The following is a 72,089-nucleotide window of genomic DNA, read 5'->3' on the forward strand; positions in this document are numbered from 1 at the left end:
GGGAGTTTTGACTGAAAGCCTTAGAATTTTCCCCATAATGCCAGGGGCTTCTGTTTTTTGGGGGATGTGGGATAAACATTTAAGGATTCTCCTCAATTTGAGTCCGCACTTGGCTGTTTCAGGTTTGCAGATTTTCTTCTCTAGTCTGTTGTCCCTTTCACTGACTGATTTTACAGAAAAAAAATATTCAGCCCAAACCACTTTTAAGCAAATGTCTTGTGGACTCAGATTCTTGCCAATCCTGGCTATTAGCACAGACACTTCAAGTTTCTTTTTATCTAAATCTCTCCTTTCCAAGGTCAACTGCCTTTCCTTTGTGATTTGTTCTCCATTGCTGCATTAAAGACCTTCAGTGTTTCAACTGCAAGTGTAAAACAGAACCAGTGGCTCATGCTGTGCCAATCTCCCCAGCAGAAAAGAAAATCTTTTCTGTATTGAGCATCAAACTGAATGAACTTTGTGAAGCACGGTGCTGTGCCTTTGCCTTGGGTAGCAGCTAGAGGGCTGGCTCCTAGTGAAAACATTGCTTAGTTTAAGCTAGTTCCTCCTGTGATTTCTGGCTGGTAAAGACTGGCTAAAATGTTTTGATATAGAAATGTATTTCTGAGACATTTCAAGCATAGTTTGGCATTATAAATGGCTTTAGTTTTAGGTACAGCTACTGCGAGATGTGGTGTGGCTTTGACTTTCTGCAGTTCCTTATCTTTTGGGTGCAAGACTGTGTATGTTAGTTTTCTTTTGAACAGCTCCTTAGGTATTAAAGCCATATGATTTCCTTCATTTGTTGTCAGCAAAGGTTAAGAATGTGGCTGGAATAGTCAGCCAGTTAAGATAAAAACTTGTGAATTTGGAACAGAGCACTTAAATGGGACTAATGGTCAGCTCAGTTCTCTGCTGTGGATATTCGATAGTGGCTGAAGATTTACAATAATAAATATATTTTTAAACCTTGGGAAAAGATCTAATAGGGAATAACAGTGAGGTTACATAGCCAACAAAACACAGATTAATCAGAGCAAAATACTTCTGTTAAGTACAGGAACTACAGGAATACCTCTGTTGTCCTTGATTTGCCTGCTTCTGGAATGAAGTCTCAACTCGATGAGTTATTGCTACTGAGTGCTTATGTTTTCCCTGAAGATCTTTTGGAAACACTCCTTGATTGCCAGAATCAAAAAATAAGGTGAAATTTCAAACTTCAGAAAAGTTTGATCAGCTCTAACGGGATAAAAATAGAAATGCCATGACATCTCCATACTAAAATGAAGAGTGCTATTGACATTGTTTTCTTTAGTGGTTTTTTTCTTGGTTGGTCGGGGCTTTTATTTTAACACTGTATTTTTAGTTATTTTGGGAGTTTGGCCTTTTTTTCTCCCCAAGCTGATGATCTGGCTGATTTTAAAAGTTGATCCATGTGGATGGTGCTGTGGATGAACAGAGAGACTGGTGTATCACTGTAAACAAAAAACAAACAACAAACCCACCAAAAAAACCCAACCAAACAAAAAACCCCAAACAAAGAAAAAACAAAACAAAACCCCCACAGCAAACAACCAACCAAACTCTGAAACAACCCCCCAAAAACCACCAACCCAAAGCAGTTCTTATATCCAGCACTGTACCATGATGCTCCTCCAAGGAACAGGTGGGAATATTGCACCTACAGCATTGCTTATGCATTTGTCATAGGCATCTTCTGTGGGAATGCTTGCTTGAACGCCTGAAAGCCCAGTGTAAGATAAAAAGTAAGGAGATCACATTTTCTGGGGGATAGGAGTTTAAATTTTGCCCCCTCAGTGAAGTCAGTGACAGCTGAACTGTTAGAAACCCGGGGCAGAGCTGACAGCCCCTGTGCTTTAGTTTGAGGTGTTTCCAAACACACCATTCCTTGCCTGTTGCCTCCCAGGGAACAGATGGAAAGTGTTACCAGTAAAGCACATTTTCATAGGATTTCTGGTTCTCTTTAGCAAAAGCCTTACAAAAGTCTTCAGACAAATTAGTGCCTGAAGGTAGAGGAAGTCTTTAGGAGCGCAGGAGAAGTGCTGACTCAGGCTGTTCTCCGAGCCGTGTCCAAGGGGAGCTGCTTTCTGCCTTCAGCCTTTCCACCATGGATGGTGATTCCTTCAGAATCAATTACATCACTCTCAAATGTCTCCTTAAGTTTAATGAGTTCACTTAAACGCTGAGAGTCACTGAGGAGCAAGAGTTCAAGGAATGGCAGAGGCAGCCATCAAAAGTCAAGGTATCACCCAAGGAAAGATCCTGTCAGATAAGCAGGATCTCAGCTGGGATATGCTCTCCTGCAGTTTTCCTGCCTTTAGTCCCAGGCCGTCTCTCAAGTTTGGTGATCCCTCTTTGGAGCAAGTCCAGTGGTGCTCTGTACTGTGAATTTGTCCTGACAAACACAAATATGTGGATATATAATGAGTTGGGACCAACAGCATCTCAGTCACAACCTGCTTTGGTTTCAGAGATGCTGTAAGGGTGATCTGTTTGTTTGCTTATTCTTAGAACTATATTTCAAACTGGGAAAACCCTTAATCTTCAATTAATCACTGAGCAAAGTCAGGTTTGGGGAAACAAAGCTGATTTGAAATCACAGGAGAACCAAAAGTAGAAAAAGCCTGAAATCTCTTAATTAAATCTTGTTATAGTCTAGAAAAGTCAAATAAGTTTTTCAAAATATGCTCAAAAATTGGTTTCCAGGTTTATGTTGTTGTCTTGGTGTGAAAGACATGTCTGCCAAGGAAGGCGGGAGAAAATCTGACTCCCTTCCCTCAGAATTATTATAACTCTGAAATGACAGGGCTGTCAGGCAGAGCTGTGGGAAAAGGAGCAGCAGTTCTCTCCTGTGTGTAACAGGGCAAACGGACGGACGGACAGACGGACAAACCAGCAGCCCCAGGGCAGAGCCCGGCCGCGGGCGCTTTCCCTGCGCTGCAGTTCCGGGCGCGGCCACCGGGGGCGCTGCTGGCTGCCGGCCGGGCGGGGGCAGGACTCCCGCTCCAGCAGGGGGCGCCGCGGCTCGGCCGCGTCTCCCTCAGGCGGCGATGGCGGCCGGGCCGGGCAGCGACGGGGCTGAGGGGAACCTCGGAGCGGAGCTGGGAGGGCAGGGGCCAGCAGACCCCACGGGGACACAGGAGATGTAGCAGAAACTCTGCAGCTCCAGCAGGAGCCATGGGGTGTGGGGTTACAGTGCAGTGAAAACCCCCCAGAGCAGGGGCAGAGGAATGGCGCGGCCGGGCAGCGGCGGCCTGGCTCCCGAGCACGGCCCGGAGAGGCTCCCTCAGAGAGACAAGGGACTCGGGGTCTGGGAATTCCCCTGAGATGGTGAGGATCCCTTCCAGTGAGGGTGGGTGTTAATAAGGTCCCAGTGCAAGAGCTGCTCTTATGGTGAGGAAGAAGCAGGACAGGGCTGGGCTCCGGCCATGGCAGTGAACTCCCCACAGGAAGCAGCAGCTCAACCATTCTCCTCTGATGCCGACAGCAAGAGAGCGAGAGGAGCCGAGCCCAGCCCCTCACCACCCGGCCAACATCTCAGGTATCTCTACCGTTCCAAAGAGAAAACTCCACAGGTAAGAGAGGACCAGCTGCACCCTTCCCACACCTTGGCCATTTCTTATGTCTCTCTGAAGTACCGGTCATTATTGTCTCTTAGCGACAGATGGGACAAATCCCATGAGAGAAAGGAAAATCCTAACCCTCAACAATTGTCTCTGCCAAATTTCCACTCAGTATGAATTTATATCCTGATATTAATGTATAAATGCATTTAAGCAAATGTATTGGTTTAAGCAGTTGTGTCATGAGGACTTTGCATATGCTGAAAATCAAGTGTATTCTTAAACCTTTTGCTATGTTAAGGAGGGAAATACTTCATGCCAAAAGTATTGTTTTTTGATAAGTAAATATCCTGAATTTCCTTAATTTCATGTTGGAGGGATCTGTTTCTCTGAGAATATAGATTGTGATGGAATTAAATGTCTGTGTGCAGTGGAATAGTGCTACTAATAGTGAAATAGCTGAGGAGGATGATCTGGTGCTCTCTGATTTGTAGCCACATGACTGCAACTAAAGTGAGCTGTGGCTGGATGTGTGTCCTACCTCTCAGGCTATGATTTCATATGGTACTTGGAATGTGCTTAAATTTCTTCATGTAAATGTTGACTGTTGGATGGATGACTTCCAAAAGATGATCTTTGCCTTGAAAGTTCAGCACCTGCTTGAGCACTAGGCTGGTTTGAGGGCATAGACCCCAGAGATGGGATAGAGCCCAGCTGAAAAGATTGGAGGTGGCTCTTATGTGGAAAATAGTGGCCCATAGGAACAGGAAGAATGAAGTCTTGCAAGACTGTTTTTTCAGTAGGATGTGCCTGAGGGCAGATTTTAAAGGTGAACGTTTGAGTTAGTAGTGAGCACATCTGTGAGCTGGGCAGTTTGGGTGCTCAGACTGCAGATCTGCAGCTTCTCATCTCAGGATTCATGGCACAGAGCCACAGAAGCTGGTGCTTCTGGGGCCATCTTGGGTCACCCACTGGCGTACCAGAGTTTTCCCTGCCTACAGCCATTGCCATGAAAACTGGATTGGAATTCCTCTATTTAGCCAGGCTGGTGGAGCACAGCATCTAGGGAAGCAAGCTGTCTGGTTTTCCTGGTCATCTCTGTAACTTCTGAAACCATTCATGGATAAACAGCACAATAATCCATGGTTTGCATAAGTTTGAGCTAAGTAGGGGGCTTACAACAGGGAAAGGAAATAATCTCTCTTTCTCCTTTCCCAATGGATTTTGGTTATGCTGAAGGAAAGATTCCTTGGTATTGTAAATGCCTGTGCCTCTTTGGGTGACTCTGATATTCACATTTCCATATGGAAGGTGGTATCACAACCCATTTTTGCTTTTATCATTCTGTAGTTTTCAAAGCTTACCAAATTTTGCAAACACAAAGCACAAAAGAAATTTTGTGTCTTTCAGCACTGTCAGACTGTCCAAAACCTCAGTGCTGTTTGAAACAAAGTAAAAAGTCCCTGAAGAATAGAGCTGAATATGTGGGAAATGATAAGAACAGAATTTGCTTTAGCTAAGAAAAGAAAAAAAAAAACATAGAGAAATAAAATTGAAGCATACATACTTTAAGAAACTGGGATTTATTTTTGGTTTATTAAAAACAGTTTCAACATTTTATTCTGATATTTTTCTTTGGTCTCCATTATGTGCACTTGAGTTTTAGGAAGTCAAGAAGGACGGGACTGACCCTGACCTGCACAGCAGAGCTGTTTTGTAATATTGCTAGCAGACAGTGCCAGTGTAGTTTCCTGGGTCTGGTGATGTGCATCTGTCCAGTCCTGCTGCCCTGATGGTCTTTCAGACTAGCTGGGATGTGTTTTTCAAAGCTCTTCTGTGGCTCGGCTGTCTGGCATGGCTTTGGTGCAGGAATGGAGGGGTGAGCTCCTCTTGTTCAGGGTATCAGATTGACCCCTGCTAACCTCAAAACCTTTTTAGCTCTACCAGCCACTGCACAGTCTCCAGATAATGCTGACTCTGAGTGGTACCATCTGGACTTGATTTGAATCAAAAGCCGGGATGGAAAATCCTCAGTAACTCAGACCCAAAGGCCGAGGCTGGAAAAACAGACCCTACCACGCTTGCAAGAGGGCAACTATTCCTGCTCTGTGAGCACTGGTGTCTCTCCCTCACTGGTGAGAAACCACCCACAGATTCTGAAGTGTTTCGTGTTGGGTTGTTTCCCAGGGTAACCAGAAAGGCATGTGTGATTTATCCTTATGAGACCAGTTGGCAGAAACAGAATTGTATGTGTTTAGCAAACAGTGTATTTTGAAATTAAGCTTAATGCATTTTTAAAAACTCTGCTAGGTTCTTTCTTGTCAAAATCAGCAATAAGAGCATGTTCTAGTTTTCTTTACCTGTTGCCTTCCTGAACACTTCTCTTTGAGGGTACAGGTGGCTGGAGCTTGTAGTTTAGCTCTGTTAGTTAAGATAAAAGGAAAGGGTTTGATTAGATCCTGAACAACAATATTGCAGGACTGCATGAATGAATTCTTCCAAAGAGGAGATTTTTCCAGAAGAGTTGGTTTCCTCAGTGGCTAAGAAAGGAGGTGTTAACCAATGTTTGCAGCAAGTCATGTCCTGTGTGCTTGCTGCTATTGTTGGCAGGTTTCTGGGCACTGTGTCTAGATGGTCATGTGGAGAGATGGGTGAACCTCAGCAGGTTTTGGAGGTTCAGTTCTAATTATTATAAGCACCTGAATGGTTACTGCTTGTCTGAAGCACAGCAAAACCTCAAAGGCAGCTGGGAGGCTCCAGGCAGAGCCTTCTGCGTGCCCTCAGGCTTGTACCCATGTGGGTGCTCTGCAGACCTCTGGGAGCATTGGAATACCTTTGATGAGGCTCTGTGGAGCATGGGAGGAGCAGGATGTCTTCGGTGGGGATGTTCATGGTGTGGCTGGTTGACAGAGACCAAGAAGGTCTCACAGCTGCAGTGTGAGCTGGAGCAGGTGATGGGTCCAAAGGTACTGAAAGGGATCTCTGTTGCTATTTGTAATAGGAACTGTCCCAGGTAAGGAAAGTAATTAAGGAAAGGAAAATCCTGGACTTTCATCTCCCTAGCAATGGCCTGGATTTGGGCTTTGCTGGGCTATTTTGTCATAATGTTGTGCTGCCATAACACCAGTTACAGTTCAGTCTGCCCGAGCCTCTGGCTTCAGCCACATGGAGAAATGACCCAATAAATACCCAGTGTGGGTAGTAAAGGTGCTGGGGAATCAGGGATGGCTGGTCCCTGCAAAGCTGTCTCTGCTGAGCTGCTCATTGTGTTCCACCCCTTAGCATCAGCAGATCATTAGAAAGATTCCTAATTCTGTGGGCACTCTGTGATACCAACCTGACCACACTGCCCCTCGTTGCAGCTTCCAAAGGAGAACACACATTACTGCTTTTTAGAAACAAAGCTGGACTTGTGTAGCCAAATTTGGGATGCCTCTAATGTTTTCCTTTGATGCTTGTTGTTTGTGCTCTTTGACTCATTTTCCAGCAGGAGTCAGAAGCTTTGTCTGACAATGAGGTTCGCAGTACTCAGTGACATCCAGCCCCACTTCCCAAATGTGCAGTTAAAATGGATCATAGAGAGAGAGCAGGACCATTAATCAGAGCCTTGGGATGGAAGCAGAACGGGGAGGACAATCTGTGTCTGACACAGGGATGCTGCTGCCAAGCTGGGAAATAAAGTTACATTTCACAAGACTATCCTTGTTGACATTCCAAGTATTATGGAAAAATATCAATGTAGTAAGCATCAGTGCTGGCATCCCTTTGTCCAGCACACAGAGAATCTTGGCTGATCTCTAAGGAAAAGGCAGAAAAAGCCAAAGCCAAATATTTTAATCTTGTTTGCTTTTATCTCGTATTAGACAAAATCTTCAGCATCTTTTGTGTGATGTAGGTTAAAATAACACCATCAGAGCCAGGAGGTTTTCTGTAAATGTGAGAGTTATTTCAGGAGTATTATGTTATCTAAATATAATCAAAACATGCCTGATTTTTTTTTATGAGCCCATTGTTTCTGTGCACTGCTCTGCAGAATAAATGTTACCCAAGAATTTAAATAATAGTTCTTTTCCAAGAGGAAGACTTCAGAAAACTTTCCTGGTAATTTCATTCACTTTTATATCTAATTCTTCCCTGCTATAATTTTAGCTGTATCTGACATTCTAATGTAGTTCTATGGTATCCAGCTGACATTAGACCTCTGGTACAGCCAAGACTATTTCTGCTTCACTTCTAGTTGTGTTAGGGAGGTCAAGTGAGAGTCTATACCCATCCATACCCACAAAACCTGAAGTAACCCCCTAGACTGGGTTGTTTTAGGTCAGGTACACATTGAACTGAGCAGATTCTGGGATTCCTCAGCTGTGGAATTTTAGTTGTGGGGTTCCTGGAGATTCCCCTGTAATGTTGGTGGATGTGTTGGCAGGATTGGATGAATTCTGTCTCTTGAAGCAGCTTTGGTGTGGAGCAGGTTTTCCTGTGCTTTAGGATGCTGGGAAGATAAAACAGCTGGGACTGTTGCACATTCTTGGTTGCTTGGTGTAGGGAGCCCTGTCAGGCGCGTGCCAGAGGGGACTGCTCAGAAGGGAGGCACTCAGGCACTTGCATGATCCAGGGCAGTGCCATGCAGGGTGACAGTGGCACAGGGGCGAGTTGGCACCCTGGGGGTCTGTGACCCAGGCCCCGGTTTGGGAACAGCACGCTTTGGGATGCCATGGGCAGAGGCACCTCGTTAAGCAGATCACCAGAGAATGGTGACAGCAGAGCAATGCTTGCAATTCCCAGGAGGAGACACAGCCTCCACAAAACCTCCTGGCACTCATTTATGGAAAAGGAATATCTTGACCAAGATTTTTCCATACTACAAGTTTTCTGGGCAGTTCTTTTGTCTTCCAAGCCTAAAATGCCCCCTGGAGTGGCATCTCAGTGACTCTTTGCCCCTGGAATAAGAGCCATCTAGGAAGACTGTGCTTCCTGCTCTGGATTTGTGGTAGCAGCGCTGTGAATGAGGATCACAAATCCAAGAGCAGCTGCTGCTTAACGCCGCAGAACAAGACAAGGCGTTGGGTTTGGTCCAGGCCTGATGTAAGTGAGGCTTGCAGGGCTTGCAGCATTGTTGAATTTGGCCTATTCTTCTTACTCAGGAACGGATTGTGCTGCTTACTTGGCCGTCCCGGTCCTTCATCCTGAGCCAAAGTAAGACTATTTGTGGAATCTGAAAATGAAATCCTGGCCCTTTTTGACTCAATGGGCATTTTGGTGTTGACTTCCACAGGGCGGGAATTTCATCCTGAGTATCCAGATGTCAAGAATATTTTCTGGTTTTATGATTCTCTGTGGAAGATGTTAGATGCTGTTTTCCTTAGCTCTGCTTGGGCATAAGGGACCTTCCTGGATTATTTTAGTTGGCAAATACATTTTTCCAATGTCTGTGGCAGAAATAGCTCTGTGCCTGAAGTGCCAGGCTAAGTAGCTCCTGTTAAGTAGCCCCTCTGCAATTCTGCAGTTAACACCAGCTGCTACTGCCAGACCCCTTCTGTGGGCTGTGAAATGTCCAACTTTGTGGTGGCTGCTGCTGTTCTACTGCCTGTTTAAAAAAATTATAAATCTTGGAGATATAGCCTTTGTTTTTGGGGTAAAGCAGGAATTGTGAAATCCTGGCACCAGCACAGGTCAAGGCGAAGCTTCAGTGGGTTGAAGCAGGATAGTAAGAATTTTATCTGGGAAGTTTACTGGGACTAAGAAGTGCATGTCCCAGTCCTGATGTGAGCTAACACTTGACATTCCCTTTGCTGGTGTTCAGCCAGGAAGCATCAGGAGTGTGGGGGTCTCCAGCAGGAAGCTGCAAGGTGCTTCAGAGCTTTGAAATGGTTCCATGCTGAATTCGAGGAAGGAGGGATGCAGCCTTAGGAATAAGTAAACTGGTTTTAAGTATTATGCTTTGCTTTGAGAGAGCTGGATTTATTTCTGGTGTGACTTAAGGCAGTCACTGCAGACCAGAGCTTTTGTAAAGCACACATGACTCTGAACATCTCAGAAGTGATTTCAAGTCCCATCTCTCATGCAAATCTGAAGGATTTAGAAAACAAAACACTCCTGAAAACCCATGAAGAAGTCTTGCCTCCTTCTTACAGCACTTAAATAACTTTATGTGCTTAATTTATCTACAGAGCTGCCTTCTTATCCCTTCATTCCACACTTCTGAACAGAATTCCATCTTTGTGTCTCTCACCTCACGCTTGCCGGGTCCACACTAGAAAATAAAGCTGGCCAAGAACTCTCATCTGAAGCAGGTGGTCCTTGAACAGCTCATGTTTGTGTAGCTTCCCTACCCAGAACCCCAAGCCAGGTCCAGAAGGCTTATTGAAATGGAGTCAGTGGCCCAGGGGGGTGTCCTGATTTATCAGCCTTTTGGAACTTCTGCTTGGGCACCAGGGTGGTCTCTTGAATCAAGAGTTCTGAGAGTCTCTGTGCTGCAGTTCTTGCATCCTATTCTATCAATGTTCACCTGGAATAAAAAAATAATTATTATTGTTATTGTTTGGGTTCCTTAATTCTTAGGTCATGGTGCCCATTCCACAGGGTTTTGTGTGCCCAGTTCCCAGATGAATTAAAAGTTTCCATTTGGTAGTGTTTTATAGCAATTAATCTTTTTTTTAAACATCAGCACCTGTCCCATGACAGCTTCCTTGCTTCCTCCCCCATTTCTGACACAAGTAATTAATTTATTGAAGTATTATTGTATTTCATAGCTGAACTTACTCTTGAAAATCTGTTGCAGAGGACCTAAATAAATCAGTAGCTCACTCAGCAACACCATTAATGTGGGTAATAAAACAAATTTTATAAATTTGTCGCAGACCTTGAAAGCGATGCCAAAACCCTTTTAAATCCACATACCACATCCACTTTTCTTCCACACACCTCTCTTGCCATGCTAGTCACATTTTTGGTGTCTGTGGCAGGGTGGCTACAATACTGAGGCAGATTTTAATTCTTCATAATCTGGTAAATATCCAAAGCCCTAGATCTGTTGCCCAGATGACAGCATCCTGTAAAACCTACCAAGTTCAGTTCTTTAAAACAAATTGTAGTCTTTTCAAAAGACTGAAATGAATTAAGTATACATAAAAAATCCTCTCAGAAAACAGCACAACAAATGAGCCATTTTCTTGTTTTTAACAAAAAGAGTGTAAAATTGTAGGTCTCCTTCACACACAAGTGCTGTACTCTTCTGTTGCTAGAGATAATAGGCACCCTCTCAATCCAGGCTCATTTATTCCACCTGAAAGTATTTTTTTTCATAAATAGCTGTTTCCTGTGAGGAGGGAAGATCCCTTTGCCAAGAGAGTTGTCCACACTGCAGAATACCAATATAATAGTGCTGCTTAAAATTAGGAGGCCATAACCCTGAAGAAACCAGTTGTAGTATTATGGAAAGTGTACGTTCTGTGGAGGGCCCTTGTGGAAAAGAATTGATCAGGAAATACCTTTGCAATCAAAGTAAGAGTGCAAATTGGGGATCTGCATAGGGCACATTCTATAAAGACAAGGAGCTTCTGCAGAGGGTCCAGTGGAGGCCACAGAGATGATGAGGGGTCTGTTTTGAGGAGAGACTGGGTCTGTTTAGTCTGGAGAAAAGAGGACTGAAAGGGGATCACGTGAATCCACATAAATATCTCAAAGAGCTGCCAAGGAAGGTGCCAGACTCTTTTCATTTGTGCTCAGTGACAGGATAAGGAGCAATGGCCATGAACTGAAACACAGGAGGTTCCACCTTAACATGAGGAAGAACTTCTTTACATTGATGGTGGCAGAGCACTGGAACAGCTGCCCAGAGAGGCTGTGGGGTCTCCCTGTCTGGAGACATCCCTAACCCACCTGGACACGTTCCTGTGTCACCTGCCCTGGATGCCCTTGCCTTGGAAGGGATGCTGGGCTGGATGATCTCCACAGGTCCCTTCAAACTCCAGCTATTCTGTGATTGTGAGGATGACATGGAGTATTTCAGGGCAGTAATACCAACTCTGTGTGGCTGCTCTTCCTTGCCAAGCTGAACCCTTTTCCTTTGCCCATCCAAACTCTCTCTGTGCCTCATTTTCAGCCTCTGCTGCAGTCAGTGATTGAGGCTGTTCTGCTGCTGTCAGGATCCTTCACAAAGCCCTGAGGGCCATGAGGAGGCTGAAGCTGTACCTTCTTCCTCCAGCCTTGGTGCCCACTTTGGAAGTGCTTCCATGCATATCTTTGCAGAGCTTGGTGTGCTGTTGCAGAGCACTTTAAAAGCAGAGTTTCCCTCAGTTTCATGGATGGCAGGAGCAGGCCAATAAAATCTATGGCCAAATCTCAGGGACAGCCAGTCAAAGCCTTTAATAAGAGGCAACTTGAGCTGTAGCTATGGGGAGGATTGGGACAGCCTGCAGAGCTCCCCTGATGCCTGTCAGCATCTGAATGGCTCTAGTGTTATCTCTTTCCAGTGCTCCATGCCTGTTCAGGCTTTTATGTCTTTCCACTGAACAGCCAGCTGATCATAACCAACAGGATTTTGTTTTAATTTCCCAATAGGATTTTTGTTTTTCTTGAAAAAATGACCAAGACTCAAAGGATTTTCCAACTGGAATATAAGACATGTCAGTTGGAAATTCTGAGTAGATCTAAGTAGACACCTGTATAATACTTTGGATGTATTATGTGGCTGGAAAGGAGTGTGAGGGTGCAAGGAAAATGGAGGGGGTAGGAGAACTTAAGGAGTCTGTTATGTCCATAGCTAGTTTTCATTTTTCCTTTTCCTCCCTAAAATTAAGTTCTGTTTAGCAAAAATGGTCAAAGGTAAGTAATATTGACAATAAATTGGAATGTTCAGTGACAATGGAATTTATGCTGGACCATAGGATGTGCTGATGCTGTGTTGAAACTGGTGCTGTCACTATGGCAGAGGGAGATTTTGGGAAAAGCCTCTGGGACTTGATTGTTCCTTTGCCTCAGTGGACATCCCCATTATAAAGCATTGCCATGGCTGACAGCCTGCATCAGCTCAGCTCTTTTGGGTGGCTGGGAAGTGAAAAAGTTGAGTTCAAGTCTGAGGGAAAAAAATAACCCAGGAGTTTTATAATAATTATCACATTGGAATCCAAACTATGTAAAACTTGTCCAAATACTCATGTTGGTCCTGACCACTAAACTGCTTTGTTAAGTTGCTCAGACATATTTAGGCTAACCTGGAGTTTTCCTTTAGGGGTCGTGCAGGTAAACAATGCAGAAATTCGGCTTTACCAGTTTTAATTCTGTGTGATCAAGGGCTTGTGATTAGTTTCAGTTGGTTGAACCTGAAATGTGAAGAGAAATTGGGGATTCAAAAGCACAGAGGACTGAACCTGAAGGAAATATTTGTACAGTTTGCTGTGACCTGGAATCCCTAAGCATAGGACCATAATCCCTTTGCACAGCTGTAGAAAGTAATCCATTTTGTAGTCTATTATATTCAGACATGACTATAAAACACAACCTCTCAAGTGCATGTCCCAGGAATAAAGAATTAGACATTTAGGGAATGTGTTCAAATATTATTTGTATCTTAATTCATCAAGCAAAAGAACTAAACTAAAAGTCTGGGCTGAGATTTTTTTTCAGTTTATACTCAGGTAATAAGTTTATGATGTTTTATAAGTGGAGGGCACAGAGGCAATTTCTCTGCATGGTGCTGGAGGAAAGGGCTCTATCTTGCCCTGTGCCTGGTACCCTGGGTCTTTTGTTGCAGCTGGGGCCTCTTACTGAAACTGGTCCTCTTCCATACCCAGGACAAAGCTAAAAATAATTGTACTTGGATAATGGGTTATGAAATAATTATAAAACATTTTAAATTATAGCAAAATCAGCATGGGTCTAGAGATTAGCTGCAATGCCAAGACCTAAACCAGCTGGAATAATCTAGAACAAAGCCCTACTTTAACTTGTTATTTCCATGGTTTAAAAATACACCTTTTCGCTGCTGAGTCTTTGGTGTTGGTGGTCGCGTTGCATCCTGTTGTTAGCACCTGGAGCCATGCTGGGAAAATCCAGTTCCTGGCATGTAGAAGCTAATGCTTCACATCAAGCTGTCGTTGCCAAATTACATGGAAAGCATTCTCTTGCCAGGTCACTAGAAATTAGATTAATTGAAGCACAGAAACCACAGGGAGGGAGAAAAAAAGCAGTGTTGTGCCTCTGAATATCACTGTACACCTTGGTTGTACAACAGCAGAGTCAGGCTGAAGCAGACTCACTGGGCAAGCTGCACAGAAGTGTTTCCACCACATCCACAGCTCCTTGGTGGTGGGATTCAGTATGGAAGTGATGAATGGTCTGGTTCCAGTAACCACAGGGCCATGGGGCAGGACAGTGAAAAGGGATATGATTGACATGTAAATTTAGTCAAGTGCCCGACAGCACCACTTTGAATTCTGTTTCCTTCTTCTAAAACAGTTTTTGCTTAGAGCTGAGGTCAGAAAGGCTTCAGCTTCTTAGAGGAGTCAAAAACATAACCAGGCCAAAGTTTTTGTGGAAGTGCAGAGCTGTGCTGTGCCAGGCCCTTGCTGGGGGCACAGCTGTGGAAATGTCCTTGTACCTTTGTTTTCTGTGGTGCCAAGTTGCCCAGCTCTGCTGGACACTGGCATTTTCCAGTAGATCTGACCTCCTCCATGTGGCCTTTCCAAAAACCCCAAGTCTCAGCTGCCCTACAGAGCCAGGGCATTCAGCCTGCCTGCCTCAGCAAACCTTCACCACTGAGGCACAGAAACAAGGGCTTAGAACAGTCACCTTCTTTTCTCCTGCTTTATGGAAAATCTCAACTCTCCTTCTGGGCCAGAGCCTCCAGGCAGTTCTCACCAGAGGTAGTTCATGAGACTGACCAGACAAATTTCTCTGTTGTAAAATATTTTCTCGAGGAGAGGAGAGGCCACACTTTTATATTTCACCAGCATTGACCATTTCTTGTGTGTTGAATGGGAAGGTTTTCAGGTGTGCTCAGCTTCACTGCCCTGAGCTTTCCCATTGATTTCCCAGGAGTAAGTTAGGTCTGTGGGCTCTTTATCAAGACAGGCTGGAGAGGTGGCAGGCATGTCTGAGTTTGCAGAGCTGTGAGGCAAAGACTGTTCTCCACCCTGGCATTCACCTGTCTGGAGACATGGAAAAGTCTTGAAGACACAGGGCTTGGTTTGCTGACTCTGGAATGTTGCAAAGCAGTACTTTACTGCTGGATAGTGTTTTGGGATAGAAAATGCACATGGCATGTGTTCCCATTTTATAGCATGCAGAAATTCCCAGCTGTGCAAGGTCAAATTTAAGCATCCGACATAAAGGGAATAATAAGCAAGGAACGGCAAATAACCCGTGGCTTTTTCAGTCACATTGGGCATGGAAACTGGTGTTTCATGTGTATTCCCACAAATAAAACATCCCAAGGAGCAATGCCAGCTCACAGCAAACAAAACAAGGGGATTAAGACTACTGAGGGAAAGAAGTGCTTGGAACCTAAATGAATATTCATAAATACTTGCATCTCTCCTGTGTAATGTCTGGCCATATTCTCATATGTTGTCCTTCCCCCACATTAGGATGCTAGTTTGTGTAAGAACTTGAACATTTAGCTAATCCAAGTCTTACCTCAAATAGGGAAAGAAAAACTGTCTTTAGTCAAATTTAGCAAAGAACAATTTTGTAGTCTTCTGCTGTTGTAGCCAATGAGTGGGACTGCTCTCAGGGCACAGGAGGAGCAAAGCTTTGGATTGAAACTCTGGTCCCAGGCCCACAAGAGCAGGCCAGCCACTACCTGTGTTATACAGGAGGAGGCTAATGGCACAAAGGAGTTCAGATAACATTTATTTATTTATTTATTTATTTGCTAGACATGCTTACAGTGTTGACTGCTTGAGAATGCAGGCTTTATTTTACCTGTGTCTGTCTTGAAAGAAATCAAACTCCTTTCTGTTGACTTTGCCAAAGCAGTGTCTGTGGAGCACTCTCTCTAAGGCATTCATCGTGCAGCTCTGGAAAGTCCTTCAAGGTTAGCAATTTTCAGATGCAGAGTTACTCAAATGCTGAAGGATATCTTTAAAAAAATGAGTGGTTGTCCAAAAGCAGCCAGAATATGGCTATAGCTGAGATAGGAAGAGAGAAGGATCTTTCAAAAAGGATGATTATAGCCTTCCCTATTTTCTGAAGAAAATATTTCCTCTTCTGTAAAAAGACGACTATTGTGTAACATAAACTTATTACAGAAAAAATACCTCAATGACAGCTTGGGTCTGCTGGTAAATTCATGCTATCTCTGTCTGTGATGTAGTGGAGAATGTTGTTCAGCAGTTTGTATCAGCACATGCTTGTCCTTCTGTGCCATCAGCCTCTGCTTCAGGAAGCTATTGAAGCATGTGCCTGATTTCCAGTACATGGAAAGTCCCCTTGATTTCAGCTTGCAGTATAAAACCTGAACCTATCATAATTATTGGGGTGCGTTCCTGAGTCCTAAACATCCACTCATCCAATGTGCCCAACTCTACTGCATCACATCAGCTTCCTTCTTGCAAAAGAGCACAAGAGCTGATTTTTTGCCAATAATTATAACTCTAGTTTGTTATTCAAACCTTTCCTTGGGTCTAGTCATTTAAAGGTCTACCTGATCACTTCTTGCATGCTGTTAAAAGCAGTCTACAAAATGCCAGCTGGGTGGATAAAATCACAGGCCTTTTCCACTTCCTGTAGCTTTTCCTTTAAGTCTTCAGTCTGAGCAAGGCACTAAGGCTTAATTTGGTCTTGGGGGTTTTTTTAGGGTTTTTTTACGAGGATAGAAGCTGAAGCCTCCTGCATAACAGATGATGCTTCTGTATTGTTGGAAGATGTGAATAATTAAAGAATGCATCATGTCATAGCTGCTGCAGCTGGAGAAAAGGGGGATATTTGTGGCTGAGTCCTTTTAGCTGCGACGCAGCAAATGCGCGTGCGGTAGACTTTGGCAAATAAGTTGAAAACTTCATAATTAACTGGCTGTCAAAAATTTGGAAGCAAAACACAGGAGGTGGTTAGGAAATCAAAGTATGATGTGTTTTTAATCACAAAACACAAGGAAATTTTAAAAATTTATGAGTAATAAATCTATATTGTTGGTACCAAATGGCTCCCTTCGCAGTCCTTTAATGTAACACCTGCACTTCCTCTCTGTGAGTAACGACCCATTTTTAGAGTGCCCTAGGAGCAGGGCAGGAGGAGGTTTGCAGGCTCAGGAGAACAAAGCCAGGTTCCCAGACTGAGCTCTGACTGCACTTTAGGATTCCATTTACAGTCTGTTTGGTTTGTAATTCAAATCGCTCCAGACCAGAGTTAATGTTTAGACCACAGCCACCTGAAATTTGCTTCAGGGCTGAAGCCCAGCCAGATTGCAAATGGAGGAAACACTTGAGGTTTGCTAAATACAGTTAATAGGGGATTAGAGGCTGTGTTTTTTATGGGAGCACAGGGAGGTCTGTAATAGGAAAAATATTAAAATGCAAATATACAACTTCAGTCACGCTGAACAGGATGCAGCTAATTGCTCTCCAGCCATCAAGTAGCTGTGCTTCCTTTCATTAAGCGAAGGGAAAATGAGAGGAAGATATCAGAACTAATACAGGTTTTGATGTGGGATGGTCTTCTATATCCAGCTGATGGGAAATGACCCAGTGACTGGGTGGCTGCACTGGGAGTTCTAAGATTGCTGAGATGATACCTGTCTGTCTGCTGCTGATTTGTTATATGCACCAAGACTTGAGCAATTTTGTTTTCCATTTCCTTTTTTGACGTTTAGCTCCTTGGAGCTCCTCCACAAAGTGTGTGTGTGTTCAATGTCTCGTGCAGTTGAGGTGTGGGTGGACCCATCATAGGAGAATTTACCACTGCCCTGTAAATCATGGAGTGACTGGAAGGAACCTTGGAGGTTGTTGAGCTGGGTGAAACAGATCAAGTGTAGCTAAGCCATGCCTACCAGACATGTGTCTTAACGTTTTCTTTAAAACTCCAGCAAAGGAAATTCCACATTTCTGGGTTGCCTGTAAAGTGGTATTTATCTAAATTTTGTCTGCATGATTTCAGTGAAGGAGATTCCACACTCCTAAGTTGCTTGTTCCAGTATTTCACCACCACCATAGCTGAAATGTTTTTCTAATATCTGACCTAAGTTGTCTTTGCTAGAGCTTATGCTGATTCCTCCTCTTTCTGCTGGCTATGAAGAACAATTAATCATTCCTCTCTTCTTAGAAGTCCCTACACATTGGAAGACATTTTGTCACATGCATTCCTTAGTTTCCTCTCCTCCAGACTAAACAACACCCAAGTCTTTATCCTTCCCTCAGATGGCAGGTTCAGAACTGCAGCTGGCTATTAGAGCGACTTCTGTGTTGCCAAAAATGTGTGTAGCCCTGAGATGTTTTTCCAGAGCCAAGAGGATTTACCCTTGTGAAACTCTTAGTCCTGAGATTAAGAGGTTTAAAAGCTGTTGCGAACATAGGAGACGTGTCTCAGTTTATTCAGTTAGAAAAGGAATACCAGAGGACTCTGGGCAATTCCAAGGGTTTTAGGGCTTGTATGTGAGGGAGAAACCATTTGTGTACTTATGCAAACAGTTCTTAATGTGAAAAATTAGATTTTAAAGTATGAGGTTTTACTCAATAAATAAATTCAAGTCCTTTCTTAAAAGGAGGAACATGGACAGGGAAGAACTGGCCAGCTGGGTTGGGGAGGGAAGCCAAGGGCTGGCAAGGACTGGAGGAGACACAGTTGGGATGGAACTGTGGGATCCACCTTGGAAACGTGCACTTGCTCTGAACAGCCCTTGTCTGTCACAATTCCCAGCAACCAGGACTGGAGAAGTTTGAAAGGCTTTCTCAGCTGTTTTTACTTCCCTCTTCTCTCCTCTTTGCCTTGCCACTCAATTTATTCTTTTCTGGTCCTGTGTACATTTTGAGAAAAGCAGACACTCTGGAAAAAAATCAAAACTTCCAAAATTCCAGACTCCACATTTTTATTCTCAGGGTAAAGAAGGACTGTCAATCTTAGATATTCTCATATCTGATGTTTATTAGAAGAAAGAAGAGTTTTAATTGAAAAAAAAAAAAGTACTGAACAAAAACTCATCAAATTTCAAAAGACTTCTGCAAAACCTAGAGCAGCCTGCCAGAGATGCAGAGCAGGTTGTCCTGCAGGGACAGACTGTCACCATGATGTGTCCATCCCTGTTTATGCAAAACCTGGAAGCAGGGGAGGCTTTTCTGCACCCGTAGCTGACTCAGAGCATCTCCTGCTATGTACAGCAGCTCCTGTAGCCAACAAATTTTATGGGGCAATGGCTTGGCTGGGGTTTTATTCTTTCTGTAAACCCAAGGCAGGAAACATGCAAAGCAAAATGCACATGTGCATTGTCTTTGATATCCACAGGGAGCACTCTTGCCTTCTGCCTGGTGCAGGAGGTGTTGGCATGAGAGAGATGATATTGCAAAGCCCTCAGCTGTCTCCTCCGTCAGCTTTTGAAGAAATCTGGATCATGAACATGATTTTTTTCTGCCATTTTAGCATGATCCCAGTTATTTACACTGCCTTCCATGGCAGAGGTGGGCAGTGTAATAACTTATTTTTAAACACTGGCTCTGAAGCATTTTTTGACTGTCCCACCTTTTCCACGCGATAAAACCAAAATCGAGCTATGGAAAAAGAGAGGATTCAGCCCCTATCCAGTACTTCACACATTATTTAAAAATCTTCATCCTCTCTAGAGGATAGAAATAAATCAGAACCAAAGCCTTACTCATCTTAGTACGAAACAAGGAGCTCCTGCAGTGATGAAAGCCAAGCTGTCAGTGCAGTTATTCTGAGCTAACATCACTCAGGGTGATTCACCCACCTTGGGCAGCACTGGGAATTGCATTCATGCTGACTTTGGAACTCTCTCTTCCAGCAGGGGTAACAAGCCAGCTTTCAGGAGTGTTGAATGATTAAGTATCAGAGCTGATCGCTGCTTGTTCCCCTTGTGCACCAACCTCTGTCCTTTAGTTTGCAGTGCAGAATTGGCCAGAATTGTAGGTTGTTGGAAACATCCACCTGTGGAAGCATCAGCTTTGTCTCCAGTATCCCGATCCATGTGACCTGTTACAACAATCTGTGTTCTTCTAAAGCCTTCTGAATAGCTGAACCTAACCTGCTAGATTTAGCTGAAAAAAGGTGTCTTCCCTGCCGTGTGTGAAATAGATGGTAGATCCCTGATGTCTGTTTAAGGAGAAACTCTGATCTGCAGTGCTAACACTGGAGTTGATTGCGTTGCACCACAGTAAAGGATCGGAGCCAGGAGAATTCCTAAAATCTCACTTGTGAAGTGAGTTAGGATTCAAACAGCTTGTGCTCTGATGATAATTCATGCCCTTCTCCACGGCTTCCCATCAGGATTTAAATCAAATATTCCAGGCACACAGTAATTACTACTGTTGTTGATGATGGCAGTGAATTCAGAGTTCCTCTGGGACTCGCGGTTGTCCACTTTGACCTGTGGTGTAAAACAAGCCAAAGAATTTGACCTTGCTATTTTTATATGATTTCCTACCAAGCACAGGAACTATCAAAGATGTTAATCTGGGACTGAGCCATGAGCGCATCTTTTAGAAAGGCATCCAATCTTGATTTCAGATTCCAAGTGATGATAGAATTACAACACCCAGGAGAAGTTACTCTCATTTGTTTAAAAAAGTGTTTCCTACTTGAGCAAGATGAGCTTCAGCTTCCAGTCAGGAGTTCTGCATGTCCTGCATGCTACACTGCACATCCCACTAGGAGCACTAGGATCCCGCTCTGATCTGGATTTTATAGAATGTGAAAGAAAATTACTGCATTTGTCTTAGGAAATATCTAAGTGAGCTCTAAATGTTTCATAAAAAAATGACTGTTGATAATAGATTTGGGTTTTTTTCAAATTGCTTTTCAAAATACCTTTTTTTAAAACCATATTATGAAAAACCATCATGAAATATCAAAGAAAATAAGTTTTTATATGAGAAAGCTGAACTGAGAAATTACAAATTCTGAAGCAAAAAGCATCCAATATTTTTAGCTGTGCTGAAATCATTCCAATATTAAGCACATTCACATTGCCTGCTTATCTCTCATAACTTCAAAATTCCAAAGTCCTGGTACAAAAGGATTCCCTTATAAAGCTAATGCCTATATATGTACTTTGTATAAAAAGATAGGAGAGCATTTCTTTGTGCACTGTTAGCACTGGTGATTTGCACAGCTTTAAATGATGTAGAAAAGGCTCAAAAATTTTAAAAACACGAGAACTGATGAACGAGTTTTTGTTTCCCTCAGCAGTGAATTTATTTAGCATTTCTGTACTTAGAGAGCATCCTTGTCATACTTCTCCACCTATAAACAGCCTCCAGATATTTATTTCTGAAAGTAGCCTCTAACACCTGAGCAATTTAATTAATGTGATGAAGTAAGGCCCAATATTCATATGGTAAGAAAACAGTGGACTAGAAAGTGGGTGTTGGTAAAATACAGATGCAAAACCCAGACATTTTCCTGTTTTGTTCTGCTGTTGGATTTTCAGAAATTATTTTTCTAGCCATTTCCTTGCCCATTATTCTTAAAAAAGATTTTACTGGATTATGGACTATTTATTTTGGGCCACATAAAAGGTGCTAAGATGTTCCCTCTGGAATTTAAAGATTTTTTTTTTCCTGAGGGGAGGTATGTTATTCTACACCAAGAGGGAAGTCTGATGGGGAAAAGCTTACAAATAATTAATTTGAGGAAAGCTAAAATATTGTGTACTCTTCAATTGTCTCCTGGGAGAGAGTAGGCAAAATAAATCAAAACATTCCATTCTGTGGATTCTGGCTTTTATGGATTTCCCATTGGTAATGTTTCACTCACTATGGTTAAAGACTTTATGTAATGAAGTACATTAATATATGTATAGGAAAGGTTTAGGCCAGCAGGGCTTGCTTGATCCTGGCCCAGTAAACACAAGGTTTTCTGTTTAAGTCTTTGGTGCCAGCCCCCCCATTAGATTGTCTATTGAACTTCCACTGCAGCAGCCTCACTGAGGCTGTACCTGCCAGCTTGTGACCAAAGAAGGCAGAGATCACACACTGCAGCACTAAACCACAAAAAGGAGAAACTTCATGGCTGCTCCTGCTGCTCTTTACTTCTCCCACCTTACCAGAAGGGAGGAAGTAGAAGGGGCAGAGGAAAGAAGCCCCATGGAGCATGCACCACCTTATGTGATGGGCTGCTTTTCTTTTATTGGTGGGGGAAAGAAGAGAAAAACCCCAGAGACAGCCTTCCAAATAGCTGCTTCTTCCTGGCAGGTGTATAGCCCACCGTCCAGAATCCCTCCAGTGTCAGCTGAATTCCTCGTGTTCATATTCCAAAGAAAACTACTGCAGTTGTCTTCAGCTGTTGCCTCTGTTGGTGGTCCTTGAAGAGAAGCCAAGGGCTGGGGTGAGTAAAGTCTTGTAGTTGAGAAATAGGTTGGAATTTTTGGACTCTTGTCCTGTCTGTGCCATTAAATCCTGATGTGCATTGTGCACATCAAATAGAAATGTAAATACAGTTGTGTCAATAGAAGCACATGGAAATAGCATACGTGTGCTACGAAAAGAAGAGAGCAAAGAGCTCAGAGCATCTTCCTCCTGAGCTAACACTGAGGTGCACACATTTCATTTGGGGTTCAGCAGGGGAAATGGAGGAAGGCACAAATCAGTCCCTGTTATGAAACCTTGAGGATGTCATGGCCACACTTTCTGAAGGGGGAAGGTGATGAATAAGGAATAAGTGCTAAGGATCCAAATCCAGGCACTCTTCCTTACAGGGGTTGGTAATGGCTTTGCCAGCTGCTGGGGCTGGTGTTGCCAGTGTGTTAACTCAGCACAGTTATGTATAGAGGGATTTCTTACCCTGTCAGGTCAAGGTTCCTTGAGTCTTTCCTTTTCCTTTATCTCTCCCTCAACTGTATTTGTGTGATGAAAGCATTTTTCTGGGAATCATCAGCGGCCACACTTCCTTGTAATCTTCCAAGGCTTGCTCATCTGTATTGTTTTGTAAGCATTATGCAAAGTTTCAAATATTTTGAGGTGTCCCTGGGTTGTCAATGTAAATCCTTTTGGAAAAGGATTTCACAACAAACGGGGAAGTGTTTTCCCTTCACCTCTTTCTGATGGGTTCCTTAAGGCAAAATTCCTTATGGGAAAATAGCCCTAGGTATTTCCTTCTAAGTTTGTTCATTTTGCCAATTGCTGGTATTTGAGGAGTGTTGGTCCCTAATGAAATGCAGGGAAGATCCCCGAGGAGAGCACTGCAGTTCCATTTTGGATTTATCTGGTGGCTAACATGGTGAGTATCTGCTCTATGGAAAGGGCTCCTGGGCATTACTGAAGCTTACAGTGTTAGAACCTTTACTTAACATCAAGATTTTCAAAGAAAGTGCTTTTTTCCAAAACAAAAATACTAATTTTCCCAGAACAGTTTACAGAATTTTTTCCTTGCTGCAATGTAAATTCTACACTGTGGTGATGTTAGATCGCTTTGTATTTATTTTTGGAGACGCCTAATCTTTTCCCAGTTCCAAGAGCCATATATTACTACTTCACACGCTCCTCTTTGAACCTACAGCACAGAAAATTAAAGTGTAAATATGCATGCGAACCACCCAAAAGTCATAATAAGATTATGTGAATGCCTGCAACCACACAGCAGGAACAATGGGGTTGCACAATTCATCTGCTCCAGCGCTGCTGAATTTTAATGAGGGATAGTCAGTACATGCTGATACTCCTGGAGCTACCCTGGAGCCAGAATGGTGATTTAAGATGCCAGTGACACAGTGTGTAGGTGAGCCTTAGGTGTAGCGTGCCTCAGAGAGTAAAGCATGATGTACCAGGCTAAAACCACCTGATTAAATTAGGGTGAGGAATGGGACTGTGAGGGGAGAGGATCGTGGAAAATTGCCAGTCACCTGTGCTGCTTTCATCGGCCGTTGAGCTCCTGTTGCAGAAAAGACAATAGCAAACAGCGATAGGAATAACAGGAATAACCCAAATAAAGAACAAATGCTGTCACTAATCACAAATCTTGTGCTGCAGGGTTTAAAGCGATCCCTTAAATATCAGGGATTAAGAGGAGAATTTAGCGTCTTCCCTCTCTCCCATGCCAGAGTTTGTTTTCACCTTCTCTCTAATACCCCTGCTGGCCTTGGTGCACCTGGGAGTCACTTGGGGAAGCCTTGGCAGGAGGTGTACCTCTCCAAATATGCACTTTTCAGATAGGAAGATCTCCCTGTTGTGTGCAGCTAATCTAAGAATAAGCATTGCTCAGGGCGATTCTCTTTTCAGGCGGGCTGGCTGTGTTCCTGCTGCACGCCACGGGGGCTGCGGCTCCCCCGGGCCCCTGGAGCTCTTACACATGTTTGGAAGAATGCACGTGTGCTCTGCAGTGAAAAACATTTTAAATAATGGGAAAGGTGTGCTGGGGCCTGGGAGGGTGTGTTTGTGCAGTGTGGTAGGATACAACCTGGGAGGATGGTGTCCTGAGATGTGGGGGACAGCCGGGGTCAAACCTGCCCTGCTCGTGCTTAGGGAGAGATCCTGAACTATTGCAGGAGCCACGGCAGAGCTTCACCTCCCGGGGAACCTGAGCATTCATTACAAAGGAGATTTTCAGCCGTTGTGTAACACACATAATTGTGTGTTGTACTTTTGCCTATTATTGGAAACTCTTACTGTGAGTTCATGTTTGGGCTTACAGACTGTTTCATAGTGCAGGGAGAAATTCTTTTTGCCAGTAGCCAAATCTTTTCTTCTTCGGTCTCACCAAGCTCCTTGTGAGCAGATCCAGTGCAATGATGTGGCCACAGTACATGTTCCCCAAATTTTGTCAATTACAGTTTCAATTTAATTTCTCACTAAATTATAATTACTGTACAATATTTCCCTTATAATAATAGCTAAGATTTATTTGGGAATTTTATTTTGCTGATACCAGGTTATGACATCTCACTAAAGCTGTCTGTTCTTTCTTAATTGCATTTTTTTCTAGAAGACAAAAATTTAATTTTTTGAGGGAAGCTGATTGTTTTTTTAATATCAGATCCTGTGTACTACAGCTTGTTGGATCTCATCACATTGTTCTTGTAATATCAGGCCAGGATATATTTTTTACCCACTTAGATGTGTGTAGCCATATTCACCTGTCCTTTCCCAATTGTTTTAGCTGGACCAACAAAAGTGTGTAGGAATTGCCCTTGTCAGTTGTTCAAGCCAAGTAAAGCACAGAAAACTGGAGTTAAAAGCTCCTGCCCTAAAGCTCTACCCAGGAGTTAGAGAAGATTGAATATCTCTGGTCTGTCTTGTCCTGTTGTGTTTTGTAGTCCTGACCAGGGCTTGCTTTTCTCTGTTAACCAAAAACAGCTCAAAAAGGATATTTCTCATCCCCGTGGGGCTGCCCACTGTGTGATTTATAGAATGTGTTACATTTTGATGAGATGTCCTCTGTCAATGATGCCAGCTCGGTCTGTACACTGTGTGAACATTTTTGAGATGTGAAACACTTGAGTAAACGTCTCTTGGGTTTTTGGTGAATTAGACAGGACAAACAATTCCTTAGTTCATCTAGCCCAAATTTGCCGTTCTTTTTTTCTCTGGTAAGAAAATGTCAGCCCTTTTCTAAATAGTAAAGATAGATCTAAATCTAAAGCACAGCTGACTTAAAGTTTTAAAACTACTTGATCCCTTCATGAAGGCTGTTTGGTTATTTTATGAGGTTGTGTGAAGGAGATTTCTTTAAATTGATCCTGAAAGGGAAAACTTTTGAGTTGGTATTTTGTGCATAAATTCAACAAAAGGAAAGCTCTGCTAATCACGGTCAGTGTGTGCATCCAGCTTTCTTGGGGTTAGAAGCTGCATTTCTAAAACACATCTTACTATTGAGAAAGGAAGGAAGGAAGAATCCTGCTCTGACTACAGCCACGCCCCTGAATTGATTATTCTTGTAGGATTTGCTCATCGCATTTTGGCTGTGTTATAAAACTCAGTGGGAACCATTCCAGCTCGAGCACATCACTCCCGCGTCAAGCAGCCCATGATGTCACGAGGAATTCCTTGTCGTAAGAGACGTCCCCCGAGGAGAGTGTTTGCTGTGCTGGAGAAGGGCCATCCACCCACACACTCCATCTCCACCCAGCTACTCCATCCAAACAACCAAACCGAGGGAGTGCTTTGACTAATGGAGTGAGTAGGAGTGATGCCATGACAATACAATGGTGTGTCTGCTGTAGACTGTTCTTGATTTGCATTTGATTGTTTGCAGTCCTACCCATCTGTAGCCAAAGGCAAGAAGTGATAACCTGTCATATTATATAAAAACATGTTTGGAAAAAGTGGAGTAATGCAAGATAAATAACGTGTGCTCCCTGGGTCTCTTCTTCCCAAGCAGTCCTGAACTCGTCCCACAAGTTGCTGGTTTCTCTATTACTGAAGGGTTTCTTTCCAGATATTTTCCATCTGGAAAAAAAAAGAGGAAAAAGAAAAGAAAATCAAGGCAATTTGAGTGAATAAAAGCACAGCCTATTACAATCTGAAAAGTTAGTAAATAAGCAGAGCTTGAGCACATTTCAGTCCCTTCAGGAAAGTAAGAGGCAGTAGTATCAGTCACTCAGCAGCTGGACACGAAGACTGCTCAGCTGAGACAGTAATGGACCACCTCTGTCCTCTCCCATGTTTCTGTGGTGCTGTGACACTGAAAATATGAGCTGGAAACAGTAAGTAATAGTGTCATGTGACTTAAGAAGATCCCCTCTCTTGTTCAACACATCTTTTGTTCTTCTATGGCTGATTGTCAATCGTTTAAGTTGTGCAATAGAGTTAACCTACAGAAATAGCTTATAGTGAAATCTTGCTGGCTCTGTTCAAGCATGTTTTGTTCAGATGTTACAGGAGGTTTTCTCATTGTGTGTACAACGTGGCCTCAGAGGAGAGGGCTTTCCATACTGTAAATGCAGAGATGCAGAAATACAGGGCTGGAGAAGCCCTTGACAAATGCAGGATGAAATACTCCCACACCTTAAAACGACCTGTAAAGAGTCATGTATTTTTAGGTGGGGTAAGTGGTAAGAGGGTCATTCAACATGGAAAGGGTAGAAAGTCTTGACTTCAGTCTGGGAACTGGGAGCCAAACCTCACTTAAAAGTAAATAATTGCAGATCCAACTTACTGCTGAGCTGTCCCTCTGTTTTGGACTGAGCCCACTTCACTGACAAGCCTAAAAGTAAGAGTTCTTCTGCCCTCTGAATAGAGATCATAGTTTGTTGTGCCAGCCAGAGGACCTCATTCTCCTCAGGGATACTCTGAGAGGGCCTTTTGGGTTGAGAGATTTTCTCTAGTAAATCTCTTCCAGCATGGTTTCCTTTACTCATCCTTCCCACTCTGCATGAGCTGCCTCCCTGCTGTCCCAGCAGAGCACTGATGAAGGTGGAGACACACAAAGCTGCACTGCTCAAAGTCCCATTCCTTCAGATGCACTTGTGTCCTCCCCAGGGTATTCCATGGCAGCTGCCTGCACTGTAAAAGCTGCCTTTGGTGTCAGACCTGCAAAACACTGATTAATAGGAGGGCATGGCCACATGAATCGATGCTGGCAGAGGTAAATGAGCTCAGCCAATGTTCCTGTCTTATTGTTACGTGGTATCACTGTGTAAATGCTGCCTGCAATCCAAGCAGATCAATGTGCTTGTGTTCATGTTCATACCATCAAATCATAGAAAGGTTTGGGTTGGAAGGGACCTTAAAGATCATCTTGTTCCAGCCTTCTGCTGTGGACAAGGGCACCTTCCTCTAAGTGTCTCAGCCCCATCCATGCTGGCCATAAACACTCCAGGGGTGGGGCATCCACAGCTCCTCTGGGCAGCCTGTGACAGGCTCTCACCATCCTTGGAGTAAAGAATTTTTTCCATGTTAAAGTTTAGGATACCTTGAACTGCAGCTTTGGTGCCAGCTCATGGAAGCCTGTGAGGCATCAGCTCATTCGGCTTTGTTTTGAAGGATCAGGTTTCTAATCCCTGAGTCTGAGAAGAAGAATGTGAAAATGCAATTTACCTGGAACTGCTACAGAGATACACAGGCCATTCTCACCTGACTTGCTAAAGTGTGCAGCCTGATGGCAGAACTCCCTGCGTGGCCATTCTGGCTCTAAAGTCCTCACAGGGACTTCTGCCTTTAGCTTGACCTCCTCCCAACAGACTGAGCTAAATCAAACCCTGCTCCTGACACAGTAAGAATTTAATCAGATTTCCATCAGGATTGCTGTAAGAGCCTAAATTTACACTTCTGCAACTGAGTTCTGCAGATGCCTGTGTGCATTTAGATAGTTTGAAAGCATAGCCATAGGTGTGGGATTGTCCTCTGCATGAGAATTGGGTGTTGGCTTCAGAATCCACTGCTGTTGGGGCCGTGCCAAGGCAGTCCTAACGGAGAACCAGGTGTGCGGGCGTGGATGAGCAAACCTAGGTGCGTGTGGAGAGACTTAAAGCTGAAAATAGGGATGGGCAAAGAATGCAAATAACCGTGGAAAAAGAATTTTGCTTTTGCTTTGTTCAGAGTGAAACTTCACAAATTGGAGAATTTCCACCAAATAATTCCTTGAGACTAAAAGCATGACTGTTCGGGAGGTGCTTTGATTTTTCCTGTTGAGAATTGTGGCAGTTTTTATGCTGTAACATGGAATACAAAACTATTTCCAAATTCTTAGGTATCCCCACCGTCCATCCTTTCTTACACACCTCAATGACAGGTATGTGACACCAAACCTGAATTTTGTGCTAAGCCTCCTCCTCTTTGGTTGCAGCTCCTTTCTCGTGGGAGGAAAGGCTCCCTGGCTCTTCTGCCCTCAAGGGGAAAAGGGAGCAAGGGATCAGCTTCAGCCCTGGAGAGGGAGCTGCACGTGTCCTTTGTGCCCCAGCTAAGGCAGAACAGGGAATTACCCACCAGAGCTGGCACTTGGCCTTTCCTACCTGTGGAGGAGGCCTCTTCCCAATAGAGGGAGGCAGAAGATAGACAGCGGGAGCTGTTGCTTCAGTGGGAAAGATGATGTGTGTGGGTGTATAATGAGGGGACTTTACAAATAATTCCTTGGTGATTATTCATTTTACAAAGGGACGATCAGTTGCCCTAGAGATATCCCATGGAGTACTTAATTTTTAGAGAAGTTTGGAGAATACAGGATTTTGATTCCAGTGTTTTTTTGTTTCCTGTCCAATGGCAAAAATAATTTTCATAATCTGTCCTGGGGATTGTGCTGTGTCCAATTGCTAGTTGTGTGCACAGCCCATTTTGAAATGCAACTTTTTGTTTGGAAACTGAAATTGTTCCAAGTAGTAATACCTTCCTTTCAGATTTTCATTTTTCAGAAGTGACCCGCCCTCTATTGAATAATAAAGCTTGATAACCATAGTTTCTCAGATAACATGCAATGAGCTGCCAGTATTGCTTTGGGACTAAATCAGGAAACCACTGGCTGGTGTTTGGAAGGAATCAGTTATCCAAAGGGGATCATCCATGCTTGGAATCTTTTAAAATAAGAATGTGTGTTAGAAACAACCTATTTTGAAGATGTCCCAGGTTAATACTGAAATGAGCATACAGATTTAAAGAACAGATCAAAACACCTCCATTTCCAGGTCAAGAAGAACTGTGATTCAGTCCAGAGTAAATTAAACTCACACACTTGTGTGAAATCTGCAGTAAAGGAGGTTTATAGTGGAAACATTGACTGACCTTTAATAGGAGCAGCGAGGCCAGCGCTGCTGTAACACCAATTGGAAATAAGAGGCTATAGAGGCAAGGGCAAGGCCTTTTCCTTAATCTAGCCTGAACATTCAGAGAGAAAATCCCAGAGCAATTAACTGACTCTCATCTTTTTTTCCATTAATTGGCCACAGCACGGTACTCTGAAGCTGACAGAAATAACTGCTGTGATATTAGCACAAGTCTAAGCATTGCCAAAAGCCATTTTATTTTGAAGCTCTCTGAATTACAATATAATTTCCTCTGTTGCTTACCTAAGAGAGCAGGAAGCTGGCCATCCATCTGCTGAGCAAAAGGCTCCGAGCTTTATGTGACATAAACCTTTATTTTCCCATCTGTGGGAAAATGAAGTCAGGGCACTTCCAACTCGGGTGAGGATATGGGATGCTCGAATAATCTTAGAAATATTGCACATATCCGCTTTTTACATTCAGGGCCTGGCTGCTACTGCAAGCTTCTCCTGGAGACTGAATAGCTGCATCATAAGTATCCAGCTCCTGGACCTTCTGCTCTACCCCACCTCTCCCCTTCCTGGCAGGCACTTTCTTTCCTTCCCCTCCAGTGTGTGGACGATGTGAGGAGGCAGTGACGAACTCTGGGGGATACAGTGTGATGCCATGTAGGTCTCACATGGCAGGATAATTTGAATCTTGTCTAGGAACCCACAGGTCAGATCTTTGTTGTATTCCTGGCTCTGGAGTCTGTGATGCTGCAGGAAATAAATCAACAGTCCCACTCCTGGACAAGCCCGAGCTCCTGAAGATTCTTGTCTCCCGCTTGGTGGCTGATGCTCCCTTGCAAATAACATTCCTGTTCCCTGATGATGGGGAGCTTCAGCTCTTTGGGATTGGTGTTCCTTGTGGCAATTAAAAACCAATGCATGGTTCCACATTGGTTTTCTCCTTTTCTGGAATCTGTTAGGCTATTCCACTCATCCACATGTTCAATATTGTTAGTGACCTGCACCTAAGTCTCTCAGGTGATTCTAATACCACTCATTCATTTTGTTTCCCCAAGAAAAACTGTGTAGCAGGTTCCATTCCCAGGATCAAACCTAGAAGTGAATATAAGGGAGTTTAAGCAAGTTGAGATTCAGAGGCTGTTTGGATTAGTGCAATCTTCTGCTTTATTTGAAGATTTTGCTATTTTTTATCCAACATGTGTGCTCCCTGAACTCCTAAACTTTAAGTTACACCCCTTTGGATTCAGTGGGACAAATTAAAAGGTGTTGTGTACATTATATTCGTCTCTTGCATTCATTTCCACTTCCTGTGGCTATTTCTGTACCAAAAGCTTCAAAGATATGGGACGGACTATCCTCTCCTCTGAAATGATTTATCCTTCTTCTTGGTTTTGTGCAACTGTTTAGATTCCCAAAGATGTTGGTCTAGTCCTTGGCTAGAAAGAATTTTAAGTCTACCATTGTCTAAAAGTCATAATTCTGGTGCAAGGGAAGCTTAATGTTGTGTCCATGGAGTTAATTTGATTCATTGTTATTTTAGCAAAGAATCCTTGATGTGAGAGAGATGTTTTTTCCAAATAGATTAAGCACTGCATCTCAGCCATTTGTCCTCCCACATCATCTCTTTCCATCAAGAAAATTTAAGCCCTTGACAGGAGTAAAATATTATGAGTGTTTTGTAAAAGGCAAAAATTAGAGAAGTCTGGACTGCTTGTGTTGCAAAATACTTGAATGTTACATCAAATATTTGGATCTCAATTGTTCTCTTGATAGAAAATGAATTGAGAATCCAATGGCATGAAATTTATGCCTAACAAGAAAAACAGCTGCTTGCATTTTTAAACTTGCTTCCTGATTTTGCATGTTTTCATTGTTGCTTGGCCATTCTGCTGGATGTTAGGATGTGATGCTCAGTAGCAGCTGCTCCCTGAGACCCAGAACCTTTCACTTTGGATAGACAGGGTGCCACAACAAGATATTCCATCTTCAGTATTTTTTGCAATATAGTTGAGGTATCTTCTCTAATAATTTAGACCTGGTATAAATCTTTTCCTTTTCCTTTTCCTTTTCCTTTTCCTTTTCCTTTTCCTTTTCCTTTTCCTTTTCCTTTTCCTTTTCCTTTTCCTTTTCCTTTTCCTTTTCCTTTTCCTTTTCCTTTTCCTTTTCCTTTTCCTTTTCCTTTCCTTTTCATGGGTGCTTGAGTATCTTTAAGACCTCTTTCTAAATTACCAATTAATTATATAAGTGGGATATGTTACCATGAAACATCTAGTAATTAGAGGTAGGTGTATAGAAGAGAAAAATAGTCTTGGTTTCTTACTGGGTTTTTATATATACACACAAACATCTCTCTAAAAAAAAATATCTCTGATTTATGTTTTCCAGTGTCATGAAATACATTTCTATTTTTCAGATCAGCACCTGTTGCAAGAGCATAAACAATTTCTGTAACTCACATAAGCTTTGACTAGTAAGATATAGGGGTAGGTGGAAATTATTTGGATTCCAGCCTTTCCAGCTACCTTGCTTGAAGACAATCCAGAGATATTGAGAAAAGAGAATTATTCTGGGCATTTCAACTTCTTGCCAGAATCAAGATACAGGACTTTAAAATAAAAGCAAGACAAATGTAATTCTTCTGGCCATGCAGTTCTGTTCCTCATTAAGGGCACAGATTTAAAACATTCTGTTGCCTGAACTCTTATTCTCTGCATTTAAAATAAAGAAATAGTAAAAATAATTGCATGGCCAGTCGTTTGCTCATTCAGATCCTTCGCTGTGCCAGTCTCTGTGGCAGCTGAGTTGTCATTCAGGTGCTCTCTGAGTGCTGAATCTTTACACATCCAAGAAAAGTCATATCTGGAAGGAATTCACACAGCTCCAGACTGATTCGATGTTTGAAATCTCTCAGCTGTGTCCAAGCAGGCTAAATGCAGAAGAGAAATCTGAAATAGGATCCAGCATTCACCCTTAAAAGGTGCAAAAAAACCCTTCTGGTTCAAGAAAACACATACAAATGTAATAATAATAATATTTTTGTGGTTTTCTACACCTCTAATCCTAGATTGTGCATGAAAGTCATTGGTAGGTCTCTGTATCTGCCTGTGCAGCTGGAAAAGTAGATGAATTATCTTGAATAAAATCAGGGATAATCCAAACTGAGTTCAAAACTGATCTGAGATTAAAGGAGAGTGGGCAATTCATTGTTAGCATTTTTGAGCACCTCTTAACTTTTTGACCTGGACATGATTGCACTGTTTCTTCAAAAAGCAGGAAGTACAATATAAACCTCACATGAAAACCTCTTCCTTTGCGATTTCTAACCTAATTTTGTTGACAAACCACATGTATACATTCTGACTTGGAAATGTCAAAATGTTTATTTTCAGTCAAAATGTTTCAACAGTTTAAACTAAAAAAGAAAAAAAAAATTAAGCTCTGAACTTTTGATTCTATGGGGAAAAAATGCTCAATGTTTGATCTCAATCTGAAATGAAAAATCATGATCTCCTGGTATAGACATCTTGATTTTTAATTTTGGCTTTTTAATGGCTCTATTTGATACTTTATATTTTTGAGGGACAGTACTGTCCCCCAGTTGTGCACACTCAAATTTCTTTCAGTTTACACATCTGCTAAGTGTCGTGCAAATGGAGGCTAAACATGTCCTGCGGGGTGACCACTCAGCTTTGTGAACAGTCCCATAAATAACAGGCAGCTGAAAGGCTGGACTCAGCCTGACTGAGCATCTAACCAGAAACTGAGGTTTAAAAGATGCCAAAGAGCCTTAAAAACTTGCATGTGTTTAAGCTGATCTGATTTATACCTGTTTATAAAAGCTTTAACTTTGGTTATATTTATCCAGTTATTCTAGATTTACATTACCATAAATGAGACAAGGATTTGGCTGCTTTTTTTCCCCCCCTTGTTTAAACAAAAACTATTCTATCTCCCTTCTGCTTGGAACAGGTCACAGTTTGACTTGATTAAACTGGTTGTGTTTGAACTGAGGGAAGTCTGTGTTTCCATGCCTGGGTACATGGGGTATTTTAAGCAGCCTATCCACAGAAGAAACTCTCTTGAGCAACAGGCTGAAGTTTGGGATAATTAGATGGTGCTGAGGATCCTTCCTTTGGGAGAACTCTGGCAAGCTGAATGTCAGTGTGGGTGATCAGGGCTCCTGTCATTACAGCAGCAGGGACGTGTTAATGATGGCCTTGGGCTCTAATCTCTCTGGAAGGACATCTTGGCTGTGTAAAAGCCATTTCTGCAAATGCCCTGGCTTTTACATCTCAAACTCATTGCTTGTGGCCAACTTCAGAGTGAGGAGGTGGCACCGAGATGTAGCACTGGGCTGGATGGGGACACGGAGAGGGAAAGCATTTGGTGTGGGTGAATGCCACTCTGAACATTTAGGAAGGAATGGGCAGAGTTCCAGCAGGGTTTGTGAGGGACAGACAAGGTGCACACTCAGCTTTGGGCTCTGACTGATGCCTTCAAGAGGGAGAGGCAATTGATTGCTGTCATGTTTATCTTAATTAATGAGCAGCAATGCCTTGCTCACAGAGTCTGCTCGTGGTGACCTGCTAATTCACTTACTCCCAGGGTTTGCTTTAGCAGATGGAAAAGGATTGTTTTACCATATTTTCAATGGCAATTCAAGTCTATTTTTATCTGTCTTTTGGCTTGCATGAAAGGAGGCTTCCACCTGTTTTTTGCAGGTTGTTTTCAGCACTGCAAGCCAGATTAAAAGTTGGCCTATTTAGTGCTATATGGAAAAGGAATTTCTTCTCTAGCAGAGAATAAGGAAGGTATGCAGGCACAGTGCTGGCGTTTGGCCCTCTGTCATTGCATGAACTCTGTCTCCAGAGAGCTGTTCTGGGGTCAGCAGGATCCCCACTGCTGGCAGTGCCATGGGCTCCATGGGCTGCTCCTGTCTCCTGGGTTTGCCAGAGAATGGGTGGGTTGGATTCTTTTTGCATGGCTCCGTTCAGTACTGACTGAAATGTCTGGGAGAGGAAGGAAGATTGAACAGAAGACCTGGAGAACATTAAAGTTTTCAGGAGGACAGCCTTCAACAGGGAGTTATTTTTGATCTCACTGGAGTTTAGCAGTGTCTGGTTTGAGAGTTAGGTTGGAAACATCAGCACTGAGGCAGTCTAGTTGGAAAGCTGTGTTTTGCCTCAGTTTAAGTCAGCCAGGCTCGAGTTCATATCTCCTCCCACAGCCTCAGGTAGGTGTTCACCTTCTCCAGCTGCTCCTCAATATGCCACTAGAGAAATTTAAGAGCAAATAACCTTCAAAGACACTTGTGATGCTCTTGCCTGAATGAGGAGCTTTTATTGTCAGCTGAGAGGTTCACAGACTCTCTGAGATGTTTTTAGACCCGTTCTCCTCTCCCAACTCTTTCTCATTGATTTGGTGTTACATATGACTGTATTTACAAGCACCTGACTCAGAGCTCCTTTTATTCATCACCAGGAACTCCACCAGAAGAGCTACATCAGAGCTCGGCAGTGGTGCTATTTATTCTGGCTTCTCTCAGGGTGACTTTCTGGGTGGGTTTTTTTGGTTTTGATTTTCTGCTATTCAATTGTTGGACTCTTTTCTCAATTTGTTCTTCTGGATCTACTGAAGAAATATGAGTGCTGTATATCATGGGGCTTAGGCCCTCTTGCACTAATTAACTTGTAACTTCATCTTCAGTTTTGCTAAATTTGGTGCTTATTTTACTGTAAACACCCATTTGTTCCACTGGGTAGCAGAGCTCTCTGAACATCTGGGAATCATCATGTGTCATGAATGACATGATGTATCCTCACTGTTAGAGCAGCACAATGCTAGATCTGATGGATGGAAGAAATGTGTCAGGGGGAAGATTAATACACACTTGGTTTGTGACTTGTGACTCACTGGGTAAACTTTGTTCTCTCTTTGATGGTACAGATCCAAGATCTGAGTTTTCCTCTCCCATTTTGGTCCTGGTTTATAACATAGGAGCTTGTACTAATGACACTGGAGCTTTTGCCTTCACATCTGCCTGGACCAAGAGGTCTAAATAAATCCTCTATTTGTATGGCACAGCTGGCTCTTTCCTGGAGGGGGTTTGCTACCCTTAGGCTGGACAACCAGTGAGAATTTGGTAATATTCTGTCCTTGCTGTGCCTTTGGAAGTGCACGTGGTACAATATCCTCTCTGAATGTCTTCTGGGTTAAAGATGAACCTGTCTTGACAAAACAAAACTCTCACTATTTAATTTCCCTATTCAAAATTTCATACTGGAATCTCTTTAAAATACCTGTTTGTCAACCCCACGTTCCCATGCTGCAGCAACACTGTGAAAGGTCCCTTGGGAAGCAGCAGGATGGTATCTGAAGGGTTGGAACTTCACATCCTAACACATGTATGGATACAGAGGGTATTGTAAGAAGTTTATTTTTACAAGCATAACTGACACTGTAGGAAACAAAACATCAATTTTCTGTGTGAAGAAGCACTTCAGGCTTGCCAGGTCTAGGCAGGGTGGCTTTTGCTGTGGTCACTGGTTGCTTGTCACCTGTGCCATAAAACAGATTTGTGGCACCTCCTACAAGAGCTATTCCCGTGTATTGCCTTGGCAGTAGAACAGCCTGGAAGAGTTGTCCTTGCATGGGCAAGGACACCATAGGTCCAAGGAGAAGAGGGATTTTGCTCTTTTTCTAGTTAGCAAAAGCAATCAAGCTCCAAGTACATCTTGTGGGGAAATAGATAAGGCAGTCAGGGTGAACCTACAAAGAGGGCTGGAAAAAAATGGGGTTCAAAGAAAAGCCTGGAATTCCAGCAGCTTGTTCCCAGACTGGCTTGAGCAAGGGTTCCAGTCTGGCCAGTGGCAGCACCAGCAGCAACAAAATGAGTCAGTGCTGGGTCCCTCTACCTTTTATACATAACAGAAATTAGGGGCTGAGGCACAATACAAGGGCTGTGCAGGCCTCTCCAGGTGCAGAATTCATAAATTTCTAGATAGAAGCTCTGAGAACTCAAAAAGGTCACTCATTGTCTTCAATTATACGCTTGTTTTCTATTTCTTCTTTTTTTTTTTCTCCTTTTGTATCGTTTGCCTGCTTTGATTTAATTTTTTTAGAGCAGATTTCCATTTCTAGAAATTGCATTCACTCTACTTTCAGCATGCTGTATGACTGTTTATTATTACATATTCAGTGAGCAGGAAAAATATGGAGAAATTATTAGAGGCTGCTCAGAGCTGGGGCTATTGTGATGGTCATTAGAGGGGAAATGTGGCATTTTGTCTGTGGCAGAATGAGGCCAGAGACAAGTGAGCAATAATGAGGCTCTTGAAACCAGTCTGCAGGTGCAGAGTGGTCAAATAAATAGACAGGTGCAGAGAGTGAGTTTTTAATCAGAGTCTTGGCAGGGATCTGGCTCAGGGGCTGTTTGGCTTCTGTGCAAAGGAGGAAATTCAGTGGCAAAGGGCTCACATGCAAACTGCAACTCACACTTGTGCAGCACAGAAGATTCAGGGGGGTTCCTATTTTCTTTTCAAAGCACTATGATACTCTTGGAAAACTGAAGGCTTGTTCCCTGTAGCACAATAAATGAGCATGACTCCGTGTGCTTCTGAGGATAGCTGGCTCTGATCTAGAGATGACTGTTCATGTCAGCATTCTCTGTAAATACTGCAACTTGAAAAAACACATTTTCAGAGAAATTTGCTTTAGCAAGAGTTCTGATTTATTTTGGGCTCCTTACCAGGAAGTATTTGAGCAGGTGAATCATAGAATCACAGAATGGTTTGAATTGGAAGGAGTCCTAAAGAACATATAGTTCCAATCTCATGGACAGGGACACCTTCCACTATCCCAGCTTGCTCCAAGTCCAGTTCAACGTGGCCTTGAGCACCTCCTGGGTTTTACAGGAATGGGGCAGCCACAGCTTCTCTGGGCAACCTGTGCCAGGGCCTCACCACCCTCACAGAGAAGAATTTCAGGATAATATCCTATCTAAACCTGCCCTCTCTCAGTGTGAAGCCATTCCTCCTTGTCCTGTCACTCCAAGCCCTTGTACAAAGTTTCTATCTTTTTTGTAAACTCCTTCAGGTACTAGAAGGCTGCAGTTAGGTCAGTAACCTTTATGTTTCATACAAGAGTTATGCAAAGTCCTAGCCAGCCTTGGAAATAATTGGAAAAAAACAACATCACCAAATTCAGTGTTTTGTGTAACAAGTGTATACCAAATGAGGACAAATAGTAAAAATATTGGTATCTTCTGTGCTCTGGGAAAAGTGAAGGGGAAACAAGTAGACAGCAAGAAGAGATTGTGTCATGTCATGGGAAGTACAGGGGAAAAAGCATACAACTAATCCAGGATTTTCTTCAAGGTATCTTTGTGTCTGAGAATGCTCCTCTGATTCCTGAAGTGAAGCAACCAGAACTTCTTCCTGACCTCCCCAGCAGAGCTGTCCCACCACGTCCACCATTTCCTCTCAGGAATGTTAACCCTCTCTCTGCCCTCCCACCTTTCTTCTTTCACTCTGGATAAAATTCCGGTGTCAAACAAAGAAAAATTTTCTATGAGCCCAGGGAAATGAGGAAATGAAGATTAGCTCAAACCATAAGCTTCCTTGACAAAAAGCAGACCATTCTGGGAAAAGCTATGCCTATAGCTTGTGTGATGGGCCAAAACTAACCATCCCAGCTCCTGGCTGAATTTCACTGACCACAGTCCAGACATGGTGGCTGTGGTGAACTTTCAGAAAATAACTGCTCTTGGCTATTACCAATCACAGAAATGTAATTAGCAAGTGCTTATTTTAAGAGAACTGCAAGTCACCAGTTGGCAGTTTGCAGGGAAACACAGTGAATGCCCTACTCCTTTATTCAGCCCAATCTCCTCAGCACTTCACAGTCTGCTGCCTTCAGACACCCAGCCTGGTGCCTCTGCTGCCACAGCAAGTTGTGTTTGTTGACCTGAAGACCCAGAGGCAGGACCTGCCAAGGACAATGTGCAGAAAGTTGTCATCCATGTATCACTGTCACAAGGCACCTGTCTGGATCCTCTCCCTTCCCATCAGTTTTTTCCATGATTCCACAAATCCTTGCTAGTGAAGCTTCATAGCTCAGGTGTTCACAACTCCCTAAATATTGAGTCACTACCCTGCTCGGTGACCTGACAACTGTAGGGCTTTTAAACCAGGCCTTTTCCCTCCATCTCTCACTTGTGGGCATCCTCACCATCTTCCAAAGATGGATGTTATGATGGTTTCTGTGTCCTCCAATTTTCACTCATCCAAGGGGTGATGTTTTTTCTTGCCATAGGGATTGTCTGGGGTAGAATCCCCCCAGGTTGCTGTGAAGCAGCACCTGGTCCCAAAGCTTTCCCAGTGGCTACGAGACTGCCGCGGCTGGCAACCAGTCAGGTACTGGGGTGTGAACTCTCTCTGGGCTCCGTTTAGCTTTGAGGAGGGCATGCTGCAAGCTGGGGCAGACCCAGCAGAGGTATCTGATCGACAGAGCTCATCTGGAGCTCTCCACCCTTCCATGTGGGCACGGAGCTCACCGCATGCCGCGCACGGGGGATTCTTGGAGCTGCCGCGGATCGGCCTCAGCGGCAGGGAGTTCAGACCCCCTACATCTTTAAGCCCAAAGGGCACTGCAGGAATCTTCTGTGTGGTCTTGCTCTACGACATTGTTGGTAGGGGTTGTTCTTGTCCTGCTGGCTTGTTTGCAGGAAGAGCTGTGTGGTCTTCGAAGCGCTCTTTGAAGTTCATGCAGAGTCACGAGGACGCAGTTAAGCTGAGCTCAGAAAGGCTGATTTGAGGTCAAGCCAGAACTTCAGGGGTATAGCTGGTCTTGGTGCTTGCTGCACATATTGTGCACAAAATAGGTGATAAATTAAGCCATGCTGGAGAAGTGATGCGTGAAAACATTTAAGGTGAGGTTAAATTTCTGTTAGGAAGCACCTCTTAGAGGCAGAGTAGTAAAAGCTTGGAGTACCTACATCTGAACTGTACCGGATTTGTCTGTGCTTATTGTGCTTTTGGGTAAAGCAGAGGAGTGTCAATGTTCAGCAAAGCTGGAATTCACAGACTTTGACTCATTTCCATTTCCTCACATTCAGCAAGTAGAGCTGTAATATACATTTTGAAATCCCTGTACTGCTCTGGAATTTATGGCATCTCCTGGGAAAGTCACTCACCTTCTTCAAGTCTTAGTGTTTTACATTAGATGAGGATGTCTGCACCCCACTAGGCCAGAAATTCAAAGGTGCTTACTCTAAGGTTATGGGAGCTATAGAAACGCTATGTACTTTTTGTTGTCTTATTTTTCTGTTGCTGTGAATGTAATCATCAGTTATGTCAGTACCCAATTTAAGTAGCTAGTAAATGTTAATCACTCTTCAAAAGAAAACTTCCAGTAGGACCAGCTAGTGGTGAGTTCTCAACTTGGCTTTCAAGGGCAGGCTGGACAGTGCTTGGAACAACCTGGTTTAGTGGAAGGTGTCCCTGATCATGGCAGGGGGGTTGGAACTGAATGGTCTTCAAGGTCCTCTCCAATTCAAACTGTTCTGTGATTCTTATCAATTATCTCTATTGCTCTATCCTGATGATATATCATTCCTTATAACCCAATTACATTAAAGCACTTCTTTGGAAAACTTAGGAGAAGTGAAATTGGAATGTCTGGAAAAAAAAGGGGAAACTATTTGATAGCAGGGTTTGATGATAGAAGCAGAAAGACATTTTATTCCAAGAATGTTTAAGAATGCTGGTCCTGCAGGCTGAGCAGAGAAACACTTGAAGGGATGATGGTAAATTGGGATTTGGCAACTTTCTGCAGACAAGCAAAAGGAAAGAGAAAAGTTAACAATGGCTCCTGAACTTTGCTGTTGTGCAACTTGGTTGCAAACAAGAGGAAAATCCCTCCTGTAGCTATTCCATGAAGGTTTGGGAGGGCTGATTGAAAATGCACAACTGAAATTTCTGATCAGTGTTTTTGAATATAATGAGGAGAATCTATGGAACATGGCCCTTCCTGTGAGTGTGACTGTGCAACATTTCCCCCATTGCTGCTCCTGTCTAGTTTGCCTGCTTACCCTCTCTCTGTAGGCTGCCTCTCCTGCCACACCATATAGAGCACGAGTGTGGAAAGTCCTTGGTTTTCATCAGAAGTACAAAGTGAAAGCTTCTAGTATAGATTGCTTTGTAAGGCAGCTCCAAGAAATGACAGCAAGTATTAATAAAGCTTGCTTAATTGACATTAGCATAAATGTAAAGCCAAGTAATATTATCAGTATCAGTTCTGGAACACTTCCATTGCATGCTCTTCACATCTCTGTTTATCTGTTTCAGGTGATCTCAGGAGACTGCTCAGGGGGAATTCAGGGACGAAAAACTTAATGGCTGCAGTTTTACAGTCTTTATCAGACCATCAAGACTGTAATCAAAAGATAAGAGTTATCATCTGTCATCTCAATCAAGTTTCAAGAGAAAATCATTGCAAGAGAGCATCTGGTAAGTCTGTGAATTAATTCAGATTTGGGGAATGTTATGTAATTTGTGTTAACACCCGCAAGCTCTAGTCACAGATCAGGAATTTTCTGTGGTAAATACTCTAAGAAAATGAAAATAAAATTGGGTTTTTTTTTCCAAAAACTAAACCAACCAGTCCAAAAGGTGGGGTGTTACCTAGGCTGTTTCTCATGGATTTGTGATTACTGTAAGCTCATATGATGTGCAGAGTCAATCTCATCTTTACAGGGCTCTGAAAATTGGGATAGTTTTTCCTAGGTTTTCCCTGTGGAACAGAAGTCCACAGGATAGGATATCACAATTGAGATAGATTTTCCCAGGTTTTCCCATGGAACAGAAGTCATGAAGAATGTACTTGTCAGCATGTATCTAGTGGTCTGATTAAGAGGGGAATGGTCATGGGAAGTAGACATGGTCATTAGGAATGTCGGTGAGAACACCTCAGAGATGCTGTAAACCCCCCTTTCCTGACAGCCAGTGCTGTTGCAGGACAAATATTCATTGTGCAATGACTAATCTCTGGATTTAATTCCTTCTCACCCATGTATCTAATTTAGTGGGAGGAGGTTGGAAAGATATTAGGAAGAGGAGTGCTGTTGGGTTTCCATGGGCTTCTCAAACCGTTAATGTTTTACTGGAGCACTTCTGGAAATCCAGTCCTTCCTCAGCTGTGGCATTCAGAGCTGAGCTGCTGTGCTCTATCCCTGGTTGTCTAAAACAGCAAATTCAGGTTGTGGCCAGCAACAGCAGAGGGGAAAGGCTGTTCAAGGCATCAGTCCTGCTCCAGGGGTCTCTGTGCCTGTGTACTCCATCCCTGTATGAGCCATGTGGCTCCAGTCAGAACTGGCCACGTGGACAGGGAGGTTGCTGTGGGAGTGTCCCTGTGCACTCAGCTGGGTATCCCACATCTGCTCCAGGTCCTCAGCTTCCCTCCTTTCACCCCATTTGGGACTTCAGAAGCACAGAGCAGAATGGAGCCAAGGGCTGTCTTTGTTCTATGAGGCTGCCCCAGCTGGAACCTGTTGCTGGCTGACACAGCCAGCTCCTATATTGACACTGTTACATCCTCTGGCATATTACACTGCATTTACATCTTTTAATTCACCCCAGCAGACACATGGCTTACTTTAAGCACCACGTGTAAGAGCTTTCATTAAAACCATTACAGGACACCAGATGGGGATGCAGAATTGACAGCAACAGGGCTGCTTGCTACCATGTTGGATTTAGGAAATATTCCAGAGTGCTTAGCCCTTCTCACCACTCTGCTTTCCTGCTTTGTGGTGACAAAAACGCTTCGGGGTTGGAGTTACATCTCTATGAACCAGTCATCTTTTTTGGGGTTTTTGCCAAGCAGAGTGAAATGTGTCAGATTTTGCTCCTCTGAGCTTTCCAGGTCACATAATTTCTGAATTACACATTATGGCAAATAGGATTTTGGTGGAGTGCTTGATGATAAAGAAATGTCAAATAAAGTGGAACAGCAAGGTCAATTTTCAAGTTTTGCCTTTAAGTAAGAAAAAAAAAAAAAAGGAATTGATGAGAATTTTCAGTTAATTAAGAGTGAAAACTCATTAAAGAAACAGCATCTCTGAGGTGTTCTCAGGAATACCAACATCAAAAGTACAATGGAGTCTAGAGAAAGTGCCAGTAGTCTTAAATAAATAAACTATAAAGGGATGTGTTTTAAGAGGGTTTAGATTAGTGGATCTGGTAAATCTTGGCCTATTTGATTTAGATGTTTAACTGAGGGGGATTAAAAAGTATCTGATCAGCAGAGCTTGAACTGGAAGTCTTGTGAACTAGATTCTCATGGTAGCTGTTCCTCCTGCCACAGCAGTTACTGAAAGAGTGCCAAAATATTTGTGACAGTTGTTGTGGAGGTTTTTAAATTTATAAGTCTATAAAGTGAATTTTTTTTATTTTATAAGTATAAAGAGAATTTTTTTAGGATGTCAGCCTTTCCTGCAGGTAAAAAACACAATGCTTTACTTCAATATAATCAAAAGATCATATGTAATGTGATGTTTTGAAATTACTTTTATATGTAAAATGACTTAAATTTTAAGAAGTTTTTAGAAGAGTTAAGTAATCACAAGGAAAACTAAGGAATATTTGAGACTATGAATATCAATTTTTCTAATTGAAAAAAGTACTGTGTTTTGGTTCAACAACCAAAGTCCCCAAATCTGTTCTATCCCAAAGATAGCATAGCTATAGATTCCTATAGCTATAAATATTTGCTTCTGATTTTCTTATAATGTCATTATAAAATGCTTCATTGCATCGTATTTTATTTTATCTGTCTAATTGTTGGATAATACAACCACTTGCTTATGTTGAATTTTGAAAATTCTATTTGAGAAGATAAAAATTAAGTCTTTCTATTTAATATCCCTGTCACAGGCAGAATTTGAGGGGAACTGGAATTTTGTGACATTTTTTTGCTGAAATTCTCAGAGCTGGGATGAAATATTGACATTCCTAAAATGAAAATATGTTTTGTTGTTGGGATGACTGAAAAACAATTAACTTTTAATCCTGTGAACATTAAACTGTATTTAGCAATATGTACTTAGGGACATGCTGTGTCTTAAGGCAGCTTGAAAGTCTGATCAACTTATTCTTTCCTGTTTGTGTGGTTCACTGGCTCCTTTGAGCCCAGCTGTTTCATGTGCTACCTACCACAGGAGACAAAGCACTCTGCAGTCCAGACTGGTAGGAAGAGGAATATTTCCATTTAATAAATCAATGGACTTGTAGATTTCAGCTCAAAAACAAAATCTGTAGCACATTTCTGAACTATGGGACTTCGTCTAAAGACAAATCTTCAGCTCCCATGCTCACCTATTTTGCCCAGCAGACTGTTTTGAGTGTTTTTATCGCTCTGGATGCTCTGTGCTTGCTACATTATCTGAAATTCCTGTCTTCAGCCTGCTGCTGGCAGAGCGAGCGGGGAGCCCCAGCTGCTGTCTCGGCAGGAGCGCATCGCGGGGCTGTGCATGCACCGGAGCGAGCGCTGTAAACACGCAGCCTAGCACGCAAGCCTTCCCTCCCGGTGAACTTTGCCTTCTGCTAATTTATCCCTGCTCTAGGTTTTCTCTTGTGTTTGCCTTCTTCTATAATGTCTTCCTGTAAAGCCTGTGTGGGCTGGCTTCTAGTTCCCGTGCAGTGCGATTTTCTAATCCAGCAGTTTCACCTCCGGCTTTGGACATAAATCAGCAGGGAGCTCTCACAGGTTCCTTGTGCCCTGTTCAGGGAGGGAAGGAGGAATACTGCAGGTATTGAGCTAATGCTATCAAGCTGCCCAAAGCAGGAGAAGAGATTGATAAGAGAAAGCATTGTATTTATAGTTTCTGGCATATAGCATAGCACAAGTCCTATTTAAATTCTTCAGAAATTAGGATCAGATGACTTAGGAACTTCTGGTGTATTTGAATCTTAAGTGGTTACAGACAGTTTTGCTCAGACTTTCCTTCAGCTGTTATATGTGCTACTTCTTCTTCGTTTAGAACTGGTTGGGAAAGTTTACAAATTCTTGGGAGAATGGAAAAATATCCTGCTCACACTGAGGCCGAATGGCAACAGGGGCACAGATCCTCCCTGAGGCACTACCTTTCTTGTGTGTGTGTCTGTGCAAATGTGTGCAGAAGGATTTAATTTGCTGGTGTTCAGTGTGATGTTGCCTTTATTTTCCAAATATTAATTCTGATCTTGCTGCCACCATGTATAACATGGGCATGGTAGAGGTCTGCTCAGGTAAAGGGTCAACTTCAAATTACCATATGTTTTGTCTTCAGCAATGGGTTGTAGCATGAAGCACTTGAACAGATACTTTATGAAGAGCAGTGAAATTGTAAAGCAGCCTTTACTTGTAGAAAATGTAATGCATTGTTGTCATCAGAGCACCATGGTACAGAAGCATGGTACAGAAGTGTCCTGGGATGGCTGTCATGGGTTAATCACTGCCTGGGCACAGAGCAGAGGACAGCAGGTGCCAGTTCTGAGGATGGGAATGGTGTTTTTCTGCTCAGACCCAACTGCACTGCCGTGAATGTGACACAGTGATTGGGCTTGCTTGCTCCCACATAATGAGAACACCTAAGGTATTTCCTTCTTCTACATTTTTTTTTACTTGCCTTCATCTGAGTTGAGAGCTCAGCCTGTTCTCCAATGGGCAGATTCCAGCTCAGGTGGGTGTTCTGAGCATGAAACTGGTTCCACTTCTGTTCTGTGCCTATGCAGCAGCACCTGAGGTCCAGTCTGCTTTCCCAGGGGCTCCAAGCAATTCCATGTGCTCTGCTAGCCCCCTGTGCTACCAGAGCAGCTCTTGTGGAACACAGGGATGCACAAAGCCCTGGTCTGCTGGACCTCCATGGGGACTACCCAGTCTGTGGAGTACAGCCCAGCCCCTGCTCTGCCTGCACTGTGGGACAGCCCGAGCTGCTCTCCTCCAAGCAGCCACATGTGTGTGCAGGAGCAGCCTGGCTCAGAGCAGCCTTCTGCCAGGGCTCCCTGGCACACCCCTCCAGGGATGCGCTCCAGCTGCAGTCGGCGCGGCAGTGTCTGAACAGCTGGGAGCGCTCCCGGAGCCTCGGCAGCTGGGGAGAAGGGGCTTGGGATCACACAGGGCTCTGCCAGCGCTTGGGCAGGGACCACCCGCCTCCAGGTGGGGCAGGGAGCCTCCTGAGCCACCCAGCCCGTGGCCTCACTGGTCCCCCCACAGTTTCCAAGCTTTGGCAAAGGTTGCTCCCTCTGCCTGTTCCTTGCGGTTATGGGCTGGGTCATCTGCAGGAGGAGCAGAGCTTTGCAGTCTCCCTGAGGTCTCCTGAGTCCTAAGGGACTAATAACTCATTGGGATGGCTGGAGCTTGGCAGGGACCTGGAGGTTAATTGCTGTAATTCCCTGGCAGTATCTTTCACCCTTGGGGCAGGACAAGTAGGAGTTTCTCCCACAGCAGGAGTCAGAATTGTTCTACAGGAAACAGCCAGGCCAAGAGGCCTCTCTCCAAGTTAGTTCTTTTACAGTTACAATATTAGTATTTATTTTAAGGAAATCTCTAAGCTAAGTAAGAAAGAGGCCTGGTAAATGGATCTCTCATTTGCAGGCTCTCACAGTTGTATCATTAGCATTGCCACTGATCAAAAGATCAGATGCAAATGCAAATAAACAAGTCAATTGATCTTTGCACTTAGAAATAACCAAGTTGGGGAAATCCCCCTCTATCCTTAATCACCAACCCTAAAAGATTTTGAGTCTGATTGTCCTTGACAGTGAGTCAGTGTTATCTTGACACAAAGACAGGGAGAATGGAAAGTTGTTTTGTGAAAGTGTTTTATATCCATTTTGAGCTGTTATGACCAATGATGAACCAGGGTGTCCTACTCTATGTTATGAAAATACTGATCTTCTTCTCTTAGAAGTCAATTATTAGCATAAAAAAATTTACTCTATTACTCCATTCCTTTTATTAAAAACGCAGCCTCTATGTTATGGCAATAATAGCTATAAATACTTTATATCTAAATATTGCATCTTACATGGTTTCTAAGCTCTCATGTTCTGATACAAACCAACTCTGTACTCAGCAAGGCTTCAGTGAGATCCAAAGTATCTTTTCCATGATTTTCTCACCAAAGGGTGCTTTCTCATGTGACTAAGAAAATGTTCTGTGTGAAATAGTCTGTAGGGAGAGGAAGCCTTTTCTCAGGCTTTAAAGTGAGCTGAAGATTGTCAGAACTGGGGGTGAAGTTTTTTCTATCCATAATAAATACTATTGTACAGATTGCCAGTTCAGGCTTACACTGGGAATATTCTGATTTTTGGTTGCTCACTTTTGTCCATTCAGGTCTTCTTTTAATATTTTCTTTTAAATGTTGTTAATTCAATAAATTCTACAGGTAACACTGTCAAGGGACCTAAGCCATGTAGGAGTGAAGTCACGTAGGGACTTTCAGACCTTAAGCTGATTTAGGACTAAATCCTATTCTTCTTCTTGGTGATTTATACTGTGACAGTCCATATTCTTCCTGACCTGGGGCATAATCCCTGTTGGAAGTTGTGGGGCACAGTGCCCACATCATACTCAGTTAATACATTAAAAAGTTCCTGAGTACCATGTGGACATCTGAAGAAATCATCTGTGTTCAACACATTCCTTCAGTTTCCTCTAACAAGAATATTAATCTAATTCATGTCAGAGTATGGTGAAAGTTACTTGGCTTTCTCATCAGCATGTGTGCATAAATACATATATGGTGTGCAGCAGAAATACAGCTCATTTACAATATACATTAAAATACATATAGCTAGTCACTTTTTTGCATTTTTAAACTGTCCTGCAAAAAATATGAATTTTTCTATACCTGTAGTGTGTGTCTGTGCATTTCTGCTAGGAAGTTATCCTTCCATGTTTATGGTGTTCAGTGGGATGGATGAAGCACCCATGGAATTTTGCCAGCTGTGCTGACGCAAGCTCCCAGCTCATCCTATAAACATTTACGCTTGTGAGTAACTTCAGTCACGTACAAGCCCTGGGCCCAAAGAGTCCTCCTGGGTCACTGATTCCAGCCCTGTGCTGGGACAGGCAAGGCTCAAAGCTCCTCTAGCAAAATGGCTGAGCTTTCATGTAAAGCTTCCCGACTTTTCACCTGCCATCCCTCCTGCTGGAAAGTTACTCCATTGCCTTCTTCAGCTGATAGTAAAATAGTCTTCCCTCATTTTCATCCTCAGGTTAGTCATGGGCAATTTCATTCTTATGTCAATATTGTAAGTACCTCTTCTTCCTCCCTGCTGTTTACCCAAGGAGAGCAGTCGTGCAGCTGAAGTTATTTATGTGCATTTGCAGCTCTAGGTCCTTGGGGGTGGATGTCCACATGGATTTTACTTATGTACAGATAAACAGGCAGAATGATTTTACAAGCCAAACCTGTCAGAGTGATTAAAACTAAGCAGGATCCCAAAGTAAATGTGTCTGGGGTTGATAAGGACTGTCTTTGAAGCAGTTGTCCTTCAGCATGCAGCTATTTCTGGGCAGTTGCAGCTGGCTGACTTTGGTGCCCTGTGATTTATATCAGGACAAGTCTCCTGCTCACATAAAACATAGGATGCCACAATCCAGTACAGATCTGTTCATCATGAAAGGAGATATCTGTGTCTATCCCTTATTTTCCTAGCAATAAATTACATGTAAGCTGGCAGAGCTGTCCGTTTCCACTTTGGGGCTGAACTGGAGGGGTGGTTTGTACTTTGGTGTTCTTCATTCCAGTGCTGCTCCAGGTGTGCCTTGTTGGTATTCCTCCTCAGCTAAGTAACTTTGCAAACATGATTCTTCTTTCCTTCATGACACTGCAATTTCTGTATCTTCTAGAACTGACAGGTAGCATTTGGAAAGTTAATTTAAGTTCAAACAAGTTCACTGTGAGTGAGGTGAGAATGGGCTACAGAAGAGCCCTTGCTGGACCCTCTTCCCCTGTCCAGTCACTCACAGACCCCTGAACAAGGAGGGGAGGAAGGCAGACACTGTATTTTATACAAATTGGCCACCTGACCTCTCTACCCCTTCTCTGAGGGTTACAGAGGTGTGAGAACTCCTGGGATGAGAGCTGGTAAAGCCAGCAGTGACATGGGAGGAGGAAAGAGCTCCCAAGTGTTACAAGCAGGGGAGTAAAATCTGCCACAGAAGATCATGTACTCATTGAAATCCCATCAGCTAACAGATTTAGCAAGGAAACCAACAACTGAATGGGACCTATCTTTTTGGGGGTGCTCTTCTTAAAACTAGCTTGATTTGCCATCTTCCAGCACTGCAGTACACTTGAAATAACCCCCTCATAAACGAAATAAGATTTTCAAAAGAATGCTGGCATTGCAAACCTGCTCCCTGTAGCTCTAGTAGAAGGTTGCTGGCAGCCTCATCCTGCAATGCCAGGTGATTTGTGCAGCAACTTGTTAACAGCAGTTAAGCAATGAAATCAGGTGCCCTTCCCCGAGGCTACAGATGAATCACCGAATTACAGGGAGGGAAAGGAGATTGGGAGTAGAGTGGGTACACACCGGTGAAGAAAGGAGATGGGAGAAGCTGGGATGGACAGTCATGGAGCCCAGGAGATGTGTCTCGATGTTTTTGTTTAGGCAAAATGTAACTAGTGGTAACTGGAGGATAAAGGGTCAGAATCCCCTGTCAGAAACTGTTTGGGCAGGTATCACTTGGGAGTAGCTGAGTGGATGGGTGTCTGTGGAGCTGCACTGACACAATGCAGCTGGAAGGAGGGCCCAGGTCTGTTCCCCTCCTGGTTACCTGCTCTCTAAATGGAGCCTCCTCTGCCAGTCACCTGTAGCTTCCCAATAGTCATAGATTAGGTCACCCAAATAAAATTCAGTTAGGTCACCACCAGTGGGGGTGGTGCTCACAAGGGTTTATTGTAACCTGCTCTAAAACACAGATAGGTAACACAGAGAGCTTCCACCAGATTTTCATCCACATGCTGGACTATGGTCCAGATTTTCCTGGTGGATTATGCAGAAGTTTTCAAGTGCAAAGTGACCTCTTTTGTAGCTTCACAGCATAAGGTTCACATGATGGGATACTTCAAATCTCTTTTGCAGTCATACTGCATTGACTGATTGTGACATAGTGCATAAATTCAGCCCCAGTGACACTCTGACAACAATCCAAGATGTGATAAACCAACCAGTACAGCCCCAGGCACTGAAGTAGGAGGCTGGAGACTGGAGCTGAACATTGGCCTGATTTTTCAGGATGCCTCAAGTTACTCCTCCAAGCACATCTTTGCACTCCTTCCTTCAGTTAAGGCTTCAGAGTGTGAAGTCTGTATTCCCTCTTTGGGAAAGTGTGTGAGAACTGTTCCACTTTCAAGTAAATTCCAGCACCAGTGGCAATAGAAGCACTGAACAAAAGAATAAAACATGGAGTGATTCCCTAGACTTGGTTTTCTCTGAAAAATAGCCATCAACTTTATTTTTTCCAGCACGGCACCGACGTGCCTTCCCACCAGAAGCAGAGGATTTGATCTGTTTTTATGGATAGAGTACAAACCCAGGGCGTGGAGCTGTAAGTTTTACCCAGGTGTCTGGGCAGGTTTGATGTGCCAGGGTGGCCAGTGTCTGCTGGACTCTGCCTCCTCCCCACTGCATGCCAAGCAGTTCTGTGGCTCTTTCTCTAACCCTCCTGTCCTTGCTTGGTTGGTAAGGTCTGGTTACAGCAAACCTGGAGGTCTGGCCCATATTTGTACCTCCGTTCATATTTGTAATGAATGGAGGTACAATTTTTGGAGTGTAAATCATTGCAGAAACATACTGGTGTTCTTTTTTGTGCCTACTGTGCTTCTTATCTAGGTGAACTGCATCCTTAATTCCTACAAGTTTCCAGTAGGAAAAACTAGGATTCCTGCTTGTTTCAGTAGCACTTGCATATTTGTCCATCATGAATTAAACCCTTATTTAGAGTACTTTCAATTTCTACATGCTGAAATGTGAAATCCCTATAAGGTGAGAATGATCAATATTTTTAGCAGTGAAATATCCAGCATTTATACTCTTGAGCCCATGTTCAGCGCTGCATTTAGATTCAAATTCTGAATCTGCTTACCACTGATTTGAATGTTGAATTAGGTACCAAAGTATGCACGAAGAACCTTCATGTGAAACATTCAACATTTCTTGAAAGCTACATAAAAATCACAGGCTTTCAATAAAAATAAATTCCCTTCTGTTAGGCAAAGAAGTATTTGAAATAAAATGATGAAGTAATCTTAATGTCCTTGCACTAGACCTGTAAAGTAGAGGGACATTTATTTAAAACATTGTCAAACAGATCATCGTTACCAAGGTTTTGCTCTTTGAAATGAGTTACTACTTTGTACAGTGCTTTCACAGGTAACTGCCTTCAGTTTTGTGTTCTGTGAATCAGTTTTACATCCCAGCCCTATGTTCTCCCTCAAACACCATCAGCCCCAGTCAGCAGTCAGCAACTGAAATTAAGCAAAAAGAGGCAAGAACTAGAATCCAAACTGATCCCGTGGGCAGATGTATGGAAAACTATTAATGGGTGGGGCATCTTTAAAAATAATGGGAACAGTATTCATCTTTGTTAAAAAGTACAGAATAGATCTTTGGGCTATTCTGAAGAGTCTGTTGCCTACAGGTACTGGCAACATATATGTCTCTGCAAATTATATTTTTGTTATAAATAAACAACCTGCTTTGCAATACTGTGACTTCATTCAGATCTTATTCTTTAACCTAATTGAAGACCAAATACCTCATGCAGGACTTACGTACAGAGTCACCTCTTTTTTTTTACTAAACTCTGTTTTGATCTGTAGGTATTATAATATGAGCTGAAATGTTCATAAAGCCTCCAGGCTCTCATTCAAAGCAGCTGACAGCAGCTCAGAACTCTTCTTGGAGTAGAAGAGCTCTTGCTTTTATAAGTCTCCCCTCTACAATTTCCTATACCAAAGAAGATCCTATACTTCCTTTATTTGTTGATAAAATACTTTTGAGAAAGCTTTCATATCCTAACTGTCTTTGCAAACCATTCTTGAAAGCTCTAAAATAAATATATTTCTTTATACCTGTAGCTCTAAATTGAACCAGGTTTGTATTTTTTTCTAATTACTCACCATGATCTAATACTGCAGCAACTGAGCCATTGACAAGTGATCCAAATCTTCCCATTTGTATGGGATCTGTGTTATCCATGCAATAATTATAGGAATAAGAAAAGCCTCTGCTGATGAGTGTCCCTCACTGAGAACAGAGATTTCATAACTGGTCACTTGGTGGGGTTAAGGCAGGTCAGAGTAATTTGTGATGGACAAAACTAGGAATCATCATAAGAAAAGTTATTAGTGGCAAGGCTGGTTCATTTATTGACTCCAGTTTACCAAACCCCATCATAAGAAAATCTGCATCTAGTTTCCTTTGGTAAAACACAGCAGGAAGTAATTTTTGAAAATTTCTAAAATATGTCTACAAGTTAGGGTGTGATGTTATGTGGATAATGCTAAGCAAAGGGATACAGCTGGCTCTCTGTACCTCGCCGTGGAATAAAACTGAGTCACTGCCATGGAGAGGTCACTCCAGGGCTCTGAAAGCAGATTAGGGCTTAACATCAGTTATCCAGATGTATCTGTAATATTCAATTTATCATTCATAACTTTATGCAACAAAATGAGCATATTGAAGTAGACATGATGTGAAATTAGAACTATTGGGAGACTCTTCCAAGGAACAATAGGAGTTTTGCTTTTGTTTCAACAGGACTGAAATATATCCCGTTTCTTATAAGAAAGAGCAGCAAATAATATTTATTATCCTTTTGATATGGAGCCATTACTGGAAGCCATTATCATCATATTTCAGGTTACTTAATCAGCTCTGTGAACTGATAACCCACATAAATAATTGCCTCACTGTTGCCAACAGTGCTTTTGGCACACTATGAAAATAACAATATTCCTTACGAATTAAACCTCAATAAGATTTTAAATGACAGATTAAAGGCTTTCTTTAGGTACCTTGAATCCTTCCAAACTGAGCAAACAAAAAGAGACCTACCATTTTTCAGGTATGTGATAGAGGTGAACTACAGCTGAGCTCCCTGATGGCACAGAAACCAGGTGCATGTGTCCAAACATGCCAGGCAAATGCAGGTGATGAAAAAGAAAGATTAACTGCTGAAGAGCTACCTGCTCTTCAGAGCATTCCAGCTATCAGGCACACCCCAGTGGATTCTGTAATGTTCAGAGTGTATGCACAGGTCTGGAGGCAGGGACTCCATTATCTGTTTGGCTCTTTTCTGTTCCTGCGCAGAGCAACTCGTGTCTGCAGCATTGTGCAAGATGTGCATTAGTGCTTCTTTAGTATCCCTCACTTTGTAGTAGCTTCTTTCAGTTTGAACCTTGCCCCTTATCTCCTTCTAGTTAGAGATGTCCCAAATGGCCATAGCTCAAGCAGAGTGACCAGTCCCATTTTTTATATTGCATTGTCTAGTTATCCTTGGCTGGATGTGTGCTCATAGCCTGCCTTTCACTGCAGGAGGGGAGACAAAACTTCTGAATGAAGTTCTGCTACTTGTCTATTTCTTATCCTAAATGGTGAGAAGAAATCAGGCTATGTCAGCCTTCCTAATATTACCAAAACCTGTGCCTGGACAAAAGCTGAAAGAAAATGACTGTATATATACATAGGGCAGCCAAGGGAAAGTATTTCCAGACAGCTCAGCACAGTGTTTTGCCAGGACAGGCTGCTGCTCTGTTCTGTAACAGCCTGGTCTGAGTTCTCTGAGGGACAGCCTGGTAATGTCACCTGGAGGAGCTCAGCTTGGTGCATTTGCTCTCATGGCAGGAGGTCAGGTTCTCCATGGACAGACATCCAGGCATGGAAGTTGCTTTGAATCTCTGCCTGCACCACTTGTATCCCAACAGCCATAAGGATGAAAATCACAGAATGGTTTGTGTTGGAAGGGACCTTAAAGACCATCCAGTTCCACTCCTGCCATGGGCAGGGCCACCTCCCATAGACCAGGTTGCTCCAAGCCCCATCCAACGCGGCCTTGGCCACTGCCAGGAATGGGACAGCCACAGCTTCTCTGGGCAACCTGTGCCAGGGCCTTAGCATGCTCTGAGTAAAGAATTTCTTCTTGTTATCTGATTTAAACCTGCCCTCTCTCAGTTTAAAGCCATTCCCTCTTGTCCAGTGACTGCAGGTCATTGTAAGATGTCCCTTTCCAGCTCTTGTGGAGGACTCCCAAAGGAGAAGTTCCTGAAAATTTCAAATTAGAGGTGGCATAATATTTTTGACCCCCATTTTCCATGAAACAAAATGAAAAGATAGAATTTGTGACTAGATTGAAGTCCTGTTTATATTATACCATAATCTCTTGTATGCTATCTCACCATCCTTTGTGGGTCATAGCCCAGGTGTTTCAACCCTCCTTCCTACCCTTTATTGATGAGGTTTTTCTCATATATTGTGTGGGAAAGAGAAGAAACATGTGGTAGTTAGAGAGATGAGATCTGGCCAGGGATCTTACACCAGCAGAGCAGAATGAGGAAAGAGATACTTAAGTGCTCTGCAGGGAAAAGTGGTTTCATATTTGACTCAGATGGAAAGTTTTCATTCAATCTTCACCACTTTCCTTTTGAAACACTGGGTGGGAAGTTCTACAGAAAATAATTCCCCTCTAAAAAATATTTTTGGCCTGGCCTACTTGTTCAAGTCTGTGCTGCTGTGTTGAGTTGAACTCCCACGGTGTGTCCAAGAACTGCCTGTGCTGGCAAGTGAGACCTCAGTGCTCAGGGCAGGTACCTGAGCCTCAGCCAGCAGTTGCCCCAGTCATCTTAAGGAATTACCTCTAGATGTCACTCATGAATCCCTCTTATTCAAGGGATTTAAATAAGTAGTTAGGATACCTCTGACACAGAAACCCTTCAATCACTCTGCTTGGTTACTGAAATGTTTGTTTTCTGCCCTCCTTTTCCACGCTGCTGGAGTCAGATAAAGGCTGAAGGCAGAGAAGGTACTTTTTCAGCAGTGCAGGGATGCCTTAACTCATGCAGAAAATAAAAAAAAATAGAGGAAAACTCAAACTTAGTCAAAATAAATAAAGACTTCTGTAGTCTTTGATGCCAATTGAACAATCTCCCAACAAGCTGAGAGAGCTCAGGATGAAGCTGATTGTCTGTTGATTTATTTAGGTAACTGTATCTTGTTAGTACTTGCTTAGCAATGGGTCCAGATGCTTGGTATAACATTCTCGAGCCCATGACTAAAATGATTTAAGTGGCAATTTCCACACTCACTAAGTCTGAGTACACTGAATAGAGCAGTTCCCCTCCAGAAACTAATTATTTTCTGTTAGATGTTTTCAGTGGATTTTGTTTTTTTTCTTCCTTAAAACCTGATTTATTTCATTTTGTGCTTGCTTTTTTAGTAATTAAAAAGTCCAAACACATTTATGCCTGACTTTCAACAGAGAGAAAGCATTCCTATGGAAAAGTTATTTCTAGAGAGGAGAAGGAAAAATGTCTAAGAAAATTTGGGGCATCTCTAGCAGTAAGGAGGTTTTTGAGATTTTGACCTTACCCATAGTAAGTAGAATTTTATTCTGCAAATAGTTGAGCAGAAGCCAAAGGGTCTCCTAATGGAGTAAAATACTCAGGGTGTGTATAAGAGTATATAAGTTCTCATATGAGCTGAGGCTGATAATTGTTCCAGTTTCTCTCATGTTTGGAAGAGGTTTGGCCTTGCATTGTCCCAGTGTTCAACAGTTCATGGAGTGATGTGATTTCCCATAAAACCTTCACTGAAGCTTTTGGGAGTTCATCACTCCTGAGCTATTTAAAAGACTTTTTCCTCAGTGTTATCCTGTCACAAATATTCACCTTTCATTGAAATTAAAATTAATATCTCTGATGGCTGCATTGCAGCCAGGACTTCCAGGAGGCTGGCAGTCAGAATGGTCAAAAGATACCTATCACATATTAAACAAAGATCTTGTAAATAAATAGGGGGTAATGAGTGCTTGGCAGGACAAAGCAACCACATTTGCAGATCATACAACAATAAGGACAATTTGAGTTTAACAATTAATTACCTCTTCATATGAGTAGTGGATATGCATGCTTTGTATGTATATTTATTTATGTGTGTTGATTATTGCCCCTTTTACTTCCATGGGACTTTGAAAGACAAGGTCCTACAAGAAGGCTCAAGCATCATAACAATTCTGTCAAAATGTACTTTTATTACTAAAACTACAAGGGACAGTAAAGCATTTGCAACCTTACTAGAGTTTCTCATGGCCAAGGGGTTTTACAAGTACAGTTTAAAAGAAATTGAAGCTGTATTTTGATGGCATCAGAACTTCAGAGTTATTTGGGTTTTATCTATAAGGCAGGAAAAATGTTGTACGGGGTTAAGAGCACTTGCAGTAGGCAGATCCATGAGGGATTTTTGCTGAAAATTCCCTTTTCCATGTCTGTTTTGCTGCTGCTGCTGCATCACAAACACTGGCTCAGGTCTGTAAAGGTGCTCGACTGCTTTGCTCCTGGTGGTCTGAATTAGGCACCCAAAACTTCTCTGGGTCTTTGTCATGTCAGTGTAAGAAATAGGAATCCTTCGCCTAAGTATCTGGATAAAGGCAATTCTTAGAGGGACACTAGGCATGGCAATACAAAGTAAATGATACTGATAGCTCTCCATGTAAAAAATCCTAAAAATATAGGCAGGGATTAGAAGTTAGATTTCTAAAAAAATATATTATTTAAAATAGCAGGGGAGTAGAGGCTCTGGAAGACCTTGGAGGCACAGACCTGATCTGAAACTCAGTAAAAAGATCATATCTATCCTGCAGGGTTGCTAGGAGGGTGTGAGGGGATTTATCTTCTCCATCTGAGAAGGTGCCCCCACTGCTGAAACAGTTCCTTGCTCCTGCTTCTAGAAAAGAATTGCTCTGCCTGGGTTTGGTGCAGGGAGGTGGAGGCTTGAGCATTGTGGCAGTGGTGGGGTCTTGGAGGTGCCATAAGGAAAGTCAGTTCATTTTACTTTTCAAAACCTGGAAATTTAAATATACAAACAAATACTGGACAAATATTTCATTTGTGAAGTTAAGAGCTCCAGATTTAGGATATTTTGGAATTCCACAAGACTCATCCTTCTCTGGCATGATTGATTAATGGCCAAAGGGTGTGTGAAAAATGTGTTAGGGAGGATTAAATCAACCAAATAAAACCGCCAAAAAACCTGGCGATTAAACTATCTACTCATTCCTATACACAGAAATTATTAGAAACTATTTCCAAGGGCTCCTGGCTTTTTTTTTTTTTTTTTTTTTTGCTTTTTTTTTTTCTTTTTTTTTCCCTAAGAAAAAGCTGGATATAGTAAAAATTTGGTTCATTATCTTATCATAATTACACAGTTCCTCAAATGATGAAAACTACTTCTAAAGTGGTTTGTTGATCAGCAGTCTTTGAGACTGTTGCCGTTGTGCAGGGATGCTGGGTTGGTTTGGGCACAGCAGGCTGAAATGGCAATCACTTAGCCCAGGAAACACCCACTTACAGAAAAATGGATCATGCAATCAGAGATTATGTCCTAATGAACGTGCACAAGGGGACAAAATTAACCTTTGTGCCACGGCATGGACTTGAGGCACTTGAGTGCCTGAAGTACAGCAGGAGTCAGTCTCTGGGGAGATAAGCAGCCCTGAGCAGCACTGTGCTCTGCAGAGGAGGGGGCAGGAACGGTGGCATGCCAGGTCTCACCCCGCTGGGAACGTGCAGGAGGGGACACTTTTACCTATTATTTTAAGGCTGACACTTCTGCGCTCCTCCCTCCCTTTCAGGCTGTTTCAGCCTTGCCTGTCCCACCATCGGTGCCCCTTCCCAGGCTCCTCCATTCCCAGCCTTCCCGTATTCCTCTGACATTTCACAGCTCTGGCTGTTATCACTAATGCCATGGAGAAATGCTTTGGTGGTGCACGGCCGGGTCATGCAGGGGTGGAAAGGGGGAAGGGATGGGAATTCTGTCTTCCTGTGCGGCCAAGCACTGTGGCTATTTGTCTGCACGATCTCAGCAGGACCAGGGAGGTCCCAGTGGCGGAGGAGGTGCCGGCCATGCCCTTGCTTGGGTGCTGGCAGGGCTGGCACCATGGCCACGGGGTGGTTGTGCCCTTGCTTGGGTGCTGGCAGGGCTGGCACCATGGCCACGGGGTGGTTGTGCCCTTGCTTGGGTGCTGGCAGGCCTGGCACCATGGCCACGGGGTGGTTGTGCCCCCGTAGGAAGCGCTGACGAAGAGCAGACCCCAGAGCAGGAAGCGACGGCTGCACGCCCCAGGCACGAGCTGGGGGTGGCACTTCAGCCCCCGTTCTCCAGCCCCACCACATCCCCTCTCCCCTGTGATCTGGGGAGCGAGGGGGTGGCTGTGGGACACGGGGGGCACCGGCCTTCTGCTCGGCATGTGGGGCGCTCCAGCTCTGGGGAATGAGCTCCAGCAGCACGCGCTCTGCAGTGCCACTTCAAAGCAGGCTCTGGCAGAGAGGCAGGGGATTGTCTGGCGGGATTAAACCACATTGGAACCATTTTGGAAAGGGTTTGACTCTTTGATTCTTTCGTATACAAATCTGACATCAAAGCCAAGTCCTGGTGTCTGTCAGATATGTCCTTCATCCCTAGAAAGAGATAAAACAGCCTCCTGTCAGTCAGATAACACGATAATTAGACAGCGTGATAATGCATTTATCCTGGTGCTTACAATCCTTGATCATATATTGCAATTATGTGTACAGGCCACAGCAGCCAGTGTCTTTAATTATAACCTTGATGGCAAAATGATAGGAAGCAAGTCTTCCTAAGGGTAGGAAAAAAGAGGTTTTTAATTCATTTTTATAGATCCTCACTGAAGGTAATAGAAGGGATTAATATGAAAGGCTCTGCCAGTGTGTTTGTGTGACCTGACAAACGTGTTTCTAAAGAAGCAGCAGTGTGTGGCTACTACATTAATATAGGGCAGATATTGGAGCAATATGAGATAGGTGCTAAACCAGATAGAAACACCAGAACTTCAGTTTGATGTTAATCTGCTGCCCAGAAAATTCACAGTTAAATGACTACAATAATCTTATTATTGAGATTTTCAAGATCAATAGCTGACTTAGATTTCTCATTCATTTAGCCAGAAACTTCTTGATTGCTTTGCAAATATCAGCTAGACAAAACCAGATAGGTGATATTATCCCTCCTGCAATACACTGCCCTTGGTGGTTGGTGTGAAGCATTTTCTGCTAGGATTTAATCATACTGTTTTGATACAATATCTAAAAGATACTGGCTGCATTATTTAGTCACATAAAATTTTCATTTTTAATAGAGGAAAATGAATTATGTAAAATGGAAAAGAAAATCTTTTTGACCTCAGTGATTCTTTTTTGTCACAAAACCCAAACCGTGTCTTCATGCTACTGGGATCCTAGATTACATTTTACAAATCAGCTAAAATGGGCCACTTTTCAGAAGTCAAAAAACCAAATGAAACCCACAACAATCAGAAAATATTTCTCTTGTGGGAGAAAACCTGAAGCAGACATTACAAATTCCCATTCTATGAAAAGTAATGATGGGAATTGCTTAACTAGCTACATGTTTTGGTACATTATTGTTGACTCCTTATTGCAATATTAAAGTGTCAAGTGGATTCAACCAACTTATATCACTTTGTATGCCATATATATGTGTGTATATATGCAAATATGTATATGTGTAAATATATATATATGTAAATATACATACATATACATAAAAGCAACTGGTAAATGCAGTATTTCATATTATAAATCACTCTTCGAACCATCCCTGCCAATAACACCCAATGCTGAAGATCTTATAGAATATTCCTCTGGCTGTGGGTGTTGCCTTGTGGTCATGGCCCTCTGGGGATGGATTAGCCTTCAAATACCTGGGCTGAGGAGCTGCCAGGAGAGCACCACATCTTTGGATCTCACAGTGTGGCAAGGGGATATTTATCAGTAGCTTCCATGAGGTTAGGAATTGCCTCATGAATATTTACATGTGAAAAGAGATAAACTGTGCAAATGTATCCAGGACACCCATTTACCACTCTGGTATCTCCCTTGGTCTGAGATAAACAGGAAGCTCCCAGAAGACAAGCTCTGTTCCTGGTGGAGGACTAAAGAGTGAGAAAATTAACACGTGAGAGTGCTGGAAGGAGACTGGGGTAGGTGTTAGGCAGGGGGTGCATTTCCATTGCTCCTGGAAGAACGGGAGGAGGCAGAGGTAGCAGCCACTGCAAAGGCAACAGCAGATTTTGTCATGGCTTGAAGCAGCTGCCGGGGGTATAAGGGCATAGGTCCCAAATGCTGATCTACAGATAATAAAAAAATAGCAGTAATGTGATAATAACAGAGTAAAGCTGGGCAAGTGTTGAATTAGGGGGCTGTAATTCCAACAAGGCTTCCACGTGACCTAATAGACAGTAAGGGTCCCAGATGGGAGTGGAATTGTGGTTTTGTAGTTCACAGCTGCCAATAAGGGTTTTTAACATGCATCCCTTCTTTTTTGCTAGTTGACCACTCAGTAGAGACAAGCTCCCACTATACAATTAGTTCCAAGCTGCACAGCACCAGCTGAAAGAAGGTTACTCCATTTTAATTGACCCAAACCCAGCCAGATCTACCTGGCACCTTGTGGGCCTGTGCAGGACCATTTGCTTCATTCCAAATGCACTACACTGTGGCTCCATAACTACCCTAATCAGGAATAATTGGGTCAAGCACTGGTGCAGCTGTGCAGCTTCTTTCATCAGAGCTTCACCACATCCCTTCATGACCTCAGCTTTTGCACTGATGCCCCACAGTGTCCCCTTTCACAATGTGGGCTCTTCCATGCACAGCTGGGGATTCGCTCACCAAAGCCGTTCTGCATTACTTGGTGTGGCTGGGAGGAGAGCACGTAACTCTCTGGCTTTTTGGTCACAGTATCCCTGTCCTCTGCCTGAGGCTGGAGAGGCTGGAAGGGGCCAATTCCACATCAGAGCCAGCTGGTGAATCCCGATAAACCATCAGACTGGTTTCCTTCACTGGTCCTCCAGGACGGATCACATGTGTTCTTGGAAGTCACCGTATTTGTGTTTCATTGGAGATGAGAAGGATTAAATAAATAGCCATGGTGGTTTTCTAGTCCTGGTAAGGAGATGCTTTTCCTTCATCTAGGATCATGTGGCTGTCTCAATTAGGCATATAGAGCAATAACCATAAATCATTCGAGAACAGGACCTGTCTCTCTTCCAGTTCCTTCTTCCAGGGTTCAGCCTATCAGTTGTCCTGAAAAGCTCCAGGTTTCGCTCAGCACTGTATAAGCATGTTCCACCCACCCTGGGGGCCCCTGAAAGTGGAAACACTTTGGTTCCAGTGGCTGTTTTCCCAGAAATGCTTTAGGTATTTCCTCTTCTCTCTGCAGTCCTAGACTCCAGATCCTGTCCTATTTTAACTGCAGTGTTTAGGAGCATCTCTACTCCCCTGGATTTCTCTTTCTCACTTGTGGTTCCCCGATGCCTGCTGTGTTTGAGTGCACTGTTTTTGTTTAGAGCCTCTCTTGAGCAGCATTTCTGCCACTGCTTTTTGAAACATTTTTTCCCAAGTTGATCCAAGGCTAAAGGGAAAGACATGAAGAAGAATAAATAGTATTCCCATCAGAAAAATATTTCCAGATTCCAAGAGGCATACACTTGAATTTTATAGTGTGCACATCTTGGGCATGCTGTGATTCATCAGGAAAAGTTCTGTTGGTGCCATGCAGCCTCAGGGAGGTGCCAGGAACATCAGGAGGCTTCACAGTTTAACAGCAGATACCTTTGGAGGGGCATTCAGAGAAGCCAAGAGAAGGAAGTAGGGCAGCAACTTGTTGTGTACTGGGGCCTTAGCTGGAAGTGAGGGCAACAGGCAGGAAGTTGTTCTCCAAAATGAGAGTCAGTGATGTCCGTCAGCTTCCGTGAAGATGGTCAGCCCTTCAGCAGATCCTCAGGAATGGCACTTCGGAATGGGAATGGACTCCTCTTCAGAACTCTCCAGTTTCTCAGACTTCCTTTTAAATCTGTTTTTTTCTTTAGAAATCTTCAGTGGCTAAAAACTCCAAATCTGTTTCAAGAAAGAACACTAATTGAAAAATGGGCCTTGTTTAGATTTTGGGTTTGATACGATCCTTACCAGTGTAGCTGTTTCATGTTTCACAGGGCAGGAATGTTGGGACAGGCAGCTTTGCTCAGCTACAGAAATGGGAAAGAAAGGCTTGTGCAGGTGAGAAAAAGCTCATTTTGAAATCAGCTGCCTGGCATCTCTTGCACACCAATGGGCAGACCCCTAAGCAAAGAGGATCCCATCTGAACTTCTCATTAACTAGTCTTTAATGCAGCCCAGGTCAGACAATGGGGGTTACAGCAATGCCAACGTGACAAATCAGGGCTTTCAGCATTTCTCCAGTTGCCTTTTCCATATTTCTCAGTTTTAAAACAAAATTTGTGTTTGAATCCCCAGCAAACATGACAGTATCACTTAATCACCTTTCTAATCATTCCCTTTAAAAATTATTTCTTTTATTTTGTCCTCCAGCCAGGAGAATTGAGCTATAAACCAGCTTAATGCTAATTCTTCTTACTTTGACAAGGGCTGATTAAATTCATACCTCTTTGAATGAGCTGTTAAAAGCCACAGTTAATCAATGTTTTGGCCGATACGTCCTCATTAAGAAATGTAGGTTTTTGCTGAGAAATAAATCACTCACCGATTTGCTTTGGGATCTTCATGGGGGCCAGGGTACTTACACAGCACATAGTTCACCTACAGCTGTGTGAAGTGGTTTATTCTGCTGAAAATGTGCTTTGCCTATGACTCTTCTCAAAACAAAAAAAGGATTACTGCCCATGGGGCATTGTATTAGCAGGGCTGAGACATCCTGATTCCAAACAGTCATTAAGCAAATCAGAGGTAATTTATACTGTGGTGAAGAAACTATTGCAAAGCCTGCCAGCTGTCTGGCCCATCCAGTATGGCTTCAGACAGGACTTTGAAGGTCGGTTCGGGAGCATTTCTCTTACACCGTGTTGTTGTTGTGACTCCAGGACAGTCAAGTTCGGAGGCAGGCCCTGATCCAGCAGAAGTTTAAACATCTGCATAGTTTTGAGCATGTGAGCAATCCCATAGAAGTTTACGAGGCTACTTTAAATGCTCAGAATTAGGCATGTGCTTTAGAGCTTTGCTGGACAGGAGCCATGGTAAGAACCAGCCCCAACTGTGACCTAAAATTAAAACTGGAACACTTTAAAGATTAATTAAGGCCTTGTCTACATGGGAAAAATTCTTCGTTGTGGCATGAGAAACTTTCTTCTCATGGTATTTGTGGCCCAACTGGATTCAGACCATTTAAAGTGGAGTCGACTCTTACGAGGTTTCCTGACCGCACTCAGGAGGAGTGGAGAGTTTGGAAATGCACCCAATGTTTGGAAGCAAATCTTTCATTCTCCAGTGCATATGAAATTTGTATGTCTTCACAGTCAGCTTTATGATAGCATCGTCCTTTCAACCCTTGGGAAAATGGCAGAGCCATTCAAGTAGCCAGAAAGCAAATAAACAGACCCACTGCACTCCTCCCTTCTTCACCACAACTGTTGCATTCTCTGAGTGCCGCAAGCCAGAACTATTGTCCTTTCAAAGCCTAGGGATTTGAGGACTTGGAATCTGTGGATCTCATTCTCTGTCCCAGAGGACATCTGCTTCAGCACTCCAGAGGGGCTGTGGAGTAGACATGAGTTGCACTCTTATAGGTGTGTTGTCCCTTTTTGTGTTCCAGAAGGGAAGGAGGGGCATCGGTGTGTATGACCAGGCCATGATGGAGTGCCAAACATGTTCCAGCCCAGCACTCCATGTCTGGGGCACAGGATGGTGCCTGCAAACCCAGCCAGCAGGGAATGAGGGGCAAACAGAGGCCTGTACCTCTGGGTGATGAAAAGTTGTTGGCTTTGGTTTTGGATACGAAGGACCTCAACAAATCCGGATAAGAACAATGTTGTATGTGCTGGTTTTAGCTCTCCTGCTGATTTGGGTTTTGGTGTTCTTTCTGTGGGAGGACTAGACCTGGATTTGAGTGCCTTTGTAAAAGGTGAAGCCATCTGCTTCACTATGGCACAGACATGGAGCCTTCTTCCTTCCCATGGGTAGAGGAGCACTGTGTCAGTGCTGTCAGGGAAATGGTGCACACATACTGCTTTAACATTCAAAGAAAGGCAGAGTTTTTAGGGACTCAGCATCCCTTCTGGTTTGACTACACTGAAGCTTTGTTTCCTGGAGTCGGGGCTTTGTCATCTGTGTCACAGCAGAGTTGGGCAAATCTACCAGCCCCTCTTCACCTTTGGAGACCAAATATTTACTTGCAGCTGGAGAAAATGTTCAGTCTGAATTAGAGTCAGCTCTGCTGTGGCCTGGGACTGATTATGATAGAAAAGAGGTCTCTGGGTAGCTGAAAGTGTATGTGTCTCTATTTCCAATATTTTTATATTCATTTTTTCATTTAATTTCTTTTTGGCTCTTACTTGGTATTAAAAAGCCAGCTAGTAAGTAAAGAGAGTAAATGAAACTCAGGGCTCCTGTGCTGCCTTGCATTTATGAAGTTCAGACCGAGCAGTAATTAATCTCTGCTGGCTTCCATGTGTGTGTAAATCTCCAATCACTTGGTACAACCCTTATACAATTTTATCCACTAAATAAAAGGTCTCAATTGTGCCATTGAGGCAGGGCTTCCTCAGAGGGTTGGAGATGGCTCATGAAGCAGTTTGCTGTGAAGTTACAGAGGGATTTCTTCATGCTCTTCATCCCAGTAGAGGATCACACCCCCACCTTTTACTGCAGACCCCATGGAACTTTCTTGTGTCCCTAAATTTCCTAGAGTAAAGGCTGGCTGAGAGTTATGTGAGCTCTTAAACACCCTGTAAGGAGGCAGAAGGGTTCTTAAGGCTTCATTTTCACTGTGCACCCACAGCTCTGCTGCCTGCTCCGAGTTCAGATCAAGCCTTTACACCACCTCCTGCTCCTTTTGTCTCACCTCCAGCAGTTTGAAATGGAGAAAACCTGAACTCACTCAAAAAAAAGGACCAATTTTTTTCCTGGCTTTTATTCCTTGCCTTTCTGACAGTTTGCTTGCATAAAAGCTAGGGAGAATCTGTACCCAGGGATACTGAATTTATGGTCATTTAAAGAAACCAACCTGCCTGGTTTATTTTCTTTTTTTCCCCCGTCTTAACAAATCTGTTCCTTAATGCAGTCAGTGATTTGTAGTGCAGTTCTGAGGATCAGTGGAACAGACTCCCAGCATAAGGTAATGGAGGTAGTCCAAAAAGCAGGCAGCTCGTGGGTTTTCCCTCTGTATTTCTAGCCCATGTTTTATGGGCTAGAAAGTTGTGCCCATAACACAGAGGGTTGAAAAATGAGATACTATTTGTTACTGCTGTTGTTGTTGTGATTCTCCTGTAGAAAATGACAGTGTTTCATTCAAAATTACGAGGTAAAGATTAGTGAAAACCCCAAAAAACCCCATGTACTCTCAAGCCATGATCCATTTAGGCTGAAACATTGAAGATTTGGAGTTTCTAAAGAAATGAAAAATATGGGCACAGATAGATGAAAGTCGTCATGCTCAGCAGATTTCTCATCTGGTTTGAAATAAATTGTTTTAAACTAATTATGGCTAAACTTTTCAGGCTGATCAATTAATCCATTGTTAAATGGGAATTGAGGTCACTGGTATCTATTCTCATGCAGAGTTACCAGGACATGTAGGAAAGTCTCCCATCCCACATGGGGCTAAAAATAATGGAAATCAACATCAAAAGGAGAAAAATGAGTGAGGCAGATTTGTTTATATAAATGGTTACACCCAGCATTTTGAAAAAATAAATATCCTGCTCAGACCCAAAAATGAATTCAAAGTTAATTGGAAACAAACAAACAAACAAACTAGCATAAATAACTTCACAGGTATTGAGGATTAAAATCTAAGCCTGTCTCAAAAGGAAAGGCGGATAAACTGGCTTGGGGGAAATAAAAACCCATGTGAACCTTTGTCTAAAATTCCAGTTCAGCCAAACTCAAATCTTTTAAGGTTCAAAAAGACCTTTCTGCTTTAATTATCCCAAGTGTCTCTGTTCCCTGGCTCAGGGTATGACTAAAAGCCATGAGAAGGTTGGTCATGGAAATCTTCAGCTCTTTGTTTGGTGTTAATGCAGTGTTGGTGCCTTTCAGCAAGTGCTTGTTTTCACACCCCTGCCACTGGCCAGGCCAGTTTCCCTGCAGAGCAGTCTCTCAGTGGGGCAGATGCCCAGCACTGCCTCTCCAGTGGCATTCAACCCACGGCCAGGAAGGAGAGCAGCTCCAGGTGCAGGGGCTGGGACTCAGCCCTTGGCAATGCTGAGCCAGGAGGGGTTTGTCTCGTGGGAGTGTGAATGGCACCCAGGTTACAGCCACAGTCTCAGTGCTCAGGTGGGCTCTGCATTCACTGGGCTGTGCTGAGCTCTTCATTCACTGCAAGCCACAGTCCAGGTGGAGGTGCTGCAGGCTCCACCAGAAATGGGTGGGAATATTTTGCAAAGCAGGGAACACTTTGGCATCTCTGGCACTGACCTACTTAGCAGAAAAAACCTCAGTATTAAAATGGAATTAAATGGATGCACCTTGACCACAGCTAAGCAACACATTTAACCACATATGTCTGAAATTAGCTTTTTAATGGGAATTAGATGTTCTCAGTGAGTGGGACTTGCTGGAACACACAAGGGTCTTCATTTATGACTGGAGACAGGTATCTGTGGAGTGGAACAGTTGCAGGAGGGTGTGATATGGCTTTAACTTGTTTGCCCTTTGGTGTTTTTCCATAGGGACAAGCAAAACACTACAGCAGAGAGGACTGGTTATAAATACTTCATCAAATTATTCAGCCTTCTAGTTTCAGAACTTCTTCTGACTAGACTTTCATTTTCCCATTTTTTGGCATCGCCTTGAAATTCTTGGATCATTTTAAATGAGAAGGGGGAAAAAGTGTTTCACTCCATGTATCCCTTCTTGTTTCTTTTGACTCTCTGGTGCTGGTGATATATTTTGAGTTGTTTGGGTCACTGGGTGTTGCTTCTATTTCTTGATTGAATCACTGTAACTGTTAAGTGTCAAAATGAAAGAAATCAAAGGGATTTAAAATATCAACACAAACTTCCAGGAAGGATTTGCCTGACTGTTAAGTGAAAAACATGGCACTCTGGTCATGAAAAATGAGAAATAAATTCACAGGTATGAGTCATGTTGGAAAGAAAAATTGTAAACTCAGCCTGGAATATTGCTGAGGCAAACCTGTGAGTGTGGGTCTCTGTGGCTGCAGTTCAGTTTCCATTAAGGAGATTTGGTTAGATTTTCAGTACTATCAAAAGCAGAAAGTAAACCTTCATCAGGTGAGGATTTGCCCCCACATGTGCCATTGGAGTGTGGAAGGGCAGGAGACAAGGAACAGAGTAGCACAAAAACCCCACCAAAATCAGGTAGATATGACAACATTGGCGAGTCTGAAACCATATCACACAAACATAAATTCAAGGTTTACTGTAGATTTTGTGTGTTACAGTAAAGTTATGTTTTCCAACCCTGTATTTGTACTTACAGGTGAGTTTCCAAGAGCAACATTTTTAGAGGTGCAAGGACAAATGCACTGAAGTTTGAGTAGCTTTAAAAACATCTTTGCTTATCAAAAGGTTTTGAGTAGGGGGGCTCTGACACAAGCTTTTCAAAATTTCATAATTCTGGAAAAAAATGAACCCTTCACCTTTGCATGAAGGGCTCCATTCAGTTTGCATTCCTGTTTGGTTACCTTATTGGCTCACTTTTGGCCTTGACCTATTTGCACATCACTGGAACACTCTCCTATAGCTAATGCTACACATCAGGTTTGCAGAAATGACTGCATTTGAGGCACTCAGTAAATCTTCCAAGCAGCTCAAAGGTCAGATTGAAAGAAATATCTGAAATAACTCTCCAGAAAAATGAGAAAGAAGAACTCAGAATGTGAGCAACATAATATTTATTCCTGGCAGCCCATATTGTTTTGTTGCTCTCTGCAAGGTGTGTCAGAATAGAGCACATGAGAATCTTTGAAATGAAGGTATAAATGACCATTCCTCTGCCTTTCCCCCTGCCCTCCAGTTGAGTTTTGATTTGCTGTTCTTTTTCTTCTGCTGCTTCTTCTTTCTGTTTTGATTTCCTCCACGCTTTCTCCTTTAACTCTCCCTGCCAACGGGGAGGCTGCTAAAATTGCCAATCCACCCTGTATATGCAGCTTTTCCTGTTGGTTTTGCACAGAACCCTGGTCCAAAGCCCATCACAACCCCGGGGGATTCTTTCCATGCACTTCCACGGGCTTGAGATCAAGTTGGGTACGGAGAGTTTTTTCCAGTGTGCATCTTTGAGCCGTCTGCCCCACCTGTTTCCCACCAGAGCCTGTCACGGGTATTAAATGTAATTCATGGCTAATTATGGGTATTTACACCTCGACCTCAAAGCCATCCGCTTCCACCTGCACGGCGGCCGCCATGGGCTGGGGAGGGAGCAGCTGTGTTTGTTTGATCTCCTCACTGCCAGCTCCCTGGGCTCGGGGCTGGGAGGGCGGACGGAAGCTGCTAATAGAGGCAGAACTAAAGAAATATACAGAGCAGCTCGGTGTTCTTCCCAAGTACACAGGCACTGCTGGAGAGAAAAGAGTGAGAACAAGAGGGAAAAGCCCACGGAGGCTGCGGGAGCTTCCGTGTAAATACAAACAGACCCCGTGTTGGGAGTGTTCCCTTTGATTTCCAGAATGCTGAGAGAACTTGGCCGTAGGCTTGCGCTTCCTCCGGAGGCTGGGAATGGCAGCAGGACAGGGAGAAGGTGTTCCTGTGAACACCGAGCCTTTCTGAGTGAGGAAAGCCAGGGCCTCCCATGGTTAAGATGGTTTGAGACAGCAAACAAGTGCAAAACAAACAGGAACAGATTTTGTGGGGGATGTTTAGTGGGTCTGGAACCAGGAGATTCCTTTCAGGTGTGAGACATGGTGGCTTTGGGGTTGCTTTGAGCAAAGGTCCAGTCTCCTGGACTCATCCAGTGTTTGTGGGTGCTCAGAGACCTGACAAACAAAACGTTTGATTGAGCTAGTCCTCAAGTTCACTATATCATTTTTAGGTCAAATTGGGGAAAACTTTTGGCTACTAAGTACTGGAATATTGCCCATTAGGTTATGCTGCAACCTAAATGCTGATGAAAAGCAGGAATGGGTTCTTCCAATCATTGTTTTAATCTCTCATTCACCAAATGTCACCAAAATGTAGCAGGAGTTGCTCTTTGGGTTACTCCTGCTTTTTTTTCACTAAGTCTCTTGTCTATCAGTTCACATATAAATATTCCTAGCAAGCCAGAGGAAAGAGCTGGTCATTAAAAAAGAGAAAGAAAATAGTGAAATGCATTGTTGGTTATGCAAATTTCTGATTAGCATCTTTCCATTTAAATTAATATTTTGGATTATTCAGAAACGTGGATTTTCTCCCTTTTGTTTCTGAATTCAGAACCCTCAAATTTATCAAGAGAAATGCAGTGAAAGAAATTACTATTTCCTTACTTTTTTGCATGAAGAAATGTATCCAATCGAAGCATGACCATGGTAGTAGAATATCTCAGAGGGATTTAGTCTGGAAGTATTGTTCCCCTCCATATTTTACAGACAGGGAAATTGAAAGCACTTGCAAATCAGGAACTTGTAGGAAAACCCTGCTGTATCCAGCTGCCATGCTGGCAGAGTGATGCACCTCAGTTCCCGAAGTCAGAGGAACTTTGGGGACCTCCCTTTTGATGGAGAACAAGAGAGAAGGGGGTATCCCTCATGTTCTGCCAGGAAATGATGGACTCATGATCTAGCAAGCACAGCCAGAGAGTTTTGTTGCTCATCCTAGAGCCAGATGGGGGCTCAGAAATCCTCAGTTTGTCCTTTCTGCTTAGCAGCCTCTGACCAGATCATGTGATGGTGCCCAGGCTCTCTGGCTTGGTGAAGGAAAGCTGCAAATATCTCTTTTCTCCACACTCTTCCTGTGGTGTGACTTCCACAGCCTTGTGTTTCCAAAGCTCTTCTCTGGTGTCTTTTTTTTCTCAGTTACTGCCAGGAGGGAAGGGATCAACACAAAAACTCAGCTGAGCAAGGTGTTCCGTGCAGGGCTACAGGTGCTGTTAGCATGACCTGAGATAGCTCCGAGCCCAAAACCAGATCAAAGTGGAAATGTTGGGAAATACAAATGTACAGTCTGTTTTCTGACAACTTCACCCCACACCAGCCAGCAGCTCTGCAGCCAACACTATCAACACAGAGCAGGAGACACATCCCACACAGACAAGCAGGGTCGGAAATAGCAACGCTCTACCGGGAATGGGTTTTAATAGGAGAGAAAAACTCAAGTAGAGAGTTGTCGAGGGATTTCAAGGGACTGCATTTTCCAGAAGCAAAATTTAACTTGTGGCTCTTTTCTTCTTCTGTTTTTTCAGGTTTTTGTTGTTGTTGTTGTTGTTTTGGTTTTTTTTAAGTAATGTTTTCTCATTGGCTGATTGTGATCTTTCCAAAAGGGAAAAAAAGGGGCCCTGCAGCACACTTGGTCTGAAGGGCTCAAATTAAGAGTTATCAAGAATCTCCCTGTAGCCAAGCAGCTAATTCCAGTGGCAGAACAAGAGAGCTTCTGTTACCACACCGTGCTGAACTCCTGCTGCTCTTTCCATGACAGGTGTGGGCCCAATACCTGTTTATCAAGGGTCTTACTTATATAAAAGTAAAAAGTTCAGGAAACTAAAAAATCTGAGTCACTGTCTGCTGAACTCCCAAATAAAATAGTTTTATTTTCCAACCAACCCAGTTTTCCTTATTTAAGCCCAAGGAAAAGAAAGAAAGTAAAAAAACTTGCTTTGAACCCTGACCTTTGGAGGTGTATCCCCCCCTGGGTGATTCATCTGTTTACCTTAGGACAATTAAATGTGAGTCAGTTTAAATAAACTTTAAAAACCAAAGGAAAAATACGCTAAAAACAGACCTGACCCCACCCCTTCTCCTACTAGTGACAAACTGAGAAGTATGAAAAAATGCAACACAGATCACATTTTCAGGAAAATCCTAAGGAATCTGGAGTGAGGTGGCAAGTCATGGTGAGGGGCTGGAGCTGGAAGGTGGAGCTGCTCCAGAATGGACTCTGAGATGTCCCCACACTGCCACCAGCAGCAACTGGCCACCAGTAATGAGCTAATGCAGGGGCCATCAGAGTTGTTAACCCCAATGCAATATAGTTAAATGCTTCACCTTTAGGCTACCAGTCAGTGGCTTCAAGGAATTTCGGTTCAGTAATGTCCTGACAGCTTGAAATATTTGGCACTGATAGCAGCACTGCTGTCTGGGGAGGTACAGCGAGGACCCAGGGGTTTGCAGCAGATAAAGATGGAGATAAAATCACCAGAGACTTTTTAGCTGAGGGAGAGGGGGAAGAGCAGGAGCAACCCCCCTCTGTAAAGAAAGCAGTGCTAAATGCTGAATGTCAGGGTTTATGCCTAGAAGAGAGGTGGTAGCTGGAGGGTGTAGCTCTGAAGAGACCATTAATGGAAAGAATCAAAGCTGCTCTCTTGGAGCAGGATTTCCAGAGCTGTTAGCAGGCATGTGTCAGCTCAGAGACTGCCCAGAAACTGGTGGAATTGCACAAAAATAGCCCTGGCTTTGGGCAAGTTTTTCACTGACTTTTGGTTTCCAAGTTGCTCAAGTACCTTCAAATCCCACTAAGACCAGAGGGAAAAGAAGTGTGAGGAAAAGCAGGAGATCATCCTACAGGTCATGTAGGGGAGCACCAGGAACTCTGTGAAATTCATAGTGGAGCCCTGAGAAGTGGGGACATGGCTGAGGAGGCAAAGGCTCAAGCAATTCCTCACTGTTATTCTCTGAGTTCAGGCATCCCTCAGTGCCCCTGTGCCAAGAGAGACAGCCACTCCTCTCCCAGGCATCTAGAGGTGGCAGCTGGGAGAGGTGCCACAGAGATTCAGAGAACATTCTCACCTTTGTCAAAAACACACTTTTGTTTTGGAGCAGGGGGTGGGGAGGGAGAGACCAGGCTGTCTTCTGTCAGGAGGATTTAAAACAATCTCAGGGGTTTATTTCCCCACGTTAGTGACCAGGTGATCTCTGCTGATAAATCAATTGCCTTAGGGCTTGTACCTGCTGGACATTTTAGTCCTGGCATTGCTGCTGACACTGTGATGAGTGGGCAGCCTTCCAGTGCCTAAAGGGGCTGCAGAAGAGCTGGAGAGGGACTTTTTACAAGGGCCAGTGGCTTCAAACCCACAGAGCACAGGTTCAGATTAAGAAGAAATTCTTCTCTGTGAAGGTGGTGAGGCCCTGGCACAGATTCCCAGAGAAGCTGTGGCTACACCATCCATGGAGGTGTCCAAGGCCAGCCTGGACAGGGCTTGGAGCAACCTGGGACAGTGGAAGGTGTCCCTGCCATGGCAGGGCAGTTGGATCCAGATGGCCTTTGAGACCCTTCCAACCCATTCCATGATTCTATATTGCATTCAGGGGGCAC

This window comes from Haemorhous mexicanus, chromosome 3 (assembly GCF_027477595.1).
Source record: "Haemorhous mexicanus isolate bHaeMex1 chromosome 3, bHaeMex1.pri, whole genome shotgun sequence".
In the NCBI taxonomy this organism is placed as follows: Eukaryota; Metazoa; Chordata; class Aves; order Passeriformes; family Fringillidae; genus Haemorhous; species Haemorhous mexicanus.